This window comes from Lactuca virosa, chromosome 2, assembly GCF_052849685.1.
Source record: "Lactuca virosa cultivar CGN04683 chromosome 2, Lactuca_virosa_CGN04683_v6, whole genome shotgun sequence".
In the NCBI taxonomy this organism is placed as follows: Eukaryota; Viridiplantae; Streptophyta; class Magnoliopsida; order Asterales; family Asteraceae; genus Lactuca; species Lactuca virosa.
The window spans coordinates 188,952,486-189,023,524 of record NC_136427.1 but is presented as its reverse complement, the minus strand read 5'-3'; the positions used below and the strand labels follow the sequence as shown (position 1 = coordinate 189,023,524).

Sequence of the window (71,039 nt, the reverse complement as noted above, 5' to 3'; positions counted from 1 at the left end):
CCCTCCAGGAGACTTTGATTACAACTACAGACTACGACCGACACTTATTGGTGTCACCCGTTATTACTCACTCAATCCACATGAATTTGATTAACCTTGATTAATGATCCGATTTTTGTTTACTTGAAGAGAAGGCAAGCCTAACAGACGAGGGGAAGAGGACTACAAGGCCCTACTAATTTCGTATGTTATTTAAGGCTGTCGAGTATACGAAAAGCACGTTGGCCCATTTCGCATATGATTAATTTGCACCTTACTAGTAATGCTAATGGGCCACTGAGGCCCAATAGCATGTAAAAACCATTGAGGGTCCCCTAAGCATGTAATTGGGTCTCAGGAGGCCCAATAACATGTATTATTTATGTTGGGCCCAAAAGCCATGTTAATGAGTCACGAAGGCCCATTAAGCATGATTAGAATCTCTCAAGCCCAACCATTTGAACGTTTACTTGTTTTGTATAGTATTAATGTTGCGAGTTGTTTAATCGATATGTCGTATAAATCACGAATTTGTTTTATAACGATTTATAGATTTATAAAAATAGTTATTTTTCTATTTACAACCCATAAGTTATAAAGTTTTGTATATTTTGACCCAATTATTATTATTATCAACATAATTGACCAAAAACATTAGTTTGACCTATTCAGCCCCTTATTTTGTAAATTTGGCAATTTTTGCCCTTTTTATAAAAAAAAGTGACATATTAGGTCCTTGAACTATTTTTCTTGACCTCTTTGACCCAAACACTTATTTAAATAATGTTTTAAGCCCAAAAGTAAATTTTAGAAAGATTCAACCCTTTAGTTAAAAGATTTGCATTTTAGTCCACCTTTTTCGCAATTTTTACACTTTTTACCCAAAATCCAAAATCTTTGCATTTTAAATCCTTTTTAACAAATAAGATCATTTTAAACCCCAAAAATATATTTATTTACTTTTCTACCCACTGTTTTGAGAAATTTACCATTTCAGCCCCTTAAAACCTTATTTTTCGCAACTTTGGGCCTATGGGCCGAAAAGCCCAAAATTTAGCCCAATAAGCCACAAATTTCGTTTTTAGTCCTTTGAAAAACATAATGTTCATAGAAACTTCCATTTTAACTGTTTTGACATTTTGAACCTTGTAAAAACCGTAAATGACAACTTTTTCCCAAACTTTTGTTTATTTGACAAAAATAGTCCAATAATGAGTTTTATGTTGTAGTGTGTTATTTTAAAGCTTGTATATTAGTTTATCTTGACATGTTAAGTGAAATATGACCTAGATCACATATTTTTCCTTCTTGAACTATAGATCTCGAAATATCTTTCATTTTTAGCACATATATACCATAAAAACACAAGAAATCACACATATCATACAAATACACATAGATCTTCACATTTTACTTGCATTCTCCCCCATAAAACATATGAAAACCGAAAATAGAGGGGTATGAATTCACCTTGCTTTGATGTTTTCGATTTGAAGAAAGAATGGAAGATTTTGATGTTATTTTCGGCCCTAGAAAGCTTCTTGAGAAGACTTTGGCTTATATAGGTTCTAAGAAGCATGATCATGAACTTTCATGAGTTAGAAGGAGATTTATAAATGAATCAAGAAACTAAACCATAGATCTAAGTACAAATTACCAAGAAGTGATGATATTCTCTTGAAATCCTCTTGATACACAAGCAAAATTTCGAGATTTTGGAGTGGGAAGGAGGAGGATACTTGAGAGAGTTTGGAAGAAGTTTGATGTTGTGTGTGGGTGTTTTCCTTGTGTTCTCGGCCGAAGAAGAAAAAGAGAGGGGAAGAGAGATATAATGAGTTGACATGCATGGAAGTATGAGAGATTATAGCATTGTTACATGTTGAATAATAGGGAGGTGGCATCAAAGTCAACCCTCCCTAATTACATCTCTTTTTTGTTCTTTTTTTTTTACTTGGGCCGAGAGAGAGAGAGAAGGGAAAGAAAAGATTTGGGCCTTAGTGTTTGAGTTTCGAAATGTGAAGCCCAAATTGATAGTTTTTGGCCCATTGGGCCTTTGGAGTGGATTACGGCCGAATCTTGCATGAAAGAATGGATTTGTGGATTTTTAGGGCTTATTGGATTGTTATGGCCCAATAAGGCCCATTAAAGGTAAACTAGTCCATTTTAGACTTATAAAGCCCAAAAAGGTTAAGTCTCCTGAAAGTGGGTCCAATGAGAGCCCATTTAAGAGTTCTGAGCCCAAAATAGTCAAATTGGAAGTTTATTGGCCCATTAGGCCCAATAAGGAAATCCTAGTCCATAATGGACTTAAACCGGGATTTCTAGGGTTTTCAACTTTACTTGATGAATCTAAGTTTGAATGTGCTTCCATAGGTTGAATTTCAAGCATATCATGAATTAGGGTTTACGAGTTTACAGTAGATAATGTTTACAAGAGTACATAATTTTCTAGCTAGAATGCTAGTTGTGACAACGGTGCTGCTGGTGAGTGAACTGGCATAGACTGAGCTGGCTGGGCAGGTGAGACCAGCACATGTGGCTGTTCCGGAGATACACATGGCAATAAAGATGATTCTTGTGCTGGTGATGTCTTGTCTTGAGGTGGTGTCACAGTAACTGCATCACAATCATTAGCTAACAAAAGAGACAAGTCATAATTTCGCATATGATCATTTATAATTGCCGGTTCAGTTTGAGGAAAGGACACAAGATCAGTTTCTGGAGATGAGATAACAGAATTTGGAGTGGAAGCAAAAGGGAAACGATGCTCATCGAAGACAACATCACGCGATATATAGATCTTATCGGTGGTTCTGTCCAGACACTTGTAACCTTTATGGATAGAACTGTACCCTAAGAAAACACACAAAGTCGATCGAAAACTGAGCTTACGTGTGTTATATTTTCTTAAGTTGGGCCAACATGCACAACCAAAAACACGAAGAAAGGAATAATCAGGATGAATTTTTAAAAGTCGTGTAATGGGTGTGGCATTACCAATAGTATGACTGGGCATGCGATTTATTAAATAACACGCCGTCAAGAAGGCTTCATCCCAAAAACGAAGGGGAAGAGATGAATGTGCTAAAAGAGCAAGACCTGTTTCGACTATGTGTCGGTGTTTTCGTTCAGCCACTCCGTTTTGGGGAGATGTATGTGGACAAGAAACTTGATGAGCTATGCCTATTTTTTGAAAGTATCGGTGCAATTTATGATATTCACCGCCCCAATCAGATTGAACACAACGAATTTTTGTGTTTAAGAGACGTTCTACATGACTCTGAAAAGTGTAAAAAACTTGCTCAACATCATATTTGTGTTTGATAAAATAAATCCAAGTGTATCGGCTATAGTCATCCAAAAAACTAACATAATATTTAAAACCTCCACTGGACACTTGAGCAGGTCCCCAAACATCAGTATGCACTAGTTCAAGAGGAAAAGTAGAAACACGAACAAAATTATTATAAGGAAGTTGATGACTCTTAGCACGTTGACAAACATCACAAACAACCGAATCATTATGAAAAGAACGACCTAATTTATTAGAATTCAAAATTGTCTTGACAACTATTGAAGTGGGATGACCCAGACGCTTATACCATTGAGGATTAGAGACCTTGACACTTGACAGACTGTGATGCTGCTGAAGACTTCTGAAACGACTGACAGGAATGGGATAGAGACCTCCTTTGCTTCTACCGAGTAGAAGAATTTTCTTCGTGACTATGTCCTTAACAAAGAAAACATTAGGGTAAAGTTCAATGAAAACATGATTATCAGAAGCGAGTCTTTGAGCAGACAAAAGATGTTTACTAATATGAGGAACATGTAAAACATTTTTTAGAACAAGAGGTCTAGTTAAACCGGGAATTATTGAATGACCAATGTGTGAAATAGACAAACCTGCACCATTTGCTACTTGCACTTGATCTTTCCCTTGATAGCGATCTTGAACAATAAGCCGATCCAGGTCACTGGTCAGATGATCAGTTGCTCCACAATCTAAAAACCAATTTGGATCTTGATTGTGTCTTCCTGTCATCACACTGTTCCCACTATGATAGTGTTCAGATTGATAAGCATGATTAAATCGGTTTCTGCAAGTGAGAGCCGTATGACCTGGTATGCTGCAAACCTGGCAGCGTGGTCCTCCACCGTTTCGACCACGACCACGGCCTCTTCCACGGCCACCTCCTCCTCTGTAGCTGCCCCGCTGATTGAAATTATTATAGCCATTGTTGTTGCTGTAACTGCGATGAGATGCATTGTTGTTGTTGCTTGATTCTTGTCGAGAAGCAGTGTTAGCAGAGGATGTGAATTCAACGGTGTTTCCTATGGCAGCGGCTTGAGCTTCATGTGCTATTAAGTAGGAATAAAATTCAGGTAACGTTACCTTTCGCTCATTGCTCAGGACGGTAATTGCAGTAAACAAATCACTATGTCCGGGCCCTAGTCCTGCCAGCATATACCCAATCACTTCTTCATCATTCATTGGCTGACCAATATTTGCCATTGTATCAGCAAATCCGGTCATTTTCTGATAGTACTCAGCAGCAGTCATGTCCCCCTTTCTTGTTGTTGAGATATGAGTGCGGATTTGAATTGAATTACCGCGATGCTGGGCAGAAAACATTGTGTGGAGTGATGTCCACAATTGCTGGGCAGTGCTGATACATCGAATAAGCTGAGGAAGAACTTCCTCAATCATGGAGGATAACAGACCTCCGATCACAGCCTGATCTTGAATAACCCATGTCTGGTAGTCAGGGTTAGGCGATTCTTTAGAGGGTTTTGTTGCCTCTTTTCTGGCGGTGCTGGGTCCAGTGACCACTTTTTCTGGGGGAGCCGGTGTAGTGCCATCGAGATGGCCAAACAATTGCACACCTCGTAGAATAGGGATTACCTGAGCCTTCCATAACAGGAAGTTGGTACAGGTCAATTTGCAAGATATGGCGGTAGCAATGGTTGATGATTTTACATGTGCAGACATGATGGAGAATTGAAGAGATACTCTTTGGAAGGAGACCAGAAGAGCCGGGAGTAGGGTTTCGGTGCAGAGGGATCAGATGGATCTGTGGCTCTAATACCAAGTAAACAATCTTGTATTTGGCGTGAATTACCCTGAGGGTTGGCTTTCATTATATAATATATAATTACAACTGAAGATCCTAATTCTATGGTTATGATAATACAACAATATGTATCTTGTATTTAAAACAAACTAGCTATCACGTTTCTTATCTTTACAATTTTTAGAAGTTCGAGGCAGATTCATGCTTTCAAAGCGTTTATGTTTTTTAAGTCACTTTAAATTTATATAACGCATTATATTTAATTAATTCACTTTTAAAACCTTAAAAGCTTATCTATAATTATATAGTTATACATTTTTATTTATATCTTGCTCTTTCTTAATAACTAAATGAAAATAGCGTGTTACACCAACACCCCTACACACCACTCACCTATATACTCACCACCACCACCCATGCCATATACTCATCCACACCCAACACTCATACCCTGTACCCACACCCACACCCATACACCCACTCACTACCATACACCAAAACCTCTAACACTCTTCATCACCTATAAGCCTACACCCTTGATCGATGTCGTTGTCTCAATAAAAAATAACCTCAAAAACCACTAGATAGCGAGGGTAAGTAAGGTTTGAAACCACGAGGAGTTTGTCGTCATACTTTGTATTAGAATAGTCAAAAAGAAGGAATAGATATTTGCAATTATTATAAAAATAATTTAAACCAAAGACAAAGCAAAACACTTGAAACTTTATTAATTAACAAGAAACTTTCAATGAGAAAACTACGGTACTTCGGTTTAGTTGTCGGACAGTTTAGATTTACATACTTTCTTCTCTAAAATCCTAGTTCAGTTATTTAGATGTAATCAGAATCGATTAGCATGTAACACATAATTTTTGGTACTGTTCATTTAGCTAGTTGTCTTCTTCATTATATTTAATTAGATTAGGAACAAATAGTGCATTGGCAATAAAATGTCATGCAACTACCTATTACAATTATAAGCATTTAATATCACAAGTTGGAATATGGAGTCAACCAATTGACTTTGTTCCTAAACTACTTAAACTTAAAACAATCGGTGAATTGATAATGTACTATTTTAGTTAAGAAATCAAATAAATCCGCACAACCCATTTCAATTTTTATTACTAAAAATCGTCACATAAAGCATAAAACAATAATCAAAATTAACTAGAACAAACTAATAATCAAGTGTGTTTATTAATTTTTCTAAACATCCCTCGAAGTAACTCTAATGGTTTAGCCTTCCATAGAATCAAAAAGCACACAACTTTGATTGAAACTAGAGGATTCAACATAATGCACATCTAACACGCTTTATAATTTTCTAAAATAGAAGATAAAAACTCAATCAATTTTAACCAAACACATTTCCTAAACTTTCTATTGAAAAAAGAAATTGAAAACTCATTTCATTTTTTCTGAAAATGGAAAACAAGTTTTTGTAACTAAATGAGCCGAAAAAAAAAATTGAAATCTCATTTCATTTTTTCTGAAAATGGAAAACAAGTTTTCGTAACTAAATGCGCCCTAAATGTTTAGCATAAATTGAGAAACATGTTACATCCTTGTTCTTTTTTAAGACTTGTCTACCTCCACCCGCACCAGTAACCATGTAAATGGGAATTGTTTTTGAGAAACTTAGATGCCGTTTGTTTTTTCGAAGCGAAAATGTCTGAATTCTGCGGACCAAACCTGCAACCCTCTGTAGCAGAAGAGTGGGACCAAACGGCTGCAACATGTAATAAAAAGTATGTTTGTTTTTTAACCTCTGCAGACTGCTACAACAAGTTAAAGTAATGTGTGAATAAGTTTGAAGCAGAGGGTCAAGTGTTGTGCCACGTAGCACACGTGCAGCAGTTTTTAAGTCAGAAGTCTTCTGAAAAACAAACAGCTGCGAAGAGCCAAATGATGCGTGTGTGTTGCGCGGCACAACAATAAATGGTTAGAATTGGTTTTTTAGGCTGTTGGGTGTGGGCAACATGTTATTGCATGTTAACACACCCAAAATGTATCAAATCATCATCCTAGTCATACATAGATGTTATAACACCCAATGTGAAAATGGGCAACACAAAATAACATCTGATAACACCCCCTTATTTTTTATTTTATTTTTGATGTTTTTAATTTTCTATATTTCCAATTTGTTTTTTTATTTATGTCATAATATTTATAATTATCATATAAATTAAATCATAAATTAAAAATAACATTTAAAAAGTAAAGATAAAATTATAATAAATCCTAAACTAAACATATCATTAAAAAAATTACAACAAAAAACAAAAGCATTTAAAAACCTAAAAAACAACAAAAGATGAGAAAAATTACATTTTTGTTTTGAAAGTGAGAAATGAAAGTAGTTTGAAAAAAAATAAAGTGAAAAATGAAGGTATTTTGTGTAAAAAATGAAGTGAATATGCATTTATAGGTGAATAAAATTGAAAAATGATTTTTTTTAAAATTTTTTTTTTTTACTTTTTGATCATTCTTGAACGGTTAAATTTTTGACCGTTGAGTGAATTAACCCCATTGCATCTCGTTACCGTGGCAACGCCTAATACCATAACACCAAATAACACGCACCCGGGGTGGTGTTCAAGGTGTTATGGCGCCGTTATTAGGGTGCCACGTTGGAATAACGCGTATGGACGTTGCCCATACCTACCGGTCTTAAAAAACACAAACAGCACCTTACAAAATCTTTACAGTCTCACAATGAAAGTAGGTTCTCATTTCAACTTTGCTCCTATATAACCATATAGAATATATGAATCATCGAACATACATAGCAACATGGGGAAAAAAAAATGTTTTATTTTCAAAATTTATGGGGTGAAATAATTAGTGGTGCACCCCACACATCGAAATTATTTCAGAAGCTACAATACTCCCGAAGTGGGAAGGGAAAACACTACAAAATAAACTAAACATCCATACGCACTTATCGCTGATCAACTTAATATTTAATTCTTGGTTGTTGTGCTCCCTTCAGCTCCACAACACCTTTGTAACAATCAAAACCAAAAGATTAAATTCAAATTTGGAACTTAACGAATCAATAAGTGAAAGGCCATTACTTGTAAACTAAAGTCTAAAGCATTAAGATTAGTGAGATTGCACCCTAATTAGATTAAAAGGATGTAATTGATATTACAAATAAACTGAAGTATGAAAATATACCGTTTGTATCTCTTTTTAGATCCACAAGGGCACAGTGCATTTCTACTTATTTGTCCACTCTTAGCCATGTTTGATTGGGCAAGATCCATTGGTGTTGATCCCATTAGCTGTTGGACCTACATAAATAAAGATATAAAATAGCAATTAAGATAAATTAGCAACATATGTAGTAAAACATATATGGGTGTCTAGTAAAGAGACTAGAGGTGTTGTTTCTTTTTACTTAATGCAGAAGAAACTGACTTAATAAAGTCAGGGAAAAAGAAGAGACATTTTTAAACATCATTTATACAGACAACATTTTATGGGAATAAGAACGACTTAATAGTTAATACCTCAGCTAAACTCTTTGGCATTGGCTTTCCTTCTTCCTTCATCTTCTCAATTTTCCTCTGAGCTTCTTTAGCCCAAGTGAATTTAGCCAAAGTATTTTCCACATCAGCTATAGTGCAATTACAACATTTTGCTGCTTCTTGCTTTTGACTAGGTTGGATATTCTACATTTGCAGTATATAGAAACTCAAATCAGTCATTAATACTCAAAATAAAGTCTTGAAGAACACATCTAAAGACTAAACAAATACACTAAATGAACATAGAAACATTTGAAACTGAAAACAATGTGATGATAACTAGTAGGGGACAACCTCTCCACTGGGATCAAATCCCCCAAGAAATCGAATTATAGCCTCTTGCTTCTCGAATGCATCTGCAAATGTGGCTTGACTGCTTCGACCAACCATGTATTGTTTGAAAGTACCCAACTTCCGTGCATTTTTCAGCTCATCCGCAAACCCTAACATATACATACATACATACATAAAGAGACAGAGAGAAAGAGATAGTCGTTTCTGGTTCAATTCGCCATTATTATGCGACTACGATTACAGTTTTCCAGAAAAATTGTTACTTAGTATACGGTATGTGTAAAGTTGGAAACGGAAATTTTGCGAAATGGAGCATAATTTTGGACAGGTTTGAAGTAATAGATTGCGATCTTACTAAAGAGAGTGAATGATTGCGACGTGACGTCTTCGTTAGCTGGTGAAGTGGGTTTTTTCCCCGTGAAGGCACCTTTGATCTTATTCATCCATGACTGATTGAGGTGGATGGTTGTGGAGATCCACTTGTGGTTGGTATTATACACTAGTTCGCTGGTGTAATTTGATGAAGAACGAGATAAAGAAGAGACAAGTATACGCCTTATTGCTGCCATTTACATCCTAGTCTCACTATTCATTCTTTGATTGTACAGGATGGAATTAGGGTTTGTGTTAATGAGCTTCTGGAAGTAGAACGCCACGAACAGCCACCAAGGTTGCAGCCTTGCAGGTTAACCGTATCAAAGGTGCACGACGCCTACCGGGTCGGGTACGTGACTTATATAATTTGTGCCTGTGTGGATATATTGAGATTTTCGATTAAACATCAATTTTTATTTATTTTCTAAAATAATTTGTTTTGTATTTTTTTTTCATTTTTTTTTATTCATCTTTTGTAGCATATTTACTGATAATTTTTAGACAACTTTTTAAGAAAAACTTTTAATTTTTTCTCTAAAAATTCACTTAACATTTTTAATATTGGAATAAGTAAGGTTCTTACTACTTCTTGCTAATCTTTATCATCATCTTTAATAACAACTTTATTTTTAACGAGAGTTGTATTATTATTTTTCCCAATGTTATTGTCATTTCTAAGAACAATATTGGCAGATGCAACAACGACATCATCACAAACATACTTACAAGTTTATGGGTTGACATAATGAATCTGAAATCTGGAAATTGTGATTCATATAAAACGTGTCCAACGTTTTTATGATTGTATCGGATTGTCATAATGATATTATGGTTATATAAATGTTTCATATGTAGCATATCCGGAAGGATAGTAGGGTATTAAGGATCGCTTTTAGATATATAAAATATAAGTTTGATTGGCATTATCTCTTCCGCTAGATGGCTTCTCAACAAAGCATTTTTCCTCTTTTGTTATCGGAGCTTTTTTAATAGATTGTTTTATTTCATTGTATTAACAATTGAAGCTTCTTCTATTTGACCATTATCTATCGATATACAACATTTTAAGCTTGAAATAACCCTTTCCAAGTGTTTTATATCACTTTCAACGATTATCTCTACAATAAACTACATTGTAGGATGTTGAAAAGACAGACATATATTATATTTGTCTTCCAAACATGTCTTCATTTTAATAAATCAAAGGAATCTATATTTGATGAAGTTTCTACATTATAGTTTTTAACAAAAATCATAATGTAAATACATTATCTATTCTTAATGACTGCCATGAACAGTCGATACAAATAACAACAGAATATGTCATACAAATAACAATAAAACTAGACGAATGCACACGCGTTGCGTGGGATATAAAAAAATATTTTATATTAAAAATAACTAAATCATTGTTATTAAAAATTAAATAATAATTTCATAAAAAATATAAAAAATATTTTTAGTATTGTTATTATGTTGAACTATATCATAAGAGATAAGGTTGGAACTTGAACCTGTTTTGCATATACAAAGTTATATGGTTAAAATAGAAAAAAATATAAATAAATAAATCGTTATTGTTATCTATTAAATAATAATTTTATATTAAATTAAAACATTAATATTAAATATTATCATTATGTAGAAAATACGATAATATAGAGACATCTTTTTATCTATCTTAAATTTTATCATTTTGTACAACATATGATAATAGAGACAACTTTTTATCTTAAATAGTAAAAAAAATGTTTTGTATCATAAATATTACCATAATTATGTAGAACATATGATAATAGTGACTTCTTTTATAAGGTTAAAACTTTAAATTGTATTACATACAGGGTTGTAAAACTTGGCTAACACAACCAAATAATCGGCATGTTACTTAAACTCGGCCTCCAATGGAAACGAGTTTGCCTAACTCAGCCAGAAGACACTCGGATATTTATTAAACTCGATCCAAATCTAAAAAATACGGTCTAAAATCATTTTCGAAATTCTGAAATTTAATTGGTCACTTGTCGACAAAGACAATCTCACCAAAGAATACACTCAACGTCCTACAAAGTTAGATGCAAGGAAGATCTCATAGCTTAGTCCCTTTGAAATATTTAACAACCTTTCCTATTTATAGAGGAGAATACATTTTCTTGTTTACTCTCACGATCAATGTGGGATGAAGACATTTTAATTAAACTCATTTCTTTATTTGCCAATAATTTCATTTTGTTAAATAAAATATTAAATAATAAAAATAAAATGTTATCCAGAAAATTTATTGTTCAATAGTTCCATTTTTCAGTAATCTCGTAAGTTGCTATAAAAAAATTAAGTTTTTATTGAATAATTTTTTGTTAAATCCTAAAATCAAAAATTTAGTTAAGTACTCAATATAGAAAGTTTGTTTATATGTATTTTCATGATTCAAAATGTCATTATAAAATGAATTCATTTATAAAATATAAGCGAGTATATATTTCGTGTTTTTAAATCAAAATGATTTTTCAAACAATTATAATTTTATGTTTAGGTAGATTTTTTTATATTTATATAACATTATGTAACTTATAATATTATTATAAACAATTTGAATAATCATGAGAGTTTCAAATGTATGTGGTGAAAGGAAAATGCTTCATTTATCGGTCCAAATTGATCAAACTCGGACCGATTCAGCTTAATATACAAAACTACATAACGTTTTTTCTATTGAAACCCGGTTTGTATATATTTTGTGTTTTTGAATCAAAATTATTTTTCAAACAATTATAATTTTATGTTTAGGTAACTTATTTATAATATTATTAGAAACAATTTGACAAATCATGGGAGTTTCAAATGTATGTGCTGAAAGGAAAATGCTTCCTTTATCGATCCAAATTGATCAAACTCAGACCGATTCAACTCAACATACCAAACTACATAACGGTTTTTCAGCTGAAACTGAACCTAAAAAAATCTTGTTCAAAACCATTTTCAGGATTCTAAAACTTAAATGGACAGTTGCCAATAAAGACAATCTCACCAAAGAATACCCTCAACATCCTAAAAAGGTAGGCATAAGGAAGTTTTCATGGTTTGGTTCCTTTGAAACATTTCACAACCTTTCCTATTTATAGAAGAGGAAACGTTCTCTTGTTTACTCTCACCATCGATGTGGGATGAAGACATTGTAATAAAACACACTTTCTTGTTTATAAAACATTATTCAACTTATTTAGTAAAACACCCTTTCTCTTGTTTACCCTTTCTTTATTGTTCAATAGTTCCATTTTTCTATAATCTCGTAAGTGGTTATCCAAAAAAGTAAGTTTTTATTGAATAACTTTTTGTTTAATTCTAAAATCATAAATTCAGTTAGGTACTTAATATAGAAAGTTTGTTTATATGTATTTTCATGATTCAAAAATTCATTATAAAAAGAATTCATTTATAAAATATAATCTGAGTATATATTTCGTGCTTTTGATCAAATTGAATTTTCAAACAATTATAATTTTATGTTTAGGTAGATGTTTTTTTATATTTATATAACATTATGTAACTTTTTTAAAATATTATTGGAAACAATTTGAAAAATCATGGGAGTTTCAAATGTATGTAATGAAAGGAAAATGCTTCTTTTATTGTCTAAATAGATCAAACTCGCACCGATTCAACTAAATATATCAAACTACATATTTTTTTATAGTGAAACCTGGTTTGTATATATTTCGTGCTTTTGAATAAAAGTGATTTTTCAAACAATTATAATTTTAGGTTTAGGTCGATGCTTTTTTATATTTATATAAAATTATGTAACTTATTTATAATATTATTAGAAATAATTTAAAAAATCATGGGAGTTTCAAATGTTTGTTGTGAAAGGAAAATGATTCCTTTATCGGTCCAAATTGATCCAGCTCCGGTTCAAGTCAATATACCCAATTACATAATTTTTTTTTCTAACTGAAACACGATTTAAACCTGAAAAAATTCAGTTCAAAACCATTTTTGGAATTCTAAAAGTTAACTAGACACTTGCCAATATAGACAATCTCACCAAATAATACCTTCAAAATCCTACAAAGGTAGGCATGAGGAAGTTCTCATGGTTTGGTCCCTTTGAAACATTTCACAACCTTTCATATTTATAGATGAGGAAACATTCTCTTGTTTACTCTCACCATCGATGTGGGATGAAGACATTGTAATAAAACACCATTTCTTGTTTATAGAACATTATTTAACTTATTTATAATATTATTGTAAAGAAATTGAAAAGTCATGGGAGTTTCAAATGAATGTGGTGAAAGGAAATTAAAAAATAGGGTTTCAAATGAATGAGATTCAAGAAAAAATGCTAGCTTTATAAGTATGTATGATACTCATCTGTAAGATTTTGAGTCATATTTTTTCAAGAGAAAACTAATATCAGACAAAAAAAAGTTGTAATGATTTATTTTCTATGAAAATTAGATCTTATAAAACAACCATTAAATCCATTGAATAAATATTAGGATTTCGCAGTACGAATTACTAAAAAGTACACGCTTTTCTTATTTCGTAGATGATATATGAGGAAATCTATTTTTTTCACAAACGAGAAAAACCATGATTATGCACGTGGCATGTGAAAAAATATAACATTTTTTTAAGATGACATGTGAGGAATTCATTTTTTTGCGAATGGCATATGAGGGAACCTCATTTTTTTTTCTGCCTGAGAAAATCTCTTGTAAATATGAATAAGTTTTCATTTTATCCCCCTTAAATACCAAAACGATTTTCATGCGTTGGATTTACATATAATAGAGATTTTTGCAGATGTCTATATGTAAAAGTTATGGCTATTTAGATAAATATTTTGATTTTGCTTAAATTTTAAATAAATAATAAATAAGATTAATGTAATTTGTTTTTTTTATTTAAAATTAAAAAAAATAAAGTAGATTTTATTTAAAATAAAAAAAAAATAAAGTAGACAACTCTAGGACTCTAGTAATTATTCATCTAGCCGAGGACTACAGGTAAAATTGTACAATAGTCTAGGGGGGTAATGTAATTCAATCTTCCCGGAAAGAAAAGAGCAAAAATGGCTCATACTCTTCAGTCTCCTCGTACAACCGCTCGCTCGCGGCCGCCGCCACCGCCACCGCCACAACCTCCCTGATCTTGCTTTTATCCGTTCAAATTTCTGTTAGGAGAAGCATAGTTCGAAGATATATCCGTAAAACTTCCAGCTCTTTTGGCATCTTCTAAATCACCCAAAACGGTATATTACAAGCTTTTACTATATACAATATCTTCACGGACCTCCAATTAGGCTACGTTAAGTTAATTACTCTCCCGTTGACAGTTGAACACCACCTCTCTCTTAATTTCACAGGCGGTTTTCGTTTTATGGTTTTGTGCATGGGCAACTGTAAATTTTGGTGTTTGTTGATTAACAAATCTATCATATACAAGTGTTGTAGGGTTTGTAATTCAGTAACATTCCTCAAATCAATCAGGTTTAGTGAGAGACAGAGAGAGAGATGGGGAGAGCAAAGAAGGGTCCCAAATTCGCTGTAATGAAAAAAACTGTCTCTCATAAAGCGATTAAACAGTAATCATTCTCTTTCCTCTGTTAGTTTTTGCTCATTAACGTTTCTATCCCTTGACTGTTGTTAATCATGCTGTTTCTTTCTTCAGACATAAAGAAGACCTCTTGAACCCTAATAAAAAGGATTTAACAAAGCTCCCTAGAAATGTGTGAGTTTGTAATTCATCATGTTCTTGTCTGTTGTATATCATGATTTGAAGCATTTGATTTGTGATTTGTGATTTGCAATTTGCAGACCCTATGTTTCTTCTGCTCTGTTCTTTACATACAATACAGCTCTTGGGCCACCTTATCGAGTTTTGGTTGATACCAACTTCATCAATTTCTCAATCCAAAATAAAGTGAGTTTTGCTTAATTTGTTATTTTTTGCTTTTCAATTGTAATTCAAAGATACTTTTTTATGCAAATCTCAGTACTTTTTTGTGATAACTTACTTGTTTTACTTTTGCAATCTGGACTGAAAATGTTACAAACTTTTGATGTAGTTGGACTTGGAGAAGGGAATGATGGACTGCTTATATGCAAAATGTAAGCTTTGATGTGTGTGTCCTCTTAAACTTTGCATTTATTTTAAGGGCAAATGGAGTAGTACTCTTTTACATTGATTAAAAGGGCATTATATTAATGCATTCTAATTAAATTTTTTTTCTCCCTAAAAGGCACTCCATGTATTACCGATTGTGTGATGGCTGAACTTGAGAAACTTGGTCAGAAATATCGTGTTGCTTTAAGGTAATCTCATTGTTCTTCATTCTTTACACACCATAATTATTCATCATTATTTTACTTCAAAGAAAGTTTGTATTATTGGTGAAACAGAATTGCCAAGGATCCTAGATTTGAAAGGCTTCCTTGCACACACAAAGGAACTTATGCTGATGACTGCATTGTTGAAAGAGTTACTCAGGTAAATATCTTTATCTTTTAAACCCCTGAATAATGGGTTCAATACAATCATATGTTGTGTTAAATCCCATTTTTTTTTTGAAACAGCACAAGTGCTATTTGGTAGCGACATGTGATAGAGATTTAAAGCGTAGGATTCGCAAGGTATGTTTTCTTTTTTTGTTTTTATATTATAAAATGTGTATGATTGGAGGTTTAAATTTAATTTTGATGAAAATTTTGGTAATAATTAGATACCTGGTGTGCCAATTATGTATATCACACAACACAAGTACTCAATTGAAAGATTGCCTAAAGCAATGTTTTAAAAACCGGTTTTTTAGTTGAACCGGTATGGTAACTGGTTCCCGGTTCAACCGTCGGGTCAACCGGTTTCTATAATTTTCATCTTTTTTCCTATTTTCTTATACATACATACATATATAAATAATGAATTTGACGTTTACTAGTTCAAACATTAAAAATATACATAAAAATGAGTTGTAGATCAATCCAAATACATTAAAATAACACATAACCATAAGTTTTAGTGTTCTACATCAATCCATATACATCAAAAAGAAAATAGAATATAATACCGAAACAAAATATAGTTTTTGATGACTACAAACATATCAAAAAACATTATAACATTTATCATATGTTTTTATTTAGAGAAAACTAAATAGATTTGAAAAAAATCACCAAAGTTTATTATGTAAATGGGTATTTCGCATGTGTTTTTATTCGGGTTAACCGGTTCAACCGGTTTATTTTGACCGGTTCAACCGAGTTTTTCTAAAAACCGGCCGGTTCAATCCGGTTCAGAAATTGACATAAAACCGGTGATAGTTGAACCGCTCTCTTCCCCGGTTCCCGGTCCAACCGGTTCGACCGGCCGGTTCAAACCGGTTTTTAAAACATTGGCCTGAAGCAACAGTGGGTGGAGGTAGGCTTTCCTATTCACCCATAGCTAACATACTTTCATACCATTATTCTTTATAAATCTCTAATCTTTTTTTTTCTGTTACAGCTTCAAGAATGTGACATTTTAGGTGTTCATGGTTTGCATTAGAGTCTGTTTTTGATAATATGTTGCTGTTATCAGTTTTTAATTTATCGGTTTGTGTTATGATACTTGTAATATATGAGATGAATTTGGAGATGGATTTTGTAAACTTTAAAAGCAACTAGTTGTTTTTGTTGATTTGTTTCCAAGGACTCGATTGGCTGTGTGTTTCATTGTGTTTGATGTCTGAATATACTAACCATGAAGGAGTTGCAATTTGAAAATTTGCCAACAAATGTAAAACTTAGTTGTCAAAGTAGGATTTGAAAATGGCAAATTGCAAAAAGTAGCAGTATGCTATTTATTTTCATCTGTGATAGCAACATTTTTACTGATAGTAACAGCAATAATTGATAAACCAGGAGTAATTGGTTTCTTCAAGAAACGACCCCCATATCACATCTGTTCTGTGATGCTCAAAAAACGTTATAAATCTTTCAACAATTACAGCATGATTCTCTGTGCCACTTGCCCTTGGGTAATTTCCTACGTGTTAGATCATGATCCGGGGACTTGAACTAACATCAACAGGAAACTGTGCTAAAAGTGGCAATAAAGCTTGTAAAACGAGTGCATCTTTGCAGCCATAATCCTCTATATAAAAATTGACTTGTTCAAAAAAAGTTTTAAAAAAACCCGTAAAAAAAAAAAAGATCGGACAAAATGAGTAAAAAGAGTTAAACTTGGATCAAAAGTGTAAACTTGAAAGAGATTGAGAATGGTTTTTTTCTCCAAAAAAAAAACTTTGTAATATGGAGAAAGATAATGCAAGAGTATTTGTTGTTTATAATTACTGAAATTGCTCTTCTAGTTTTTTTTGACAAAATTGAAAACGTGTGGTAAAAAATTTACTAAAGAGTATAATTGTGCTTTTATAACTTTTTTTTTTCATTTCCATTCAACTCAAGAATACATACCAAATTTATTTTCATTTTCTTTTTTTTAAACTAGGAAACAAGAAAATACAACATACCTTTCGATTGGCCTCCTTTTTTTCCTTTAAAAAATACTAGGTGTGAAACTCATATACTATACGTGTTTATTAAAAATAAAAGTTTAATATTAATGTGTAAACAGTAAACATTTTTTAAAGAAAATACTTTTACATAGATATAATAAATTGGTAAGTAATTCAATTTATACTAATAAAAAACTATTGACATATTTTAAATAATAATATTGAAAATTAAGATGTAAACATTAAATATTTTTTAAAGTAAACTTTAAATAAATACAAATAAATGATGAATAAGTAGGTAACTGAATCTACACTAATAAAAAAAACTATTGACATTGTAAATAGTTTGTTATGAATCAAAATTTCCAAATACTTATTTGAATCACAAATTAAAATTAGCAGGGTTATAATAGACATTTCTGATTAAATTCGGAAGTATTAGAAACGTGTATGTTGATATCCACATGATATACTTGGGTTGACATTTAGATTGTTACCGACAACATACGTACACTTTCTTGATGACGATGTTTCACTGTTGCTGCTGAAATTAAAAAACATTGAGAAAACTATAGACGATGTAAGTTATACTATAAGTATAAATATTTGTAACTTAGCGTATATATTAAGAAAAAAAAAGATAAAATAAACATAGTGGCATCATCAAAAATGATATATAACATATTTATTAAATTAAAATTGAAAATATATTCAAAGAATGATGATCATTACAACCATTAGGCATGTAATAATAACAATAGTTAATACAAATATGTATTGGTTATGTTGCAAAAGGTCTACATAGAAGTAATTAATCAATAAACTTAACATCAAATGTGTAACATAAAAATATGGATGAAAAGTCAAATAAATTGCATGATAGAAAAAAAAAATCATTTGGTGTAATGAACATATAATTAGATCTTCTGTTATCCAAATATAATTTTTTTTGGTCGTTATCATCTTTAGATAATGGACTTGTAATACTAAAATTATAAGTAGATTGGAAACTTGTATGTTGATGATATATTTAGATTCACATTTTCATTGTCACCGACAACATACATCAATTATTTGAAGATGTTAAATGTTATTGTGGATGGTTACCTACAGTTGATATATAATAGTAACAACAATTAATAAGAAAATGTTTTGATTATGTGACATAAAAAGTGATACAATATAAAACAATATTTTTTTTATATAATACATTAAAGACAAAATTACAAAAATGGTCCTTGTGGTTTGCCAAAAATAACAAAGTTAGTCTCTGCTAATTTTTTTTTATGCAAATGGCCCTTATGGTTTGCAAAACTTGTACAGATGACCCTTTTTACTAACGCCGTTACTATTCAGCCGTTAGCGACTGAATCTGTAAGGGCATTTTCGTCTTTTCAAGTATAAAGGGACTGAATTCGTGACATTTGGTAAACTACAATGACCATTTTTGAAATTTCTTTGAAAAAGACAAATAAATTGCTAGGGGAAGGATTCAACTCATGACCTCCACCCTCTTAAATTACCAAAGCCTTAACCAATTGAGCTGAATGCTCTCTTGGTTAATTATTTCCTAAAACTAATTTATATAATAACAAAATCGTTAAAACATAAACAATAAATAGTAACGGCGTTAGGAAAAAGGGTCATCTGTGCAAGTTTTACAAACCACAAGGGCCATTTGCATCCAAAAAAGTTAGCAGGGACTAACTTTTTTACTTTTGGCAAACCACAATGACCATTTTTGTAATTTTGTCTACATTAAATATAAAATGAATTTTAATAAAATGAATGACAGTCAAACTAAATTGACTTGTAGATAAACAATTGTTAATTGACATGGAACATAACATTGGATTTTCTTTTATCCAAATATAATTTTCTATATTTGTGTATGTCTTTAGGGTCGTTTGAATCCATATCGTATTTGTATCTTTAAATAATAATTCATATAATAAAACTATAATGAAAAAATGTTATAAATTTTTAAAAGTTCAATTAGTAAAATGAAGATATTATAAATTCAAACTTGTAGCTATATAAAAATAATGTTAATATATCAAAACATGGTTTTACATGACCTAAGCCTAAACTGCAAATTCATTTTTTTTCTTTGTTTGTAATTGTATTACATGTATAAAATATAGATTATATGTACAACTTAATTGTCATATAACATATAAAAATACATATTATAGATAGATAAAATATTTAAAAAAAATAGTCTTAAAATGAATTAACTATAGAAAATTTAAAATCCTAAAACTCACCACTAAAATTAGTTTATCTTTTGACAATATTATTTTATAACATTTCATTATTTTAAGTCATGTAACAAAAAAATCAATAATCAATGTTTTTAATGTTGGAAAAACACAAACTATTTACTATTATATTAATTTTATGGAGAAAAATGTCTTCAATAACTACAGTTATTAATTATAGTATTGATTTATACATTTAATACAATGAATACAATGAATACTTTGTATATATAATAGAAGTATTAATTAGTGGAATTTATTATTTTTCTATTATAAAAAAAATTGAAAATACCACAAAATAACATATAGAATTTAAATAATTTAAAAATCTCATATAATAATATGTGGCAAAAATCTTAAGAAAATGATATGCGTCAAAATTATCTTCATTTATTAGGCAGATGGAAAAGAGAGAGATATTTAGCCAAGGGACTAAAGGTGAAATTTTACAATAGTCCAGGGGGTTATGTAATTAAATGATTCAATCTTCCCGGAAAGAAAAGAGTAAATGAGCGCATACTCTTCAGCCTTCTCGTACAACCCAACCCGTCGAGCTCGCGGCCGCCGCCACCGCCTTCTGATCTTGCTTTTATCCGTTCAAATTTCTGTTGGGAGAAGCATACGTTCGAAGATATATCCGTAAAACTCCTAGCTCTTTTGGCATCTTCTAAATCACTCAAAAGGGTATATTACTATATTACATGCTTACTTATACTTATATACAATATCTTCATGGACCTCCAGTTAGGTTACGTTAAGTTAATTACTCTTCCGTTGACAGTAGAACATCACATCTCTCTTAATTTCATAGGCGGTTTTCGTTTAGGGTTTTGTGCATGGGCAACTGTAAATTTTGCTCGTTCTTTACCATTACACATATTTTGGTGCTTGTTGATTCACAAATCTTCTCAAGTTTCTGTATTTGTACTAGTTCTCGCTGTCGATTTAAGTTTGTCTACAGGATTACAATCGAAATTACATATTGAGTGATATGCTTGTTCTTGTTCTAATTGTATCACATCTCATTTACTTTGTTCAAGATGGGGGAAGTCATGCTAGGCATGCCCGGACTTTGGGCTGATGATAATTCTGAAGCAGCTGATCATTATACAACCAAAATCGGTGGAGTTCCTGTAAGTAAATTGAACAATGCAAATACATTAGTGTGATTCATGTGATACTACAATTTATGCTGCTATATAACAAGTCTACTGTCTCCTCCTTTTGCAGGATTGGCCTTTTCTCCATTCGATTATAAAATCTGATCTTCTTAAGTGTGATTCATGTGGAGAGAAACTATGTCTTGTGGCTCAGGTTAATGTTAATTTCAAGTCATTGATTTTTATGATCTTAGATCTTTGAATGAAATTGAAGTGGTTTATAACTGTGCTTTATTTGCTTTAATTCCCAGATTTATGCTCCTATTTCCAGCACAACAATGACAACAAAAGAGCGTGTTATTTACATATTTTCTTGCATTGCAACAGCTTGTGAAACCAAGAGGTAGTTTATACTTTATACTTATACAGTTATACTGTTTTGTTAAGTAAATAATCACAAATCATAATTACTTATTCAAAAATCTTTTTTCATATACAGATGGCGTGCTCTTCGTGTTCAGAGATCTTCCACTGATAAAGATTCAAACCCTTCATCCCATGATTCTGTTGCATCACCATCAACCACTAAGTTGCAAGATGATCCATGGGCATTCAATGATGAAGAAGAAGAAGACGATGAAATAGACCTTGATGCCATATGTAAGGCCCTTAATGAAGCCACAGGTTTAGCTTCAGCTTCCAAAACGAAAAAGCAGAATACTTTATCAGATTCAATTGAAAACCCCTCACCTATAAGCCTAAGTAGAGCCATTGATGACAAGACACCAGGTATGACTACTTTTCCGAGAAAAATGTTAATAATTTTATATTTTGGGTAAATAAGATAAAAGAATGGTTTTATTGGTTGCAGTGTTACCATGCTTTTATATATATCCTAAGGAGGAAAATTATTTAGAGGATGCTGCTGCTCTCAATAAGAGTGAATCTAAACATAAAATGGAAGAGAACAAAGATGATGATAATGATGAGAAAGAATTATGGATAGGGGAAAGTTATGAGTATGATAGAACCCTACATGCTGACAAAACTTATCTTAAATTCAAGAAACGATTGGATGTGTATCCAGAGCATTGTTTCAGGTATGTAAATTGTTATGAAAGATGATGAAAAAGGTGTTTTTTTTTTAATTATTATAATTGTTGAGTTTGTGTGTGTGGGCAGATACTCATATGGTGGGAAGCCACTTTTGGCAACTTCAGAAGCAGGGGATCCTGGAAGATGTTTGTTGTGTGGTGAATTAAGGCACTATGAAATGCAGCTTATGCCTCCATTGTTATATTTTCTACAGGAAGCATCAAAGAATCAGTCATTGGAAAATTGGGATTGGACGAGTGTAATTGTGTATACTTGTTCTAAGGTAAGTTCACTTCATACAAAGTTTCTTTCCCAAATTTGTATAGAAAAGGGATATTGAAAAAAGGTTAAAAGCAAGAAATAGCATTTATGACATTAACCCTAAAAATGAATGAAGGTAAGATGCCATAATAAGCAAATGGTTGCTATTTCTTACATTGTGTTATTTTTGGTGAAGGGATGTGCACCTTTGAAGCAGGAATGTAATGAGTGGATTGTGGCTGAAGAGGTCGTGGTCATACAAACAGAGTAGAAAGTCAACATTTATTTTGACCATACAAAATCATTTCGTTTGATAAATTCATATGAAAAATTGTCTCATTTTGTATAGACTGTTGAAAAATTATATTGTTTTTGTTTAAAATTTAAACCTGAAATCAACCCAAACTCATTATCATCTTCTATTGTTTTTGTTGGGGTGTTCATTGGAATGGATCAGTTCAATCTGATACTAACAAATAAATCTAAATTGATTTTGGTTTGTAAAATATAAGACCTAAATGATTCAAATTAAATTAAGATCCGATCCGAACCAACCAAATTATAAATTATAATTCGGTTGGATAGGTTTTCACATTTCAGTTTTCAAGAATCTAGACATTCCAAAATTCATATAACTTTAAAATTAACAAACTTTGATTTCTCAAAATCATATCCACAAAAATGTTCATTCGTTGCCATCTTTGTGTACTCGAATAAAAGAAACAAAAAAACAAAATAACTATTTATGAATTATAATTATATTGGGTATAAAAGTAGGATGCTAAAAATGAACATCAAACCTTTGATAAAAAAATCCATCAAAGTAGGATACTAAATATAAACATTACACCCAGTATTACAAAAAAGGTACAATGTAAACTAAACAACCTGATATTGCATTACAATTATTGGCCAATATTTAGGTCAACATTACACCCAATACAAGGTTTACTAGAAACACAACATCCATCATCATTATCATCATCACCATCATCAGAAGAAGAAGCAGAAGCAGAAAAATACATATATAGTCATAAACTACTCAAACTTTTTAATTAAAGACATATCATTCAGCATCTTCTCAATAGCCTCATCATCATGTCCACGTCCCCTCGACTGAAGAAAAAAAAAACAATTTAACATTTCAAGACTATGCAATTTTTTATTTTTATACAGAAGGCTACTTAGAAGGAGGAGTAAATGGTCATTTAGCATAAAAAGGCAAGTAAGTACCTTGATAGATGGGACCATAGCAATGGCTTCCTCCACAGTTTCAGGGCAAAGATTTCCAAGAACACAAAGCTCAAATTCTGCTAACTGTTGTCTACTTAGCAATCTGAATATTGGTTAAGAAATATCAAAAGATGATAACAATATTAATTATTAAGAACATGATTTTACATTGCAGTTATTAAGGATACTCTCGAACTTGTCTAACAGCATCTGGATTCTTGTAACGACTGAATCGCTTCACATATTGCAGTGACTTCTCAAACACTCTGATCATGATCATCAACAGTAAAAGATTAATTCCACAAAGCAAAACGAGGTGAAAGAGAGCAATTTATACTCACTGAGAAACTTGATTCAATGGATCTTCAGACATCTGTTGAAGCTGTTCATATTTGTGTTCAAGAATCAAGGAGACTTCACAGTTCATTAGACACTTGGCCTTCAAAAACTCTGAAAACCCATATTTGGTTATCAATTTGTGTTCATAATACAATGGCAAGAAAGAAACAGATAAAAAAAACTTTGGGTTTACCATCGCCTATTTTCAGCTCTGCAGCATTCTCTTCTTCTTCTCCAGACATACTGAGAGATAGCTTAAGCCTGAAGATAAGATAAACAGCGATTATAATCTGCAGTTCAGTTCCTAAAATCACAATCTTGCTCATACACAGTGACGATGTCCGGATAGGGCTTGTAAGAGGGTTCGCTCTTTTTTGCAAAATTTTAGGTCATAAATCAACGAAATTTCACCCACTATAATCGATTTATGTATTTCGTCATGCATACACATCGAAAGAGGGGTAAATAAACGATTGAAGTACCTGTGTCAATGATCGATCCGATAATCTAACCTGGAGAGATCGCAACGAAAACGAAGAATGAAGGCCAAAGAAAAACCCTGAGATATGTTATAAAACAACGCCTGAAATTTGCATAAAAGCTTTTTGAGTATACCATTATGCAGTTTTAATCCCTGAACTATATTAACTTTGTATTTTTATTCCCAGTAAATAATAGTTTTAATCCTTTCTTTTCCTGAACTATTAGCTTTGTATTTCTAGTCCTTAGATAAAAAGGGGTGACAACGATTTGGGTTCATGTTTAAATTAAATAGGGTTAGAAAATCTCAACCAGAGTGTTCTCAACCTATTATAAATGATATTTACCCCAATGAACACATAAATCGATTATAGTGGGTGAATAATGACATCGATAAGGCTATAAGGAGTGTCGGTATTTTACTACGTGTAGGATTAGTTTGCACAAAAGTCGTGCATGCCTTTCTTTAGAATACCACCCCTATGCAACGTCGAGTGAACAATCATGGGTTAGGCTACGATGCAATACAAATGAGAGAGAAAGATAAATAGTCATATGACCATTTCAAATTTGATTCTTTTAAACATTTTTTTTAAACCTTATAAATTAAATCTATAAATACCAATAAAACTTTCACACTATAACACATAATATTTTCACTTCTTTCTCTCTATATTACAATCCCAAAAATGGATCAAAATTCAAACACCCCACACACCCACTTTACCTGCTGGCACATTCGCACTCTACACAACACTTTGCCAATATCCGAATTTTGAATCACCATCGGGATGTTTCATGAATATGTTTTTCCGAACAAACTCATCAATTCCACAATCACTCCTTTTCCAACAACCATACCAACAAAACTAATTCCAACAACCAAAGCTTTTCCAAACACCAAACCAATTCCAACAATCACAATTTCAACAACTTCAAACTCCACCTTCACAACCACCACCTTCACAACAACCACATTCCCAACCCCAATCTCCTCACGATGATGTCAAAACGGTGTTGGAAACTCAACCACAATCATCAAGAAGGCAACAAAGGGACAAAGGAAAAAAGGGATGAAAATGAGGAAGCGACGCTAACAAAAACTTGGATTGCAATATCAATCGATGAACATAAGGGAAACGCCCAAACCGGGACAACATTTTGGAACCGCGTTCTAGCACACTTCCACACACAAATGGGAAAAGATGCAATATAACATATTTAATAAAAAAAGTCATTTATTTATTAACTATAAAAATATCGTTTATTTATTAATTATATTATTTTGAAAATTTTGCATTTTTTAAAGGTGAATACCAGACTTACGATGGTGTCAACAGAAAATGGCGCGAGTTAAGAAGTAGTTGTACAAGTTTTAACGGAATCTACCTCAACCTCACAAACATGCGTTATAGCGGGTGTAATGTTTTCGACATTTTAAGCGTCGCTCTTCAAGAATACAAAATCATCAATGGTGGTAAGCCATTTGGTCATCGTGTTATGTTAGCCGGATCAAAATGGGTCATTGATCCAAGTGCGCTTAGTCACTCGCAAAGACAATCCACCGGTTCCAACAAACGAGCAAGAACTTCGAAGTCGGAAGCGGGTTTTGGAGTTGACCTCAATGAAGATGATGACGATAACGACGAGCTGGAAGAGGTCACCCTTCGACGCCCAATGGGAAGGGACAAGGTGAAAAAAGCGACATATTCATCGAGAAGGGACAAAGGAAAAAAAATGGCGTTTAACTAGAACCAAATTTCGTTCAAATGCTTTCAAAAAAAGTAAAAAAAAATAATAATTAATAAATAATAAAAAAAACTTGATGATCGTCTTGACTTTCTTAAAAAAAAAAAAACAAAAAAAAAACAAAATTAGAATACAAAACCACAATCAACAACTTGAAAATGATAAACATGTCATCTCATCTGGATCTTCCACCGGATCCACTCGAACTTTTTAACAAGCTCCATACAAGTATAAGGATTTATAAATTTTAAGTTTTAATGTAATTTTTAATTTAAGCATAACGCTTATTTTTAATTTTATGTTTTTTTTAATGTAATTTTTATTTTCAGTTTTAGTAATGTACTTTTAATTTGGTTTAATGAATTTTTTTTTTTTAAATCTTGTATTTTTAATAAAATTGAGTATTTAAAAAAATAAAAAATAAAATTGTTTACTGATGTGGAGTGGTAAGTATTTCCTAAGTAGAGTACGTATTAGAAAAAAATATAGTGAAGTTGATAGACGGTGATTTTGAATAAATATATTGTAGACCACTCCTTATAGTTTAACTATATGTTAGGAAATTATGAAAAAATCTTTATTTTCGAAATACATAGTCATTTCAAAAATGATCCGGAGTTTTTTCATTCTCCAACATCACTTCTAAATTTTTATACATATGTTACGCAATATTTCATGAAGAACATGTTCAATACGTAAGTACGTAAACACATATATATATATATATATATATATATATATATATATATATATATATATATATATATATATATATATATATATATATATATATATATATATATATATATATATATATATATATATATATATATATACTACTTTTATTTGATCATTTTGTATACATAGAAGTATGCTATTATTATATATATTCTGCTTTTGTTAACATTTTTTATGATTGAAAATTATGAACACCCAGGATTTAAATGTTATAATTTTGTTCAAAATCTTAAACATTGTGATATTGTTTAAAAATCTTGTATATGTTCGAAAATCATATTAAGCTTATGTTTTTTTTAATACTTTATGTGTAGCCATTTATTAAGGTTGTGTCTATGATTAAAAAAATCATATTGTCTGTGTGTTGAGTGATAATCAAATAAAAGAAATAAAGTCATCGGGTCTATCATCTATGCCATGATGTTTTTGCGGTCAGGACTCCCACCAACAACGAGTGTTAGAGGTCATGGACAAGCTGTTTGCCGATATTTTTCACCTAATCTAGGTGTTGAGATTACTTTAGAAAAATATCTTCACATCCACTTGAACCGTCATCGAATACAGTAATTTTTTCTATTTCTTGATATGATAATCGCACATGTGAAACTGTGTCGGAGACTAATCTTCGTTTGAGCGATTATTGACCAAAAGATAGAAATTCATTCATAGTTTTTGTAGATAACGACATAAATTATTTTGGGAAATATATTATGTGTGAAGTTTTTTTTATAAATAAAATGAAATTATATAATTAGAGAATATATGGTGGTTATATTTAGTTGGTGTGTTATTTGGTAGCATTTTTTCTTAAATTATAAAACAGTCCATAAATATTATAAATAGTGATAGTAATAATTCACAAAAAAAAAAAAAAACATGATAAATATAAAAACGTATTTAAAATAATGCATATATATCATACTTTGAAACGAGTGTGTATATTTTTTACGGTGGTTTCCTTATAAATAGCACGCCTTAACAGTAGAAAGTTCGTTTTGTAAATAGAAACAATACATTATCTTAGAAAAATCATATAAACTTCATAAATTATCGAAATGAATCGATTCTAACTTTTATAGAAACCTAACATAATATTCTACAACTTTCATGTTTTAAGTTTTCAAAAAAAAAAAAAAAAAAAAAAAAAAACGGAAGACGATTTATTTTCTGAAAAGCAAAATGATATTGTCATAAAAATAATGTAAAATTCATATGTTATCAGAATGTTTCAATTCAAATCGTTGTGAAAACCTAACACACATGTTTACGATTTCTATGTTTTGAGTTCCTTAAATTTTGGATGTTTTCTATGTCAAATTGTTGGGGTTTTAAGACATTATTTTCAGATATAAACATTGTTGTCATTCAAGATTGACAAAATGTGTTAGAGAGAATATATTAACGATTGACATAAACCTACCCAAATCAAACAACCCAAACATGGAAAATCATGTCGAGAACAAGTTTGACTGAGGCACGTGTAAACATGTTTTTCTTAAAACAAATTTCGCTCATAATATTAAACACCGTGTCTCAGGATATAAGAATTGGCACGGTTCTTAAAGACTACCGAACTTAAGAAAACGTGTGAAATATACATTGAATTATTCCACTGTGGAAATTTATCATGTCTCTTTCATGGTGTTCAAAGACTTTCAACCCATGATCATAATGTTATTGTTTGTTGTCTCAAGAGTATGTGTGTTGTATTGTTTTTTCTTTATTATTCTCTTTTTCTTCCAAGTAGAGTATAAACTATTATATATACACAAATCACATTAACTCTAATCATAATTGCCATAAAGTCAGAAAAATCACATTAACTTCAATCATAATTGCCATAAAAGTCAGTATAGATGTTACAAAAGAAATATTATGAGCATAAATCCATGTAATCAATTATCTAGATGTTATGGATGTTGAAAATAAAAAAACAAAAAAAAAAAAAAATTTATCAACTATATGTGACATTGGTGTAGACTACTAGAGAGTACCTACAGAATGGTTTATTTCATTCAAACCTTGATCTAATGCCACCACATATAAACATATAAAGTGGTTAATGCTTCCATACTTTTCAGTAAAATTTAAAGTATATCGCCTTTTAATAGTAAAAACACAAAATACATTATTATTATTTTGATCGGCACAAAAAATACATTACTATTTCACAATGTATGCCCTATTTTTACCTTTCTTCAAATTAAGATTTTTCAAAAAAGAAATAGCAACATACTTTGAGTTTTAGCAAAAACCACAATTTACTCCTCAAAACTCCACTTTCCACCCTCTTGACATTCTAATAATTCAAGGCATAATAAACCAATTCAATTACAAATATCACAAGTTTACTATCTTTCGACTCAATAGTTTCAAGGCTATTTTAATATGTATATGTGCATCAAATATATATCCATATCACATCAGTTAATATAGATTTTGAATGTAGTATTTTGATTTTTTAAGTTACGTTATGCCTTTGAATAATTCCACCATAATATTCAAGTAATAATTGCAAAGCCTGCTGCTTTATAAATTCCAAAAACCTTCTGAATGAAGGATGCAAAGAAAACAAACACAGGATAAGTTTAATGTCTGCATTTAATCTCTAATGGAGCTTTTCTAAGTCTCATCAAGAAGGACAATGTTTTAGAATGTCTCATTTAATGGATTTTGGAGGTTCAACTCGAGGCTTCCAAAGTCCCAACCTGTACTTATGGGCATACTTTAATATCAGCTTCCTCTGTTGCATCAAATACAGAAAGATAACATCAGTCTTAGATTAATGGAGGCAATAGGGTCAATAAATATGGATTCCTCCAAGCTTATGAATGTCTATTGGAATTTGAACCTATTGATACCTAAAAAACACCATTGGTGGCTGAAGCTTGGAATGGCTTTATGTCAATTTAAATCAAAATGTAAGAGCATACACAGACTCAATGCCATGAAAGAAGCAGTTACCTCATTCCAATTAATATAATGAAATTGAAGAGATTCCAAATCATAAGATTGCAAGTAGATTTACTTACGTGTTTGCAAACTTTTGGATCGCCTCCAACATTGAGTTTCTTCAGCTTCAAAGAACGAGCAACCAGGAGATTTTGTAAATCTCCGAATTCAGATTCGAGCTTTTCTGCATAAGTCTCTACTCCATTCCCGATTCCATTTAGGAACTCCGGTATACCAACCTTCACTGTAACCACGATAAACTGCTCATCATAATCAACATAAAATAAAACCCTAATTTGTGTGTGTAAGTGTATGAATCTGTTTACCATGGTAGGGATTTGCTTTGGAAGAAAACCTAGCAATAAAAGTATTTGAATTGGATGAAAGCAGCGAGAGTATGTTTCGATTCAACAATGGCGTTTGCCTCCATGCCATTTCTTCTAACCCTTCGGTTTTGCAAGTGAGAAGTGAAAGTGCGAATCAGAACTCTCAGAGCCCTCTATTTTCGAAACAATAACTTCAGCCCCATTTTCAAAAACCCGACCCGGTTAGTCGGCTCCTCAATCTTTAAAACGAATATTTTATTTCGATTGGTCAACCCGACCCATTATTGAATAAAGAAAAAAAATCCAGAAATTAACTGCAAATTACAACATTACCTTTGTTAGCAAAGGGCTTCAAATCTAAAAATTATTTTAGGTTGCTTTTAAAAAAAACTATAAAATAATTTAGAAGCTTTTTAATCAATTTTCAGAATTGTCCTCACAAATATATTAGTATATATATTTTTAAATAATTATATTTTTATTTAGTTTTATATATTTTAGAAGCTTTCAATTATTATTGTCAAACATTCATATAACAAGTAAAAGTTACAACTTCTAACTATTAACTACTTGCTATCAACTATCAGTTGGATTTATCAAAACCGTTTGTTTGTGAAAATAAAATCTAACTTTCATAACATGACAAATTTGACTATTCAGCAAAGTACAAGGGTTTGCAAGAAGATTGTACAAAATTGTATAATCTTTTATGGGGTTTAAATTTTTTGAAAAGAGTATATAATAAAGACTTTTAATCGTCTTTTTAGAAGTATAGATAACGACAAATCTAAAAAGGAGGTAGCAAATGTAGTTGTCTCCTATTCGTTTATAACTTTAAATTCAAACTTAAATACTAGATAATGATACTTACGAGACCTTTCAAGAAGAGTGGAAGTGTCAAAATTGGAATCCATTGGACTATCGCTAACGTTTTTTTATGTAGTTCTAGATATTCCATCATGTATGATATTTGTAATTTTAAATCAACTTAACAAAATCTATTAGAGGCAATACTAAAAAAGATGCAACTAAATTTTATACAAAGCTTATTTGTTCATGTCCAGAATCCAAATGTATTAAAATTGATGATCGGTTTCAAATGTATTATGCCTCTTGTAAGATGGATCATATCTTACAACACAAGTTCGGTCTAAAACAAAAAATCTTCGTGCCAACTAAACCAAATATACATCTTTTGTTATGCAAGAAACAACCTAAGTGTTTTATTCTATTCATAGCTTAATGCAAAAAGCAAACACAACACACTCTTTCACTTCAACATAGTAACACCATTAATAAAAATAACATCAGAAATTAAAAAATCATAAAACCAAGGTTAGGCTAACCAAAAACAATATTTCGTTCACAATTATCAAGCAAATTTACAAAGAATTAATAAACAACAAACAACATATATGAGGATAGACCCAAGGATATTTTGCATTCAGCAACACCTCTTAAAAAAGAATTTGCACCCAAAAAAAAAAACTCACTGCGGGTTTGACCATTTTGTCAGTTTCGAGTGAAAATTTTACGGTTTTACCCCTGTAAAAAGCTTGCTAAATTACAAAGCTCCCAATCAACTTGCGCCAAATTAAGAAGCTCAGTCACACCATCTTCAAACATGATCTGTGTGAAAACATAACCGCATTTGTCAACCATCAAAAAACAACCACAAATTATATGCAAAATAAATAAATAAATAAAAAATAATAACTTATGCTTACCAAGTGTTTTCTTGTATTGATGTCAAACCGCTTGATCATACCAAAAGTCCTAAAAACAACAACACATAAATCTTTAAAAAAATTCTTTTTACTAACAGTACACCTTTTGGATGGGACATCAGTCCAATACATGCCAAACACAATACAGAGTCTGATACTGGGAATTTCATAATTGTAAATATAAACAAAAATAAAGGTATACCTCTCTGAAGCAGGGCGTACTATTCTGACAACTTCCCCTATGCAATTATGAGGTATTCTTATTTCATCAATGGCATTTCTCGAATATGCTATAAACACAAAAAATAGAAAGTTGGAATTTAAGAATCTTTCATACAAATTAAACAAAATATAAAAATAAGTTATATATACACTTTGTACCTCGTTGTCCAACACCATTCTTGTAAGCCTTTAGAACAAACAAAAGTTCAAATTAGTTTACATTTTAATTAAACAACACAAAATGAGTTTTTAAATGATTATAACCATAACACATATTGTTGGATCTTTATATATATATATATATATATATATAAAAGAAAAGACATACATACATCTTTCCCATAAAGAACTGCTTTTACTTTTGGAGAATTTACAGCCACCTGACATGCAACAATCTTTAAAGCAGCATCTGAAGAAGGAAACTTTGACTTATTAGGTTTGACTCCCAGTTTCAGTCGACACCCTTTTGCACCACAATGACAATCTTGATCTGCACCAAACTGCACAAACCTGATAATTTTTATTCCATTAATTGTCTGGATAAATAATGTTTTAATTTAAAAAAATATATCATCATACTGGTAATCATAGGTCAAATGCTCCCCCTTCTTTATATCCCGAGTTGCAAAAATCCCGATTCTTGTTTCACCATCAATCATCCTGGAGAGATGGTTTTTGTTATAAAGTTATTATGATGAAATTAAGATTAAAAAATAAGGGAAAGGAAAACTAAAAAGTAAAACCATTTTTGCATTTCGGTATTTGGAGAACAACTATGATTTATATATCTTGATTGGTTTCCTTTGAATGTAGCATCAATCACCATGTCACGATTAATCTCACACAAATAAAAGTTTGTTTCTCCTTGTCTCTTCATTCTCCATAGCCTCTCCTCACATGTTTTGTCATCAATAACTGCATTTTTTTTTAATAATAGCCCATATCATTAAAAAATATTTGAGAAAACAACCTATACACTGAAAAATAGAAGGTAGAAACATACTTTTAACTCAAAGACGTTACCTTCTCCCACATATTCAATAATAAACTCTCCTTGCATGATATTTTCCTCAGCAACAACCCCTGACCCACATTTTTCAGTCTAAGAAAGCACATTAACTTAATAAATGATGTAAATGGCATCACAATGACATCAGCAAAACACATTAACTCTGTTGTTCAGTAATACCTGCACTATCTTCATCTTCTTCATAGGTCGTCTGTGGAATGGTTTATTGAGGCATGAATCATCACATTTACAGTTAGATGAACAGCTTGACAATAGCATCCTGCAACAGATAACAGAATATAAATTAAGAAAATTTTGTTTATGAAATACTCATTAGTTCTTAGTTCTTACCCACAGTGGCAATCTCTACCACAAGCAGCAGAAGAACCTGGTGTTGAGGTGCAAGAGCAGAATATTCCATCATCTTCTACTCTTACTCGTTTCTTAACCTTCTTTGTTAGATATATATCTTATATATATGTTAAATCTTGATTAAAAGAAAGCAGAAGTATGAACATAAAATGTATAATCATTCATACACATTGATATAATGATATTAATCGCAACACTTGAAAAGGATACTGCGCTTTATGATGGTATAGTTAGGTTTCCATTTATTCAACCAATCAGGAAGTTCAAATTCGACAGGTTCTCCAATCTCTTTCGTCAGTCTTTCAAACAATTGCCTCATATCACCAGGTTCAGTCTTCTGTAATGATTAACCAATCAACAAAAGCAAAAGAGTCAAATCAGTATACTGTCGTCTATAACTGCTGTTACAGCAAAAACACATAGAGATAATCTAATTACACAAAAAAATTCACAGTTCGACCTTCTTCATGGCAGGCATGGCGTACTTGAATATGCAGTTTCGAAATTTTCCTAGACCAAAGAAAGGGCTCGGTATTAGAAGACGTGGAACTTTCTTATATTGTTGGTGATAATGTTGCTAATCAGTAAAAGGCAAAATAGACGCAAATGGAGTCTCGTGGAAAACTCATAGAAAATTGCAGCGAAATGAGGAATGGTAACATGGCTTTTATACAATGATTCAGATCTAAAACGAATTTATAATCGGAATTAACCTCTTATATTTTCAAAAATTCCAGTCCTATTCCATAACAAACCTCACGAAAAAACCCTAGACGTCCGCCACATCGCCGTCGCAAATCCTGATACAGAAAATGAGCGAATGTGGGTGAATTTTTGAAACTGCTTTGAGAAAGAGAGAGGATTGAACGTGGATTAGATAGATAGAGGGGTAATGGGTTTCGGAAACCCTGCTGCCGTCAACGATTGGGGGTTTACTCAATCTCTATATAAAATCCAGAGTGACGGAAAGGACGAAGAAAAGAAGAGAGTGGAGACTGGAGTTGAAGAAACTACCGGCGGCAGGGGTTGAACGGAATCGGAGCGGAATGAGAGAAAGAGACGTCAATCTAGTAGTTGGGAGTTTTGTACGCTCCCACGCAGCAGCGTTTGCCGGAAGTGATGCAAGGTTAGATTTTGTTGTGCTTGTATTCTTTCTGCAAATGAAACCGGCTCCACCCGAGTCTGTAACCGGTGATTTCAAGGTCTGCTCAATGGTCATTTTGATCCAACCTGATTAAGACGTGTTTCGCACCCGTTAACCGGAAGCGGATAGCGGGAAGCTATAGCTTTTATTTGTTATATGAATGTTTGTCGAAAGTAATTGGAATCTTTTGAAATATATAAAATTACATAAAAGGACAATTGATTAAAAATAAATAAATATATAAATATATTTTTAAGGGTAATTATGGAAATTAATTTCAAAAGCTCAGTAGCGTTTTGTTAAACGCTACATGAAGTAGCTTTTAAAATTGGAGCGTTTTGTTTAAAATAAAAGTTAAACGCTCGTACTGTCAAACGAAACTTTTTGTTTAAACTAGAGCGTTTTGTCAAAAGCTAAAAGCTAGAAGCTCTCAAACGCTTGCAAAAGCTCCGTGTCAAACACACCCTAAACTAGTTAAAGGAACTATTAAATGTCATTCGATTTGAAATATTATCAAGAAAATTCACTAAACTACCCAATAAAAATAGATGTTTTAATAAAAATATTATTTTTTAAAAAAATGGAAATAAGACCATCAAATTCGGAATTAGGCCATTTTGGATTAGTTAAATTTATTTCGGATCTGACGGATGTTGGTAGAGGTTGCTTCCAGAATCTATCAGCATACATTCCAGACTAACACAGTGAATTTTGGACGACTGTAGCAAAGACCGTACATGTTAAACTGACATTCCGAACTATGTATCTGTATTCCGAACCTATTATACATTCTGTTGTGTGTGGATTGTACATTCCAGACATTCATTCCGGATATCGAATACTAGTTTTCCCCTTACATATGTAGTGTATTCCATCTTCTTTTGTTTCACTTACAACCACATATTCGTAATTGTGTTTTATAATAGTTTCAAAATGGGTTTCTCATGTAGTAATCACGAAGAAAACTTTGTTAACTTGTATGTTTACCTACATAATCTTGGAATAACCAACCACATACTTACACCAACATCATAACAAATGTTATGGATCGTTTTCAACATTGTTTTTGGCTCTTGGATATGTGGTAAGCTTAACTTTTTTTCCAAATTTTAATTGTTTATTTAAATACATTAATTTTGTTACAATTAATTGTTTAGTTTGGCCAAAAAAATATAGTTTATACATTCATTGTGTGCATGCTACATGTCATCTTTATATGTAGTGTCCCTAGTGGACTCATAAGCTCAATCTTCATAGCAATTGTTATTGACAGAAACAACCAAACCCTTTCTATAGTGTTTTTTCGTTAAAAATATGTCGATTTTTGTACCTAGTTCCTGATGAGAATAAATGAAGTTTTCAGGGACGCTATGGAAGCAGCGTTCATAACCAATATAGACGTTGTGATAACTTTTTCTCTAGGTCATGTATTGATGTGCAGTTAACTATATATATTATTATGAACAAAGTTTTAAATTTATAAAACATTTTATCGCAACTAAAATGTAACACACTAGGCAGTGTATTTAATCGTGTAGCAGTATAGTTGAGTTTGACCAGGTATCGAACACAATGGGAACGAGAATGATTTAGATCAAAAAAGTTCAATTGTTAGTTTAAGTATAAACGGTAAAGTAAATGGGGATTTTGTTTAAATTCAGTTAAACTAAACTAGAGATTAGGTTTAGATACAAAAGAGATAAAGATGTTTTCAGATAGATGATAGTTTCATTTTATTTACTTCTTTTTATAGTTTATTTTAGCATATTTCATTCATAATTTAGCTAATTTTCATGCATATTTCCCTTTTTGTTATTTTATGACTATTTCGGGTACTTTCTAGTTTCGTGAGCATAATTGCAGATTTTAAGGAGACTAGCGGAGCGGGATCTTTGGGATGCAAATGGACTAGGAGGACAATGAAGATTCATGGGCAAGAATAATAATGAAGATGATGCAAATCATGGGCTTGTTGATTATTTGAAAGCTTGGAGAAGATGAACTTTGAATTTTCAAGAAAATGGAAGAATATTTGTGCATGCGGAGATTATTGATCGGACGAGTACGTGAGCTATGGGTGATTCGGAGAAGCCAAATTGGGCTTAAAATGAAGAAAAATTGAAGAAAAATGGCTATAATGTAACGCCTGCAGATTCGGGCTAGTCAATTTAGAGACGATAAGCGTCAAAAATGACTTTTTGATAGAGGATTATTTAGAATAAATAATCGTAACTAAGTTGTAGTACAAGGTTTCCGTACATATAAAGAACGTCGAAATCCGAGTTATAACGAAGAAGTTATAACTTGTCGAAGTTTCGCGACAAAACTGGCACGACACAGGGATATGTGTCCCATTCTTCAAGAATATGCGGAACATGTAAATGCCACCAGAGAATTCCAAAACTACCACAACAAACCATCCGGTTACCAAAATGCCTACAATTCAAGTTGGAAGCAAAATACCAATATGAGCTACAACCCAAGACCATTGCCTTAAAATGCATTGGTTAGACCTTCTTACCCACCACAACAACCCCATTACCAACATCCACAACCCCATTATCAATCCAAACCACAACCTCCACATTATTACCAACAACCCCCTCAATCCCAACCTAGTAGCTTCGGACTATATCTTGAAGACATTGTCAAGTCTCTACCCATTAGCACCCAACAATTCCAAAAAGAGACAAGGACTGGTATTTCCAACCTTGAACCACAAGTGGGAGATATAGTTACATACTTGGCAAACTACCTTCTCAAACCGAAAAGAATCTAAATGTCAATATGGTAACCTTGAGAAATGGTAAACAAGCTGAAGAGAGTAACTCAAAGAAAAAGTCAAGGGACGTTGAGGAATAAATAGAGATCACTCCCATTGAGGATCCTACTGTAAAAAATGATGCAAAAACCGGAGTTCTAAAGAAGATTACCCCTCTAGTCACTCCAATAACCACTCAACCACCATTTCCATCCCGACTTGCAACTTCAAAGAAGAATGTTGAGGAGAAAGAGATCTTGGACACCTTTCAAAAGGTGGAGGTAAACATTCCTTTGCTTGATGAAATCAAACAAATCCCTAGATATGCAAAAAAAAATTAAAGAACTTTGCACAAACAAAAAAAAATTGAAGAGGAATGAAAAGATTTCAATGAACAAAAATGCATCTGCGGTTTTACAAAGAAAACTTCCACCTGAATGCAAAGACCCCGGAATGTTTACGATTCCTTTCAAAATATGGGATGTTACTTTTAGTAGTGACATGCTTGATCTTGGTGATTCTGTTAATGTCACGCCCTATTCGGTATACGAATCGTTAAATGTTGGTCATTTAAACGAAACGGGTGTCATAATTTCACTTGCGGATAAATCAAGTGTTTTTCCTAGTGGTGTCTTAGAAGATGTTTTGGTGCAAGTGAACCAATTGGTCTTCCCGGCGGATTTCTATGTGATTGATTTAGAGGAAAAAGTTTCCTCCAAATCGGATCTAATCTTGCTTGGAAGACCGTTTTTGAAAATGGCTAGGAAAAAATTGATGTGTATGCGGGTAGTTTAGCAATGGAATTTGATGGTGAAACAATAAGCTTTAATATTTATGATGCTATTAGATATCCTAGTGATGTTTCATCTTTATATTTTGTTGATGTTGTTGAACCACTAACCCAATAATTGTTTAAGTTGACTAATGGTGACATGTTGGAGATGATTCTAAGCAAAGGGTTTGACTGTGGGAAGCTAGCCGAGAAATTGAAGCTCTATTCTCTAGATCTGGAAGTTGAAAAGTTGGTCAATAATTTGGAAGTGAAGAAATACACAAGATTTAATGTCAAACAAGTTGAGTTGCCTCCAAATCATACAAAGTTACCACCTTCCCTTGTTCAACCGCCAAAATTGGAATTGAAAGTCCTACCTCAGCACTTGAAATATGCTTATTTGGGAAAGAACGAGACTCTTCCGGTTACCATTTCTACTCGCTTAACCGAATTTGAAGAAGAGAAACTCCTCAAAGTGTTGAAATAACACAAAGAAGTCATGGGTTGGACGATTGAGGATATCAAGAGATTAAGCCCTTCCACTTGTACGCACAAGATTTTGATGGAGGATGAATGCAAGCCAAGTCGGGATGCACAAAGAAGATTGAATCCACATATGATGGAAGTTGTCAAGAAAGAAATATCAAAGCTTCTTGATGCAGGGATGATCTATCCAATCTCGGATAGCAAGTGGGTGAGCCCGATGCAAGTGGTACCAAAGAAAACGGGAATCACGGTGGTCGAGAACAATAAAGGTATTACGGTCCCCACCCGTGTGCAAAACGGATGCAGAGTACGTATTGACTACTGAAAGCTTAATGCAAGCACGAGAAAAGACCATTTCCGATTACCTTTCATTGATGAAATGTTAGAAAGGTTGGCCAGGAAATCTCATTATTGTTGTCTAGACGGGTATTCCGGTTTTCACCAAATCTCGGTGGCACCGAAAGACCAAGAAAAGACAACCTTTACATGTCCATTTGGCACTTTTGCATACCGGAGAATGTCATTCGGATTCTGTAATGCCCCGACTACTTTCCAACATTGTATGGTGGGTATTTTTTCGGAATACGTTGAAAACATAGTTGAAGTTTTTATGGATGATTTTACGGTATATGGAAACTCCTTTCAAGAGTGTTTAACCAACCTTACAAAGACTTTGAAAATATGCATTAAAACAAATTTGGTTTTGAATTTTGAAAAATGTCATTTTATGGTGAGTCGAGGTCTTATTTAGGTCACATTGTGTTAAAGAAAGGAATCAAGGTAAAGAAAGCTAATATTGATGTTATTCAAAGCTTACCTTACTCGACTTGTGGTTGGGAAGTTCGTTCTTTTTTAGGTCATGTGGGTTTCTACCGAAGGTTCATCAAAGACTTTCCAAAGATAACAAGACCAATGTGCCAACTCTTCCAAAAGGAAATTGATTTTGAGTTCGATGAGGCATGTCAAGAGGCTTTTGAAAAGCTCAAAGAGTTGCTTACATCCGCTCCCATCATACAAGCACTAAATTGGAATCTCCCCTTTGAGATCATGTGTAATACCGTAATTAAACGTTTAGAAATTTGAACACATAAAATTAAACTCCTGATCACTCCGAAAAGTTATATGTCAGTTCTAATACCATAATTAAACGTTTAGAAATCTGAACACATAAAATTTCCAGATCCGGTCGGCAATAGACCATAGTATCGATCAAACGATAACATCATAAAGCATATAAGGCATATTATAGCATACATCATTTAGCACATAAAAGCAATTTAGGCATCTTCCCTAAAGAAGCTAGTGCTCGTATCTATTCAAGAATACATCCTAAATATAGCAGACACTCATCTCATGATCATCGCTTAGCATTCTAAGTTTAAGTCTAGAAATTTCCTAAAATTCCTAGTTCGCTTAAACTAATGCTCTGATACCAAATTACCAACTGTGACATCCCCAATTTCACGGCCAGGAAATACCGATTTGTTTATGCTTATTTAAAAATCAGAGTATCCTTTTTTGAAAAATAGTATTGCGGAATTTGTTCCCCGAAAACATGATAAAGATGTTATCAAAGCATTTTCGAAGAAATGGATTTTATTTATATTAAAACATTGGGATGTCATCGTCAATACAAAAACATAAGCATCACGAAATATTACAAGCCTTACACTAATTAAACTAGTGGCCTAATACTCATTGAATATCTCAGCACAATGTATCTTTCATATAACCACATGTGATACAATAAACTGAGTGGGTCAGGTTGGGAAACTTGGTGAGTACATAGAGCTTTCAACCTACATTAATATAATTATTATGTTTAATCATCAAACAATTAACCCAATTTCCCATCCCCATTATCTTCTTTATTCTTAAAGATCTTCCCTAAGAATCATCTATCCTTCATTTATTCATTCCTAAGGATTGTCCTAATGAATATGCACGAAGTCCGTCGCTGCCAGGGTTTATCTAACATGCACTAAGTCCATAGTTGTCGATGTTATCTGTTAGGCACAACTGCCAATACTATCCATTATGCACTAAGTCCATAGTTGTCAATGTTCATTCATAAGGCACTAAGTCCATAGCTTCTAGGGTTTTTAGAGTACATTTGGTGAACACGTAATTCAAAAACACCTACAGGTTGCGTGCCTACTAGCGTTCCACTAGACTGTCTAGAATAGTCTGTGGTCGTCATCTATAATCTGCTAGATGACTGGATCAACTTTAAAGTCAATGCTTCTCATCATCTTTCACCTCTCATCGTCTATATCATCTTTCTTCTCTCATCATTCATCTACCCATCCTTACCCAATATATTTATAGGTATAAAAATACATATACAGTTTAAATCACGTAAAACATGTATAAATCATTCATCTAGCATAGATATCAGGAACATAGATAATAAGCACATATAGCATGTATTAATATTAAATACTTCATATCTATGTGTAAGATGAAAGTAACTATGCACTCACTTGTTATAGTGACGACTCGAAATGCGGGCAACGCTTCGCTTCTAGCAACTGTCTTTTCCGTTGACATAACCTAGTATTATTACCGCTAAGTTTTATTCTAATATTTATTGCGACTAATTATTAGTCTAGATTCATCATTAACTCAAAGTCTACTTCAAGATCTATCAAGTAATGAACAACCAAGTAGGATCATATCGGAGGTAGGGTCCGTTTGGTATACGAAGTATAATGTTTGGAAATCTCACTTTAAACACCTCACTAAATCACAGCCTAGACATCATCCCCGTAAGTAGATCAATCAGTATAACGACTTGGAATCACTGATAAATATTGTTTATAGGTTCATAATAACGATAATGAACTTAAACAAAAATTATACTTAACGTATGGTAAGCATAACTCACTTATAGGGGGTTTAGCGAGAAACCGAGCTCTGCACGGGCAGAACTTCTGAGCCAAAAGCTCTTCTTCTCGGGGCCTTCTGGCGCTCTGGGACTCGCTTCTAACACCTAGGAGGTGCTAGGGAAAGGCTTAGAGGGTTTGGGGTTGTTTGAGAGAGAAATGGATGAGAAGGTGTGAGAAAAAGAGTGAAAAACGTCTTCTATTTATAGGCTGGGAAATTTGTGTACGCGGGGCGTACTAAATGGGTACACTGAGTGTACTGCATGTTACGTTGGGCGTACTCATTCCAGGCGTCGCCATCTCGTGCAAAGCCGTGGGGAGGAAGCAGTGGCCCAGATCTTGCCATGTGGCACTTCGAGGTTTAATCCACAAATTAATTATCTTCTAAATGCCAGAACGTTCGCATACGAGCTCCATTTTTGACGTTCTTTATATCCATGTGTAGGTAGCAACATGATTTACAACTTTCATTTAGACTCTGTTGGCTAATTTTGACTTTATTTTTAAAGTTATATTTTAACAGACTTAGATAGTAAAAGTCCGTTAAAAATTCATAACTTTGTCATCCGTCGTCCGTTTTCGACTGTCTTTATATCGTTGAGCTCCTATTAACGAGATCTTCAATTCTCATTTAGGTTGTGTCGGCTAAAAATTGATCGATCTAAAATTCGATTTACGGGCTTCATTCAATTCGTGGATGAGAACACTTATATGTATATATATATATATATATATATATATATATATATATATATATATGTATATCTGTGTGTGTGTGTGTATAAGTATATATATATATATATATATATATATATATATATATATATATATATATTTATATATATATATAGAGAGAGAGAGAGAGAGGTTCAAATATTCTAACTAATTATTATGTGGATGTAGGAATGATTGTTAGCCAATCATTTCAAAAATCTAATTAGGGGTATAATAGTAATATTGCCACACTTAATTATGGTAAATATTTATAACATTTAATATCTTTAAATCAGAGGAATTTGTTTCTCAACCCTAAAAACCCATCGATCCCTCGGTACCATAAACATACTCAGAAATACTGAAACCAAAATCGACGGGTAGCAATTCAGTTTTCCCGATCGTCTTCCACAACGAGATCGTTTTTCAGCATTCTTCTCTTCCGGATCAGTTTCTCTATAGATCAGTTGTCGATTACCTGTTGTCTCCAATAAACCGCCATTGAAACGAACAAATATGCAAAGTCAAAACTTCTCCTTCTTTCTCGATACTTCATCGTGTTCCACCGCCGTTTACAAATGCCAACACCAGGTCTCTTTCTCCCTCATAATGTTTGAGATCAGTTTCATTTGATTTGTTCTTTTATGGTCGAGTGCACCTATATCTATCTCTCTCGTTACTATCATAGAGGAACAACAAGGTGATGAAACTCTTTTTTAAGATTTCCTAAATGGCTCCGGAGCAACACCCTATAAATCTGTGAATCGTGGTGTTTCATCTGTAAAAACTAAAGTCGCCTGAGAATTGAACATGAGGCAGATGTTCAGTCCCTTAATCTAGGCATTTATTTAATCTTTTGTAGAATAAATTAGCACTGGAATAAAGCTAGAAACATGAAGCATCAGGTATGTATTCTTTATTTTCCCTATTTTAAAACCAATTATGTTATACTAGGATTCTTCTTTTTGGGTGTTCTTCTAGATCACCCATGGTATGGGATTGTGGTGGTCCTCATTTGGGTTTGACTGGGTCAAACTCTGGAAAGACCTCCAAGATTCTGCTGGAGTTAGGCCCTAACGGTTTATGTTTAACAATTTAGGCCTTAACAATGTACAAGTCCAGATTAACAAGGTGCTCATAATTTATGGGAGTGATGTTCAACCCTTCAAGGTAAGTTGCCCTTCTAACTTATAAATCCTATCACAGAAAGATGCTTAATTTAGTTCATTGAGGTGAAAACATGAGGGAATGCAACTGTTAAAGCATGTCCTTGATTCTTATCATGAGTATTGTTGTAAGAGTGTGTTCATGTATTTGCAAACAAAAGTTGGTGGAAACAGAAATTTTGAACATTTGTTCTTCCATGCATGCAATCATATATTATGTCTTATTTTCAACAAACATTTTGTCGGCTAAGTCATGATGAACGTGAGATGCTTTCCAACATTGGTCATGCGAAATAGGTAATAACATATTTCCCTAATATCTGTTGGAATGTACTCAACATTGATATTCCATAATTCCCACTGTTGTTATCAGTTTATCAACGCAATATACTAATAATAACGCTTAGTGAGGCAATTTAACCTACAAATAACAAAATACAAAATTTAAAAATATGGGAAATCTTTTAATAGATCATAAGCATGTTCGTATGGAAAATCAACCCCGTTATTTGTGTGTTTGTATTCTACCCTTGCCAGCTGCAACATTACTTGTTCGTTTCCATCCAATAATTCCTTGTCGATCTTGTGATAAATTTTGATAAAATTATTCACCTTTGATTGTATGTCTAGAAACTTAGTCTTCACTTCTTGTTCAGTTTGATACTCTCGAACATATAACTTAAAGTGAAACATATTTTTCAATCGGGCCTAACGTGTAACATCTGAAATCTTGAGGAGCAATTGTAAGGAATGAATTCCATTTTGAGGACTGAACACGACGTGTTGGAGGAACCAACACGACGTGTCTAGTTAAGGAAAAGTGCGGTTCTCATTAAGGTCAACACGACGTGTTGACGTCTAAACACGGAGTGTTGGAAGCTGGGAAGAAAACCCTAATTTTTAGGATGATGCACCCTATATAATCTCTTTAATCCCCAAGGGCTGGTCTCCTTACCATCCTCCATTGACACTAAAACCATAAAATCGATCTTTAAGTCTCTTGTTGGTGTTCTTGAGCTAGTATGAAGTCATTGGTGCTCATTTTTGGTCTTTGTGAAGGAAGAGGAGATATTGAAGTTGCATTGTTTGGGGAAAAGGCTTTAGATCCAGAATCATCATCTTGTGAGGAAGCTTTCTGAGGTATCAAGTTTGAATCTTGTCTTGTATATGTTTAGATCTCTTCTTTTGTGATTTTTTGTGCTTTTGGTCCCTTTTTGGGTTGAGGAAAGAGTGAAGACATTTAAGGGTTTGTTATTCCAGATCTGAGTTTGTTTTGGTCCCTTTGAGCACAAAGGTGAAAGCTTTATGAGATAATTGGTTACATGCATATGTTAACTCCCTAATTAATCCTTTTTAAGATTAAGAGCTTCATTTAGACATGCATGAACATAAAGTTGGCAACTTTACATGGTTTTCCAGCTCAAGGAAGTCAGGTCTATGTCGCGGGGTTATGTCTTCAAGGATCAAGTGCTTATTGGTTAAGCCATTGCTTGATCAAGCCTTAATTGGTTAGGTTTGGACACTTTCTGTAATCCCTATGGGTAAAGATGGAAACTTTACCCTTCTAAGTCTCATTTTGGTCTAGATTTGAACTTTGGAGCTCTTGGAATTGGAGATAGTAGCTCAATGTATTAAGCAGTGGAAACTCGGGAAACACGGCGTGTTTACAAGCCAACACGACGTGTTGGCTGGGGTTTTCCCGATTATTTGGAGGATGGAAGAACACGACGTGTTTGGTCAACATGGACTGTTGACTTCGACTTTGACCAGAAGTTTGATCAGGGTTGACCATGGGATGTTTTGGGCCATGTTTGGGCCTTTTGGATTGTTGAATTGGGTTTTGTCTTTGGGGGCCAAGTTATAGAGAGGGTAAAAAGGTATTTTACCCTATTAAGGACATGTAGTATGGGTCTGATCCGATTTTTGATGGATGTTTAACTTATGATTGATAGCGCGGGGATCTGTCAAGCCAGCAGCCAGGGATTATCTGATTGATTCGGCAGTGTGAGGTGAGTTTCCTCACGATGTTCAGCGGGTCGAAGGCACCAATGTCGGCCCATGGTTTGCTATTTAGGATGATAGATGCCTGTGTGGCACCTTTCATGTGTATGCGCTTGTATGCTTATTGGGCGGGGCCCGATGGTTATTATGTATTTGGTTATGCATATATGATTTGTATGTGGGCGGGGCCCGATGATTGTACATCATGCTATTATCTTTGTGATTTTCGCATGTGTTTGAATGTTTATATGGTTATATGGTCATGTGAGTGTGGGCGGGGCCCGTTATGTTGGATTAGGTGTCTAAGCCCATAACTATAATTGGTATGTACTTGAACTGATAGTAGCACAGTTCTTTTGTGTTGCCTTCATACTAGCAACCAGACAGGATGAGCTTTTGAGAAAGAGGGATAATTTATTATTTGGAATAATAAATTAATATATAAAATGATTTATTAATGTATTATGAAAATAATATATTAATTACAAATCATGTTATTTAATTAATATTTAATCAGAAATTAATTTGGAATTTATTTTTGGATTAAAGGAATTAATTAAAAGTTCAGGGGCTTATTAGCAATTAACTAATAGTTATGATTTTGGGCTCTTTGACCACCCTAGAAGGGTTGGACAAAAACTTCTAGGGAGGCCCTAGAATTTTCGTCCAAGGCCTTAGGGATGGGGAGTCTATGGGCTGCTTAGGCCTTAAGCTGGAAATTAGTGTTCCTCTAGCAAATCCTAGCTTTGGCTCTAAGAAACCAACAACTATTTAAAGAGCCTCAACCATATGGATTTCGGCTATGCCATAAAACCCTAAGGATAGCCGAAATCTTGAAGCATCTTCCACATATCTCCTCTCATCCTCTTGCATAGTGTGTTTGTGAGCCATTAGAGGTGTTACCCTTGTGACACTTGTTCTCAAAGTTCAAGATCTTCAAGGAATCCATTGTTATTACAACATAACAAAAAAGGTGTGTATTCTAACCCTTGGCTTGTCAATTTCGAAAATTCTAGTTATCTCCTAGGGTTTATTGTTTTGTGTTCAATGCTTGTATGTCTAATAGAGCAATATATTAGGGTTGCATGCACACATAGGATTGTTTGCTATGCTCAAAACCCATCAGTGGTATCAGAGCTTTTGGTTTTTGTTTTCAATTAGATATGATGCAATTGATTGAACTTCACAAAATTAGGGTTTATGGCAATTAAACCCTAGGCCTTATAATTTTCGCAAATTAGGGTTTCATAACCCTGGTTTTCGAAAATTTGCTAAGGGTTTTTAACCCTTTCCTTTGGCCTCCTGAATTTCGAGATCTAGGGTTTCCCAACCCTAGGGTTTTTCAAAATTAAGGCAAGGATTGAAATCCTTGCCTTCCACCCAAAGTCATGATTTCAAAAATTGGATAGAGTTGTTAATTTTGGTAATTATCTTCTTAATTGCTTAATTAGATAACTAAAGATTTTTTGAAATATCCATCTCATATTTTCGAGATTTAGGGGATAAAGGATTAGGTGAAATTAATTTGTTTAATTTAATGGATAATCCTTAAATGATTTAATAAATTAATTAAAGGGTAATTAATAGATAATTATTAAATCAAAGTTTTTGAATTTTAAAATTTAAATTAAAATTGTTTTCAATTTTCGAAATTTTAATAGATTTAAAAAACCCTAGTATTTTGAAATGTTTAAAATACACCCTTATACTATATGTAAAATTAAAAGGTTAATATTTACTATATGTATAAGACAAGTCAGTCGAACCGCTAGTACGCCTCATTCGCGAAGCCAATCTATAAGGGGAGTTTAAGGAAGTGGTCTATAATATGACCGTCATTGGGTATCCACTCTTACCCACCGCTACCTTGATTGGTGGAGGGTCGTTAGCCGAACGGGTTTGATAGGACACTTAATTCTCATTAATAAGTATAATGGAATAAATAAAGTAACTAAATGTTTTTAATAAATTCTCAATCTTAGTTACTTTAGGAAAATGTGAATTTGATGCTAGTCCATGAAATTGCACATTGCACTTTATATAAGTCGTTAGTGGAGTGTGTGTGGTTAACCGGCACACTAATACGGACTAATAAAGTGTGGCAATGGGTGTCTCGTAAATTATCATTGATTAATGGAGCGTGTGTGGCTAACCGGCACATTAATTAGGTGTTAAATGACATCGAGAGTACCATGCTAATTTGCATGGTTATTCACATCTTGTTTGTGATCCTCGGTATCCCAATCGCAAATGGAAGAACATAATCAATATTAAACATGCCATTGAATAGTTCATTGAATCTCAAAAGTTCTAGGAATTCATTTAAAACCTAATTCATTCAAATTTCATTTTTCATGGTGAAATTGGTAAATCATCATTTACCTACCTTTAAATAATTTACAATTAGATTACAACATCCCTCTTCTGAATTATAAATTATTTAGTTGGATCATTGCCTTGATATTTCATTTGGGTGTTATATTAAGGATTTTCTTATCTAATCAAAACTTGTCCTTCTTTTTCAAATGTCAACATCCATCAATTCTTCTGGTTCCTCCAACTCCTCCAACCACTTCTCGCTCTTGAGCATCTGCTCAAAAGTCACCTTTGATGGCACCCGTTATAATGATTGGATACTAAACATCAATATGGCTTTACGCTTCGAGGATAAGGAATATGTGCTCGAAAAGGATCTGAAGGAGATTGATGAAACAAAAGCTACTCCTGAAGCAATAGTTGTGTATAGGAGACATTGCAATGATGCTACCAAAGTGGCATGCATCATGGTAGCTACTATGACTCTTGAGTTACAAAGGTTCTATGAGGATTACTGGACGTATGAGATGAACAAGGATTTGATGGAAAAGTACCATCAACGAGCTTGACAAGAGAGATACGAGATAGTAAAGTCCCGCATTACCAACAAGATGAGGAATTGGCTATTGACATAGTCTTGCACTCATTGCCTACCTGTTATGATTAGTTCGTCATGACTTATCATTTAAACAAGGAGGAAACCACATTGAGTCAACTTCAAAGCCTGTTGAGAACTACTGATAGTGGAATGAAGGGAAAGAGTATTGCCTCCACTCATACTGTTGTTTCTCCCATCTTGACCATTGGGCAAGGGAAGGGGAAGAAGAGGAAAGCTCCTCAAAAACATAATTGGAAGGGAAAGTCCCAAGCGGGGTCCTCAAGAAATTATTGCACTATCCTAGACTGGAATGTAAGACAGTGCATATGTTCATTTGGTTGCTTGCATATAACATGGATATATTTAGATCACGGACAGAACTGATTGATAGAACAACAGAATATCTAGGAAACTAAAAATTGTTAATCATGGATACATATATATCCTTAACATACTCAAGCGGCTCCCATTATTGGTATCAAACCAATACCGATTCATATCGTATTATCATACCGTTGTCACGTTTAAGTTCTTTACAAGTACGGATAATTACAGCTCTGACCACTTCTGATCTTTCTAGAGGCATGTTTGGAACTGCGTCTTTGATCACAGCAACAATAACGTCACCAATATGAGCATATCGGCGATTGCTAGCTCCTATGATTCGAATACACATCAATTCTCGAGCCCCGCTGTTATCTGCTACATTCAAATGGGTCTGAGGTTGAATCATATCATTTTTTTATCTGTTTTTTACAATACAAAGGTCGAAGAAAAAAAGAAATATTGTTTGTCCAAAAAAAGAAACCCGCACCCGCTATTTTTTTTACCCAAGGCCTATTTCTTTTTTATCCCGAAATGATGAATTGAGCTCGTATAGGCATTTTGGACGCTGCTATTGAAATAGCCCTTCTGGCTATATTTTCTGTTACTCCACCCATTTCATAAAGTATTCGACCTGGTTTAACAACAGCTACCCAATATTCGGGAGAGCCTTTACCTGAACCCATACGTGTTTCTGCGGGTCTTACTGTAACTGGTTTATCTGGAAATATACGGACCCATATTTTTCCACCGCGACGTGCATTTCGTGTCATTGCTCGTCGACCTGATTCTATTTGTCTAGAGGTGATCCAAGCGGGTTCAAGTGCCTGAAGAGGATCAAAACCCTCCACACCCCACGATGGATTTACAGCTTGTACTTTTCCTGTTAGTCCATAAGGATCGGACACCCATATGCCAGGACCATACAAACCTGTAGATACAAAATTATCTATTTTTGAAACCGGAATTAAAGTAGTAGATCTGGACCAAAAGGAAAGGCCAGTTCTGATGCTCCTCCTGCCTCTGATCCTAACGAGGCTACTTGCTTTTACTGCCATGACAGGGGGCATTGGAAACGAAGCTGCCCCAAGTACTTGCAAGACATAAAGGATTCAATGTTAAGCCAACCTCGACAAGTATTTACACTATCCTATCTAAAAACTCATCACGTTTAAATTCTTGGGTTCTTGATACAAGATGTGGTTTTCACATTTGTTCTGACTTGCAGGAACTAAAAAGAAGTGAGGATGTGGAGCATGGGAAGATGAACCTGATTATGGGCAATAGGAGATCGTCACTTGTTACCAAGATTGGTGTTTATTCTTTAATGCTTAGTAGTGGGTTATGTTTAGATTTGAACAATTGTTTCTATTCGTCAGAAATGACAAGAAATATTATTTCATTTCATGGTTTATACAGACAAGGTTTTAGATATTATTTTGATAATGAGAATGGTTCTATTTATGCTTATAAAAATGGTGTATTTTATTTTGAAGAATTACCTTGTGATGGCATGTATGAAATTGTGATGGTTGTAGACAATTTAGGTAATAATGTTTTGCATATTAATTCGTCTAATGGTTTAGACAAAGCATGCTTGTGGCATTGTCGGTTTGGACATGTCAACAAGAAGTGCATTGCCCAACTCCGAAAGGATGGAGTGTTGGAATCATTTGACTTAAGTTCAGATGATACATGTGAATCTTGTTTACTTGGAAAGATTACTAAATCACCTTTCACTTGTTCTTATGAAAGAGGTGAAGGATTATTGGATCTCATACACACAGATGTGTGTGGGTTTTTTCAGATCCACCGCAAGGGATGCAAATCGATTCTATGTAACTGATATGTGCATATTTAACTATATATTTAGTATAGATTTTCATTAATTGTTAGCTAATTATTTACATATTATGGACAAAAGGTACTTAATAGTGTTCAAATTGTATTTTCAGTCCAAATGATATGCTCGGAAGCAAAAGGAAGCAGGAGAAGCAGTTGGAAGTTCGGGAGTTGAAACAAAGAAGAAAATGCCAAAAACAAGAAGGACTCGGCGAGTCAAAGCCTGACTCGATGAGTTGGATCGAAGATTCGTGAAGCTCTAGAAGTCCTTGCCGAACACGGATTTTTAATGAGGGACTCGACGAGTTGGGACCTTGACTCGACGAGTCACCTATGTTTTCAGAAAAATATAAATAGGGACTTTGAGATCGAGATGGGGACTTCTCTGGAACCCTAGGAGGCTCAGATTGCGATTGAAGGTACTGCTAGACCGAGAGAAGCTGAGGAATCAACCCTAAGTTCGATTTTGAAGAGGATTAAGGCAAATTCTAATTCATTCTTAGTTAAGCTTTTGATTGAATCATGTTCGAACCAATTGAATTCGTTTTTGAGTTTGTTTTTACTGCAATTATGAACTAAAACCTTTATCTTCTGTTTAGGGTAGATGATTTTGTGAATATGGAGTGATTTTATGGTTAGGATTAATTTTAATTGGTGATATTGTTTTGTTAAGCTTGTTAAAGAACCTCATATATTAATAACAACTATTTTCTGTTAATAAATCAGTAATTAAGTTGTATGAACATATCTTAGTTATCAATTTCATATGATTTATGTGACCACATAGTTATATGTCTAGGAATAACGAATGTGAAACTAGAATTAACTAGAAGATAGGTAAGTTAATACGTGAACTTGTGTGATACACCATCAACAAGAGGTTAATTGAATCACTAATTCAATTAACCATTACAAGTCTTACTTAACCCGAATTAATTAACTAGGGAACTTATTAATTTAGACAACTGGCCACTGCTTGAATTAATCTGTTTTCTAAGGATTAGCAATAACGAACGTGAACCTAATCATCTCAATCGGTAGCCAATGAAAAGTTAATCCGATATATTTACCATAAAATCAACCATAGGATCAATTGATTCGAACCTAAACAGAAGTCCTTATATTTACCATAAAATCATTGAATTTAGTTGCAATTTAATTGTTTAGCTGTTAGTTGCTTAATTAAGTGTTAGTTAAGTCTTAGTTAAGTTTCTAGTCTTGTAAAACTAGAGAAACCCCTTCTATTTAAATATTTATTTTAGATAATATTAGTAATTAGTTTGATTTGTGTTCCCTGAGTTCGATACCCTACTTATTTAACTATACCACAATTGATAGGTCCACTGCCTTTGTGTGTTAAATTTACATTTGAAAAGTAGGATTAAAACTAGTTGGTTTCACACACATCAAAGGTTCTGCTATGGTTGTGTTCGGTCGCCTTGGGAAGGTCGTGTGTGTTCGGGGTTGTGGTTGTATTCTTCAGGTTGTGTGGGCGCCTGGGATGGTAAGGAACGATTTCGAGGACGAAATCTAATTCAAGTGGGGGAGAGTTGTAACATCCGTAATCTTGAGGAGCAATTGTAAGGAATGAATTCCATTTTGAGGACTGGACACGGCGTGTTGGAGGAACCAACACGACGTGTCTAGTTAAGGAAAAGTGCGGTTCTCATTAAGGTCAACACGACGTGTTGATGTATAAACACGACGTGTTGGAAGCTGGGAAGGAAACCCTGATTTTTAGGATGTTGCACCCTATATAATCTAATTAAGCCCCAAGGGATGGTCTCCTTACCAGCCTCCATTAACATTAAAACCCTAAAATCGATCTTTAAGTCTCTTGTTGGTCTCCTTACCGTCAATGTTTTGCGTGCATGTTGGTTGATAATGTACCAGGTCGTAAGACGGTTCGGTGCAAATGGATCTTCAAGAAGAAGACCGACATGGATGGAAAGGTACACACGTTCAAGGCTAGACTAGTTGCGAAGGGCTTTACTCAAACCCCAGGGGTTGACTATGATGAGACCTTCTCACCAGTGATTAAGATTAAATCTATTAGGGTTATGCTAGCCATAGTTGCGTTTCATGATTATGAAATTTGGCAGATGGATGATAAAACAGATTTCCTTAATGGAAAGTTGGTTGAGGATGTTTACATGAGTCAGCGAGAGGGTTTTGTGGGTGCTAAGTACCCATATAAAGTGTGTAAGCTTGATAAATCGATTTATGGATTGAAACAAGCTTCTCACAGATGGAATCTTTGCTTTGACGAGAAAGTTAAAGAGTTTGGCTCCTCTAGAAGTGAAGATGAATCTTGTGTGTATGTCAAAGCTAGTGGGAGTATAGTCACCTTCCTGGTGTTGTATGTTTATGACATACTACTCATAGGAAACGACATTCCAACCTCGCAAGAGGTTAAGTCTTGGCTTGGAAAGTGTTTCGCTATGAAGGATCTGGGAGAGGCTGCTTATATTCTGGGAATAAGGATTTTGAGAAATAGGAGTAGAAGACTAATTGGACTTGGTCAAAGCACATATTTGGATACGGTGCTGAAGCGTTTTAGTATGGAAAATTCCAAGAAAGGAGAGTTGTCTATCCAAAGTAATACCAAACCGAGTAAGACTCAGAGTCTGAGTACTGATGTAGAGATAGAAGAAATGAGTCGAATTCCATATGCTTCCGCCGTTGGATCGATTAGATATGCTATGACATGTACTCGCCGTAACGTGGCTTTTGCTTTAAGCATGGTTAGTCGATATCAATGAAATCCGGGTAAAGCTCATTGGATAGCAGTCAAAAACATTCTTAAGTATCTACGAAGAACTGGGTCCTTGTGCTTGGTGGCAGTGATGACTTAAGAGTTACTGGGTATAATGACGCCAACGTTCAGACAGACAGAGACAACTTCCGTTCTCAATACGGTTGGGTGTTTACCCTTAATGGAGGAGCTGTAACTTGGAAAAGTTCCAAGAAGGAGACCGTGGCTGATTCTACATGTGAATCAGAGTATGTAGTTGTGAACGAAGCATCGAAGGAGGCTATATGTTTGAAGAACATCATTGGAGACCTTATAGTTGTGCCATCCATTAAGAAGCCGATGGATATTTTATGCGATAATGAATGAGCGGTTTCCTTGACCAAGGAACCAAGAGATCATGACAGATCTAGACATATCGACAGAAAATATCACTTCATCAGACATAGGGTAGAAGAAGGAAACCTCATCGTAAAGAGGGTATCATCCGAAGAGAATCCTGTCGATCCTCTCACAAAGGGTCTGAGAAGAGTTAAGCACGTTTAGCGTGCGATGAGCATTGGTCTGAAGGGTGATATTAGTTTTAGTGATTAGATAGATATTTAGAAACTTGTGACAAATAAATGTAATTGAAATTTGATGATTAAATAATGGAGATTTATTTATGAGTATCCTTTACTATTTTTTTGTCAATTGTTTATCATTGTGTTTCACTTTTGCATGTTTTACTTCCCAAATAATTAGATTATTCAAATATCCACAATCGATCATACTTTGGAAGTAAGTAGTGAATTAAGGTTGTCATGAATTGGGTTGTAGATTGTCTAACGGATTAGACATTGTAACACCCCGTTTAATAAATAAATAAATTAACGAATGTATAGTAGCCTTAAAATCAATAATTATATAGCAAGGTGTTGGTCTCGAGAAGCTAATTATCACAATTTTAGAGATTGGGGGTTAAAAGTGTAAAATCCGGATTCAGTTTGTAAATAATTATGAAGGGAGGGGCTCCGTGGTAATTATGGGAACTTAAGTTGAAAGGATTTGTAGAGGGAGGGGCTGTTTAGTAAAAATTCGGACTCAATTTGTAAAGGATTTCAGAAGGTGGGGTTTAAATGGTAAATTTTGGTCTAAGATTGAAAGAAAAAGGGAAGGATTTCAGAAGGTGTTGTCATTATTGCAAACTTTTAGAATGGAGACGGGTATTTAAAGGTTCCGCAAACCCTAACCCTAATCAACCATCTACAGCCGCCACATCTCCACCCTTATACCTCCCTTCCACCTTTGGCGCCGCCAGTCATCGAAATGCCACCACCGGACGTCGTGAACAGCCGAAAGAGAACCACCGGAGTCGGAGCTTTGAACGCGGATGCATGGGTGAAGAACGACAGGAGCCGGTGATTCGTTCTTTCTCGTGCTCCGTCGCCGCCATTCCTCTCCTACTCTTTCTCTGGCCGCTATCATAGAGCCTCAGTCGCCGCTGCCGTTCAAGACTCTCCAACCGGCGTTGCCTGGTTCCGTTGAAGACAAAGCTGCCGTCGGGCGTTAGGCTCTTGTTGCTACTATGAAGTGCTGCTTTATCGCCACCATCAGCCGCTATCTCCGGACAATGGCGCCGCTGCTGCTATTTCCTTTGAAAACGAGCGTTGCTGGTTTGTGGGTTTTCTGTTTGCTAATGTGTGTTGCTGCGTGATTGGGAACCGAAAGGAACCACCGCCACCACCGTGAGGTGGTGGCTACCACCATATGCCACCGCCAGCCACCGCAAGGGTGGTTGTGTGTGTTTATTTTAGTGAGTGAGTGTGTGTGTCCATTTGGTATTTTCATTATAATACTGTAACCGAAGCTAGAATAATAAAATGAAACTCAAAACCACCACCGTAGGGTGGTGGCTACCGCCACCAGTCGCCGTGTTGGCTGGCAGTGTGCTAGTTGTATTTGATTCGTTTGGGATGCTTGGACAAGTGGAATAGAAACCCTAACCACCACCGTGAGGTGGTGGCCGCCGCCGTGAGCCGCCATTGACCACCACTACCAGAGGTGGTAGTGGGTGGTGCCCGACTAGCGAAACCCTAATGGGCCTGGTGAAACCCTAATGGGTCTATTGAAACCCTAATTGACCTAAAGATTTATTTTTGGGCATATTGGGCTATGATTGGGTTGGAAACCCTTATTAGGGTTTAGAAAACCCTAATTAGGCTTTAGAAAACCCTAATTTTGGAATCATGGGCTTGGACTTATCGGGACCTGCATTTTGGGCCATTGGAATTGGACTATGTATTAAGCCCGATTACACCACATGATTTATCTAGTAGAGTAATGGACTTAATGGATTAAGTCCTTTATGGGTTAAGTGAGAAACACTTAACCCTAATCGTCATTTTATATGAAAACCCTAATTTCACTTGGGCCTTGAGTTGGGCCTTTCCTTTGGGCTTTGGTGATTGGTCTAATAATGGGCCATTCAAGAACAACTTTATGGACTAATAATATATAAATGGGCTTAAGGGTAAGGCCCATATGAGGGGTTAGGCCCAATTTGGAAAATTGGGCCATAGATGGGCCATATCTGGGCCTTGATGATTATGAGATGTTGGACCATTGTAATGCCACATGTGTTGGATTGGACTAATTGTTTGGGCCTTAGGGAAGACCATGTAGAGGGTTGGGCCCAATTTGGAAAATTGGGCCATATGTTGGGCTTTAACTCATAGTTGACTTTTGGGCCTTTGGATTGGGCCTTGGGCTTGAGTAAAGCTAAGTTAGGGGTAAAGTAGTATTTACCCCAAGTTTGTACTTATGGTTATGTGTTGGAACCCAATTATTAATTGGGTGTTATTTTGAGGTTGACAGATCGGGAATCTGTCATCCAGCAGCTAGAGTTTTCGTCTGCGGGACTTCAGCAGTGTGATGTGAGTTACCTTCCAGTAGAAGTGGGTCTAAGGCCACAATTTCGGCCCACTAGTAGGAGTTGTTTGTTGATGATTTTCTTTGTGATAATTATCTGGTATGTCATTATCTGTTATGTTTGTGTGTTAGGATGCTATGTGATACATGTTAGTAGTAGTAGGGTGAAATAGTCTCGGATACCGGTTGAAAGATACCGAAGGGGTCGTTAGAACCCATGCATGCCTAGCAGTACGTTATGTTACGTTATTATGTGGTAGTGGTAGGGGTGGAATAGTCCCCGGTTACCGGTTGAAAGTTACCGAAGGGGAGGTCAGCTCCCGGATACCGGTTGAAAGATACCGAAGGGGTAGGCCGGGCACCCAGATATGCCTGACAGTATATTTATGTATTTTATGCTATGTTATTATGTGGTAGTGGTAGGGGTGAAATCGTCCCCGTTATCCGGTTGAAACAGACCGAAGGGGAGGCCAACACCCAGATATGTTAGGCAGTTATCTGGTTGAAAGAGACTGATGGGGAGGCCAGCACCCAGATATGCTAGGTAACTATCCGGTTGAAATAGACCGAACGGGACGCCGACACCCAGATATGCTTGGTTATGTATGTTACTATATGGTATGTGGTATGATGGGGTAACTCACTAAGCTTCGTGCTTACGGTTTTCAGTTTTGGTTTCAGGTACTTCGTTTTCAAAGGAAAGGAGTCGACTCGATCGTAGCACATCACACGATGTTTTCCGCACATGAAATCTTTGGGATTACACTCTGATATTATTTCATGATAACATGTTTGACTATTGACACTTTGGTTTTGACATGAGATGTTATTATGAATGTTTTATTACTTATGGTTTTATAATAACTTATTTAAAAATGAAATTTTTGGCCTTGAATTTTGGGATGTTACAGACTTAGCAATGGGTTGCTGCAACATTCATGAGTACTTGAAAATAGGGATTTTAAGTATCAGATTAACCCACGTTCAAAGAATTACTTCATGGAATTTATCACAAGTAATTCTGAGACGATAATATTGTATAATATTTAAACGAAGATATATGAGTTGTTGTTTACGATTTGGTTGTGCATTGATAATGCGTAAACACATCAGTAACTTGATGTTATAAAACGTATTATTGTGCATGATTTGATGAGTAAATAGTGCAAGCATATAAGTCAAAGTTTATTTGTTCCTTTTGCCCTAACGGAAAAAGCGATATCTTTGGCCCCTCGATGATTTGGTGTTGACTTGTGTGTCGGGCCCGTTCAAGACTTAATTGATGTGTTCAATTGTAGTTTTCTTGTCATTACAAATCAGAAATCGGGAAACAAACTGTTGGACAATGAGAATGACCATGTTCCATGTCATTTGTCCACATGATATCTTGCAGAACGGAGTATTATATGATCACTTATCTTAGGACACACTACTGACTAGGTCAGAGTTCGACAACGGCTTTGAGAGCTACAATTTGCTAGTCAATTTTGGAGTTATACTTGCAATCATAGTTATTAGACTTATCCAAGTGGGAGACTGTTGGATTAGGTGTCTAAACCCATAAATTGGTATGTACTTGAATTGATAGTAGCACGGTCCTTTTGGGTTGCCTTCATACTAGCAACTAGACATGATGACCTATTGAGAAAGAGGAAGAATTTATTATTTGGAATATCAAATTAATATATAAAATGATTTATTAATGTATTATGAAAATAATACATTAATTAGAAATCATGTTATTTAATTAATATTTAATCAAAAAAAAATTTGGAATTAATTTTAGGATTAAAGGAATTAATTAAAAGTTCAGAAGCTTATTAGCAATTAATTAATAGTTGTGATTTTGGGCTCTTGGACCACCCTAGAAGGGTTGGATGAAAACTTCTTGGGAGGCCTTAGAATTTTCGTCCAAGGCCTTAGGGATGGGGAGTCCATGGGCTGCTTAGGCCTTAAGTTGGAAATTAGGGTTTCCTCCAGCAAACCCTAGCTTTGGCTCTAAGCAACCAACAACTATTTGAATATCCTCAACCCAATGGATTTCGACTATGCCATCAAACCCTAAGGATAGCCAAAATCTTGAAACATCTTCCTCATCTCTCCTCTCATGCTCTTGCATAGTGTGTTTATGAGCCATTAGAGGTGTTACACTTGTAACACTTGTTTTCAAAGCTCAAGATCTTCAAGGAATCCATTGTTATTACAACATAATAATAAAGATATGTATTCTAACCCTTGGTTTGTCAATTTCGAAAATTCTAGTTGCCTCTTAGGGTTTCTTGTTTTGTGTTAAATGTTTGTATGTCTAATAAAGAAAACATAGATCCAATATATTAGGGTTGCATGCGCACATAGGATTATTTGCTATGCTCAAAACCCATCACGTTATGCGAGTGTGGGCGGGGCCCGTTACACTCATTGGGCGGGGCCCGTTGATTCACAGATCTGTATGCCAGACGGGGTCCGATGTCGGGCGGGGCCCGATGACCAGGGTGGGAACCGATGACCAGGGTGGGGCCCGATGACCGGGCGGGGCCCATTATATGTTTATTTGTGTATGTATGGTATGTGGTATATTGGGGAACTCACTAAGATTTATGCTTACAGTTTTCAGTTTATGTTTCAGGTACTTCGGTTTTCAAATGGAAGAGCTGGGGATGATTGCAGAGCACACACCACATGTTTCCGCATTCTGTGATTTATCTGATTTGATGATGTTTTGATAAACATCAATTAACTTGGTTTTATGGAAATTTTATGTATTAACGATTTATTAATCTAAAAACAAAAAATTTATGTCATTATTTTAGGACGTTACAAGTTGGTATCGGAGCCTTGGTTTGAGGGATTCAGACATACTCTCGGTGTGTATAAACTCAAACTGAGGATTTGGTTAAGTTTTCAAAAAGAAAATTGTTTTTAACAAAATAGTTTATAAGATAAGAAAGAGTGTGTGCATTGAATCAGCCGAGCTCAAGTAAGTTTTTCCCAAATTACCCATACATGTTATATGATATGATTTGATTTATGAACTTGTCAATCGCATGCTAGTAGGGCTAAGGATCTGCTCAGTTTTGCATGGTAGAATGCTAGGAGAGATGCCTTTGTATGCCTATTGTATGAGCTTGTAGACCTGCATGCTAGTTCTGATTAGCCAGTGATAGGTTGGCCTGTTATGTGACGCCTGGTAGTCTAGGAAGCATGGGATGTTGGGTTGTGTATAATTTGTATGCGTAAAGCAATCAGTAGCGGGAGTGGGAGCTCCTAGTATGAATGGTAGTATGTGGAATTGGATGCTCGTGATTATTCTATGGATTGGAGTGCTACTGCACGAATGTTGCTTGCTGTGTGCTTTTTGGAACTCTTAGGTGATGGGAGTTAGCTACTAAGTTAATATGTCAAGTCATATGTGAAAAAGGTTGAATAATCTTAGAGTGATGGATTTGACCCTATTGCGCAACTTTTGTCTGAGTCCAACCGTTGTAGGTATGAGTCTGTTACTCGAAGGATTATCCAAGCCTTGTTGTATGTGATTGTATTCATGAGGTGGGTGACTGGCGTTACAGGGAGTTCTTCAGCAGCTGATGGCAGGGTGAGGTCAGGAACCTGGGAAAGCCTAGGGAGTTGCTTTAGTAGGTTTTGTTGCACTGGGTAGCGAGTGTTTGGTGTATGGATTGAGAAGGTGACTTAGAGGATTCAGGAGGATTCTTGAGGAAAGTATGGATAGGTGTGGAAGGTAGTATTGGGCCCGTACTACTGAAAGCACATGATCCATACTCGAATTGGGAAAGTGTTGGAGAATTTAGGGATCCTGTGAGAGGAGGATTCTTGGTTATGTTCTAATCGCTCGCATGTGGTTTTTGGTATGGTGTTGAGCACTCAGAAGGGGGTTTAGGTTCTGGTTCTGGCTCAGGGCAGGTACTGAGTCGATCGATGTACGTAGGCGGGAGTTCATCTCATCAGAGATTACTCGCGATATTTTGGAATGGACCTCAGTGACCTTTGATTCAGTCAAAGAAGGGATTTTAGAGCTCTTTGATAGCCATCTCAGGGCCTTTCGGGCCGAGATTGTAGTAGGGCAGTTGGGGGCTCGTCTGGAGCCCAAAGCTTGTGGATCCCTAAAATCCTTCAGGAAGAAGGATCATGTGTTAGTTCTTGTCATTTGGGATCGGAGGTGAGTTTTTCACCATGTCCTCAGGAGGAGGAGGTCAGGATTCCTTCAAATGCTTTTACAGGTATGTTATCTTCTGCTTTCTTCTGGGTCGTTATCGGAAATTTGTATTTCTTCGGAATTTTTCTTAGGTCTGGGTAAGCAATATCTCGGGTTGGTTCACTGCTATAGTCTGGGTTATCAAAGATTGTTATATGCCATTCTGCATGTCGAGAGTTTTCAATGAATCTTTAGAGGGTCGTATTTTGTTGAGCGGGTTTCAGCGTGCTCGGTTGTTGATCCGGGTATTTGTCGAGATCAATTATGGGGTATTGCTTGAAGAATCTTTGGTCACGGTTAGCTGGTTAGTTCTCTACTTTAGTCAAGGTTCAGTTGTTTAAAATTTTGACCTGGTGGGATCAACGGTCGTCTAGGAAAGAACTTTTGGGGTTCAAACACTACCGTTGCTAGGAGAGGAGTGGTAGCAGGAAGATGGTGGTGTCAGTTGCATGAGTTGTTTGGTTACTGGGAATGTCATGGGGGTTGTATGATCGCATGGGTTGTAGACGGTTAGAGTTCAGTGGTTCTTCGAAAATGGAAGTTGGGGTGAAGATTTGTCGGTCAGGACAAGGGTTATGGTTTTAGTCATCAATATAAAAGACATAAGGAGTTGGTGTGGTGTCATGGTAGGTGATCGGGATTATCGGGTGTGCTAAGATTTCGGGGAATATTCTCCTGGATTTCAGGAGTTGGGTGATCATTGATATTGGCTAGTAATGGAATGCTAGTGTTGGTAAGCGCAGGTCATAAGCGATTTTTGCTATATGAGGTTTGATGGGTTGGGAAATCCTTCAGATTTATTGGATAATAGATCTTCGTCGAATCCAAGTGGGGAAGAATCGATCAGAATCTTTGGGAGCAGAATCAGGTGTGGAACTAGGGTAAGTTCCACATCCCAGTCAAGAGGGAAACGACGCAAGTGGTTGTCTGGATTAAAGATGTGTAAGTTGGGAGTTCGGGAAACTTCCAACAACTGGTCGGCATTTTCTTGTTATGCATAACAAATTTGAGGATGGTACCAGGTCGAGGGTTGTGTTAGAGCCTCACTGTCTGTTCCTGTCTGATGAAGGCTTTGGGGCTCGAAGCATGACCCAGACACCTAGTTGATTTCAGTCGAATGCGGGTTCAATTCAGGATAACTAGGGGTGAGATGGTTTGGGTGTGGTGAAACCAGGGGTGGTAATTATGGTCGGTTAGAACTTATAAGTGTTCAAGAATGCGATGGGATCGTAGCATTCATCAGTTTGAGGTAGTCTATTTTCGGAGGTGGTCATGAACACAAAGGGGGGATCAGTTTGTGCCTTGGGCATGCCGGTCAGGATTGTCGAGGGGTATTCTCTTTTTATAGGTTGAGAACCATTGGGGTCCGAGGCGGAGTCGGGCCCGTGTAGCTCTAAATGGGTGGGACCTGTGGGCAAGGCCGCTCCGTGGTATAGTTGGGTTGGACCCGTGGGCGAGGCCCGTGTGTTTATGGAAATGCAGGTGGGACTTGGTTGAGACTGATGGGTCAAGGTATTGGATCTTGGGTTCCAGGATTGAGTGGGTGGTCAGTTTGTGGCGCAGAGGGGTTTATAGGCTGGGTAGCCTTGTTATTTGGATTCTTGGGAAACCGGTGATTGGACCAGGAGCGAGACTGGTAGTCTCAGTGTTGGGTTGGGAACCTTTACCTTCATGTTTAGGGAGGGGTTGTCGTGAATCAGAGGTTTTTGGGTGAAATGCAAGAGTGGATATTTGGGTCTCGGATTATGAGCTGGGTACCGAGTTGGTTCTTAGTAGGAACTCGCGTTGGGAATCGCGGGTGTTTATTTGTACGGTCTTCCGTTCAGTAGGATATAAAATGAGGTATCAATATGTCGAGGGCATCAATGGAAGGGTTCACGGTTAATGAATGATTTTAATTTTGTTGGCAGATCAGGCTCTTGTGTTTTGATTTGGTTCTATCTATGTGGGGTCAGGCAAGTATGGGGTTTCAAATTTTCAGATGGAATTCATTATGTGAATGGTCATGGATTTCTTCAGATGGTTAGATCAGGGTGGTTCAGTTCGCAAGGTTGTGTGAGGACCACAACATGCATGGAACTAGTAAGTGGTAGGTCGTTGGAGGCCCATCTGGTAGCATTCACTTTTAGCATTGGATTTGGTGACGTCAGGTTTGTCGGGCTGTTATGATCGGTTGGAGCCGTAAGTGGTGATATAGCTTGGGGCAATTAGTGCCAGATGAGGCCTTCATTCGGAAATCGCATGGTGCGATTGTGTGTGTCTTTTGACTCAACAATCGGGCAGGAATCTGGTGTTTCAATTAGATACAGACAAGTTGGGACCAGGGAGGTCTCGGTTGCTTGGGAAGACAACGAGTTAATTCAAGGCGGTATCAGTGATTTGGGACTCGCGTGTGGAGTCGCTTGTTATTCGGAGAGTATGGTAATACATTTGCAGCTTGGACAGGATAATCTCATAATAAATGATTTGACCCTGTTGCGCAACTCTCGTCCGAGTCTAACCGTTGCAGGGATGAGTCCTCTACTCGAAAGATTATCTGAGTCTACTGTCAAGTGTAAGTGTTCTGCAGCAATAGTGGTCATTGATTCCGTTTACATTAGAAGCATCAGTTGATCAAGGGTTGAAAGCGTTCTGATTAAGTCTGGTTTTCAATGAGATTATGGCATGGAAGTGGTCGGTATGGGTTGTTTGTCGGGGAGTCAGACCAATTCTAGATTTCAGGTTTCAGGTATGGTAGGGCTGGTTTTATGCATGGGATAATAGATTTTTCTCCTTCGCGTTTGGGAGGTTGATATGTGCATATTTAACTATATATTTAGTATAGATTTTCATTAATTGTTAGCTAATTATTTACATATTATGGACAAAAGGTACTTAATAGTGTTCAAATTGTATTTTCAGTCCAAACGATATGCTCGGAAGCAAGATGTCACAACTGGAAATTCTGATACCTTGTAAAACCCTTAACAAAGATAACATTGTAGTTAAAGCTTGGAAAAACATGTATGATGCTTGTTCAATGATCACAAAAATTCCATCAAATACTCTACACAAACATTTAAGTAGTCAACAAAAGGTTGGACACCCTAAAAATCCCGGTTTAAGTCCATTTTGGACTAGGATTTTCTTGTTGGGCCTACTGGACCAATAAGTTTCCAATTTGATTATTTTGGGCTTAGAACTCTTATATGGGCTCTAATTGGACCCACTTTCTTTTATTTTAACATTTTGGGCCATAATGGGCCTAGAATGAAATAAAATACCCTTATTGGGCCATAACAAATTTAATTAAACCCAAAGGGCCATAAAAACTCATGCTTTGATGTATATTGGACCCATATCTTGGACTTAAGCACTCAAGGCCCACATTCTTTTCTTTCTTTCCTCTTTCTCGGCCCAAGAAGAAAACAAAAAAAAAATAGAAATTCATGAAATAAGGAGGGTTAGCCACCTCCTTATTACACCATAAACTTCCAAGCAACATCACATACCTCCATGCAACCATCCTATCACCTCTCTCTCTTCTCCTTTCTTCTTCTTAATTCTCGGCCAAAGGAAAAACACACACACATTTCACCAACTTCTTTCAACCTCATTCTCTCTAGAAAGTCTTCATTTTCCTTCTCAAATTTTCGAAGATCTAAGGTGGATCAAGAAGGTTCCCACCAAAAATCATCAATTCTTGGTAAGTCCTACCACACTTAAGTTGTATAACTTCATCTTCATGTTAGATCACTCATTCTAAGTAAGTTTTTGGTGATCATACTCCTAGAAACCTACTAAGTTCGAGATCCATCCAAGAAAGCTTGCTAGGGCCGAAAATAGCATCAAACTCTTTCACTTCTTCTTCAAAACCGAACCCACAAACTCAAGGTGAGCTTCATACCCCTTGTTTTCGGTTTTATAATGTTTTTGGGGGAGAATACAAGTGCTTTTGTGTTAGATCTATGTATATATGCATGTTTATGTGTTTAACTTTTAGATCTTTACTTGAAAATGAAGTTTATCACTTGGATCTTCATACAAACCTTGAGAAAAGTATGTGTCCTCACATATAATACTTGTAAACTTGTAGATCTGGGATTTATCCACTTAAAATAGCAAAAATAAGTGTTGTGAACAAACTTAGATAACTAAAACTCAAAAATCAGCCCTTGACAGAAAAGTTTTAGTCCAATCTCAGACTGTTTTGACCAACTTAATGAGAATATTTTTCAAAACTGTTTTACATGCAAAAAGTTCAGGATATTACCTTTAAAATGACTACTCTCACGTTTTTATACGATTTTTCTACTATTTTTGGCGAATTTTACAAAACTGCCTATCAGATTTGAAATAATTTCGGACCAACCTGTGAAGGTGAGCAATTTCACACTTGTTAGAGGACAATAAAAATTATGAGAAAAACTGTGAACAAAGTAGACAAAATTTCCAAACTTCCAGAATTTACGGATCCAAATTTTGACTTACGATGATTTTTCTACAAATTTTCCAACAACTAGGTCAGAAAAGCCAAAAACCAGGAAAATGTGTATTTCACAAAAATCAAGCCAAAAATGATATTTTTGACAAAAATGAGTTTAAAATGTTATTTTTACCACAAACTAGTCAAAAACACAAGTTTTGAACAAAATGGGGGCTAAAGTGTTATTTTTACTATAAGTGGGCCTTAATTGAAAACTTTGTGGCTTATTGGGCCAAGAACGTCATTTTTACAAAAAGTGGGCTTTTTATATCAATTTTGTAAATAATCGAGCTAAAATAAACAAAACAATAACAAACGGGTTAAAAACGATATTCTTATCCTTATTGGGCCTGGAAATAATATACATGTTTAGTGGGCCTTAGTGCCCCTTTTACGTGTATATTGGGCTCATGGTAGACATTCATATTTCTTTTGTGCCTGGAAATAATAGATACGTATAGTGGGCCTTAATGGTCCACTTATATGTTTATTGGGCCTGGGAATAAGTTTTATATGTGTTCTTCTTTCTTTTCCGTGTAAATTTCCGATTAAGGATCTAGTGAGACCTGTCGGTTGGCACCTTTGAGTGTACAATCGTAGCCTGTAGTTATAACCAGAGTTTGCTGAAGGGAAAGCGCGAGTTTGTGTATAGATCTATACGGGGGTGACACCCCACACCTGAGCTGTTCGCTACAGTTAGACTAGGCCAGTCTAGGGTGACAAAAACCTTATTCTATTCCGGCGGCGTCCCAAAGAAGCAAAGAGAGGCGAAATTGTCATTATTATGTATGGTTATAGCGACTCACTTAGATGAATTAACGTTATAAGATTTACGGGAAACCATTCTATTTTTTTTTGGGATAAAACAGGAAACCATTCTATTTTCTTTTTGGGATAAAACAGGAAACCATTCTATTTTCTTTTTGAGGATAAAACGGGAAACCTTCTTTTTGATAAAACGATAATTTATAAGCACCGGTACTCAACCACCGGGGTTGAGATTCCAGCATCAGCTATCGCAGACAACATCGGGTTGTCTGGAAATCATTCTCTTTCTATTTTCGTAAACATTAACACACATGCATTAATATAAGATCAAACACAAATATTTCAAACCATTTCTTTTTAGAAAATATCGGATTTCTAAAAGCGCTATGACAACCATTCTAAACAAGTACAAAAACCATTTTTATACAAAACTGCTTATGAACTCACCAACTTTTTAGTTGACGCTTTTCAAAACGACTTGTATTCTCAGGAATTCCAGTAGCAGGTAATAAGTTCGACTATAAGATCAAGTGGTGCGACTTCAAGAAATTTTACTTTCTTACTTTTGTGTAACTGATGAACCAGATTCAATATGTAAACTATGTAAGTGTGTATTTCCAATGTATGATGTTTGGTTGCTATGTTTCATTTATATTCAATTGTTATGATACTGTACATGAAGTCATCCGCCCCCGGACGTTTCCGTCGTCCAGGTTCGGGGGTGTGACACAAAAGGAAGCAGGAGAAGCAGTTGGAAGTTCGGGAGTTGAAACAAAGAAGAAAATGCCAAAAACAAGAAGGACTCGGCGAGTCAAAGCCTGACTCAACGAGTTGGATCGAAGATTCGCGAAGCTCTAGAAGTCCTTGCCGAACACGGATTTTTAATGAGGGACTCGACGAGTTGGGACCTTGACTCGACGAGTCACCTCTGTTTTCAGAAAAATATAAATAGGGACTTTGAGATCGAGATGGGGACTTCTCTGGAACCCTAGGAGGCTCAGATTGCGATTGAAGGTACTGCTAAACCGAGAGAAGTTGAGGAATCAACCCTAAGTTCGATTTTGAAGAGGATTAAGGCAAATTCTAATTCATTCTTAGTTAAGCTTTTGATTGAATCATGTTCGAACCAATTGAATTCGTTTTTGAGTTTGTTTTTACTGCAATTATGAACTAAAACCTTTATCTTCTGTTTAGGGTAGATGATTTTGTGAATATGGAGTGATTTTATGGTTAGGATTAATTTTAATTGGTGATATTGTTTTGTTAAGCTTGTTAAAGAACCTCATATATTAATAACAACTATTTTCTATTAATAAATCATTAATTAAATTGTATGAACATCTCTTTGTTATCAATTTCATATGATTTATGTGACCACATAGTTATATGTCTAGGAATAACGAATGTGAAACTAGAATTAACTAGAAGATAGGTAAGTTAATACGTGAGCTTGTGTGATACACCATGAACAAGAGGTTAATTGAATCACCAATTCAATTAACCATTACAAGTCTTACTTAACCCGAATTAATTAACTAGGGAATTTATTAATTTAGACAACTGGCCACTGCTTGAATTAATCTTTTTTCTAAGGATTAGCAATAATGAATGTGAGCTTAATCATCTCAATCGGTAGCCAATGAAAAGTTAATCCGATATATTTACCATAAAATCAACCATAGGATCAATTGATTCGAACCTAAACAGAAGTCCTTTTTATCATTGAATTTAGTTGCAATTTAATTGTTTAGCTGTTAGTTGCTTAATTAAGTGTTAGTTAAGTCTTAGTTAAGTTTCTAGTCTTGTAAAACTAGAGAAACCCCTTCTATTTAAGTATTTATTTTAGATAATATTAGTAATTAGTTTGATTTCCGTTCCCTGAGTTCGATACCCTACTTATTTAACTATACCACAATTGATAGGTCCACTGCCTCTGTGTGTTAAATTTACATTTGAAAAGTAGGATTAAAACTATTTGGTTTCACACACATCAAGTTTTTGGCGCCGTTGCCGGGGAACGGTTCAAAAAAAATTAATTCTAATTTCTAGTATTATCGATCCTTTGTGTGAGATTAATATTGCACAAAGTTACTGCTTTAGTAGTCTAGGTATTAGGTTTAGTTTTAATTTTATCTAATTTGTTAGAATTTCTGTTTCATATTTTTAGCCTTGAACTCGCCGAGTGCAATCGAAGCTACTCGACGAGTCCATCGCTGAAACCCAGTTTTGTTTTTAATTTATTTTTCTTCTTTTTACGCGTGTTTCTTGCTTTGGTCGCAGGTAGTACATGACCCGAGGATCCAATACACCTTTGGTTCCACCACTTGAAGACCCGGAAGCAACTTTGAAGAAAAACAAAGGCTACACCGTAGGATAAACCGCAACATCGAAGAATTCTCCTTTAAAGAATCTTAAGTCTGTTTTTAGTAAGAAAAAGAACAAGAAAGCAGGTGAGTCCAGCAGTCAAAAGAGCGAAGGAAGTAACCTCGGAAATCTTGGAGACGATACATTCCACGAAGAAGCCGAATTTGAGTACGATTACGAATCCAAATCCGAAGAAGAAAGCGACTTTGAAGGCGAATTAGCTAACCCCATGGCTAAGATCGATGAAGTTCCCATGGGCGAATGGAAAAAGAGGATACGTGACGATACCGGACCGGGACTAGTGCAACCCATCATTCCTGCGACTACCACTTTCGAACTAAAGGGCCACATAATTGCTCAACTCAAGGAGATCCCATTCTACGGGAAGGATCATGAAGATGCATACAAACATCTAGATGAGGTCAACGATATAGCCGATTACTTTAATGTCCGCAATGTGGCTCGCGACACCGTTCTGCTCCGTATGCTACCGGTCACATTTAAGGGAGTCGCAAAAGATTGACTGAAATCACTCCCGCCTGGATCCATCACTACTTGGGCTAAGATGAAGACGGAATTCATAGACCAATTTTGCCCTCCTTCAAAGATAGCCAAGTTGAAGAAAGCCATAGCAAACTTTAAGCAACAAGCTGGAGAGTCCTTGTACGAGGCGTGGGAGAGATACAAAGGCTTACTAAGGAATTGCCCACATCATGATCTTAATAGCCAACAAGAAGTATCCATTTTCTATGATGGAGTAAATGTGACCACAAGATAGCTTCTTGATTCGCAAGGACCGCTCACAAAGAAAGCACCCCCGGTGATAAAAGAGCTAATTGAAGAATTCTCTAAACACTCTAGAGAATATCATAATCCAAGGAATGAATTAAGTAGGGGGGTGGTGAACTCAATTAATGATAGCATAGCAGCAATGATGGCTAAACTAGAGAGTTTGGATCGAAGAATGAATAAGATGGACCAATCCATCCACGCTATCCGGGTAGGATGTGAGAATTGTAAAGGGCCCCACCTTACTAGAGACTGTGATTTGGACGAGGACGGGAACCGGAAAGCACAAGTATGTTATTCAAGTGGTGATAGGTACGATGAAAATTGGCGAAAACCCAAGAAGGAATGGCTCCCGTATGATGAGTACAAAAAAGGCAAGGGAGGAGAAGTATAAGCAAAAAGAAAGAGGTTTTTATCAAAAAGAGGAATAGGTGCTGGAGAAGAAAGCTGACTTGGAAGATATGTTCACAAGATTTGTAGCCGCGTCTGAGAAGAGGCATAATGATACTGATGCTGAAATGAAAGAGCAACGAAATATGCTTAGAAAACATCAAGCTATGATGAAGGATCAACAAATTATGCTTAGGAATCAGCAAGCATCTATTCATAACATTGAAAAACAGCTAGGTCAGCTTGCACAACAAATCAACCAAAGAGCGCCCGGTGAACTTCCTAGCAATACCGAGCAAAATCCAAGAATGACACATGTGAATGCAATAACAACAGATTCTAAGCCAATTTACACTCCTCTGACCTCTATCCAGAAGAATCCCAACAAGGTGCGAACAGAAGAAGTAAGTAGCTGGAATTCGAGTAAACCCGACTCGACTCGCCGAGTCGCCAACATGGACTCGATGAGTCGGCAACCTGATAACAAAAACTGCTCTCTTTTGAAGCCTTACCGATCCTCTTTGCCATTCCCGAGCCGAGCCATACCTGATAAGTAGATTCAAGAATATAGGAGGTTTATGGAGCACATAAAGGCACTCCAAGTAAATATTCCGTTTGTTGAAACGATATTACAAACACCGAAATATGCAAGTTTGCTTCAAAACCTCTTTACCACTAGAAGAAATATAGAAGAGCTTGCTGAAATAGTGCTGAATGAACTGCTAGAAAAGAGGGGCGATCCGGGGAGCATCACTGTACCTTGTCAATTTGGGAACTTAATGACCACACGAGCATTGACGGATTCGGGTGCAAGTATTATTATTATGCCATATTCCTTCTTCCAAAAGTTAAACCTTCTGCACCCAAAGCCAATTCCAATGAAGATTCATCTAGCCGACAAATCGATAGTACATCCAATGGGAGTATGTGAAGATCTCCTTATCAAAATTGATAAGTTAGTATTTCCGGTTGACTTCATAATATTAGACATGGAGGAGGACTTTCAAGTTCCCATAATTCTTGGGCGACCATTCTTGAATACCGCTTGTACCTTGGTAGACATGCGTAAATCTACGCTAACATTAAGGGTGGGAGATGATTCGGTAATTTTTGAAGTAGAGAAAAAGGAGAAGCCCAAAGAGTTAAAAGAAGATAAGGTTTCCTCAATGATTTTAGACGATGAAGTGTTGGAGAGAGAGCTTTCTTACTTGCAAGAGGTCGATCCAAACCAATTCTTATTATCCTTGGAAGAGAATTCTGATGCCAAAGGAGATCTGGAGGAGATAGAAAGGCTGATCAAGGAAGCTGACTGCAAAGAAAGCCTCAAAAGTGTTGAAGACTATCTGACTCGACAAGTACATGTGAAAGTTCCCAATCTGATGGAAATGATAGTCTGCAAGCCATTAGTACCCTTTGTGAACCAGATGTGCACGTTTTGCAAGATTACTTGAAGAATCCTCTTAAGAAAAACAAGGTTGTTAAAGATCGTATCAACTTTGAGGATGCACATTTGTCTTTTCTTGAAACAATTGTGGAGGATGATGCGACTGTCCAAGAGGAGGATCTTAAAACTTCGAATGGTGATAATCATACCTCTTCTATTGAATCACATATGCTAGATCAAGAAGAGATGTCAATCCAAAGCAAAAGAACCAAGCCTCGTGCCATTGTCTCTACTACGTGTGAAGTTTTAACTTTCAAAGCACAATATTTTGTAACAACCAAAAAGGCAATCAAGAAAGATAAGAAAGAAGGG

At 35.0% G+C, this 71,039-nt stretch overlaps 6 protein-coding genes and 1 non-coding gene across 15 annotated transcripts; 2 read left to right on the top strand and 5 right to left on the bottom strand.

Annotated features, from left to right (window-relative positions):
- Positions 1–7,854: 7,854 nt before the first annotated feature.
- On the bottom strand, positions 7,855–9,583 carry LOC145159886 (SEC-C motif protein). Its single transcript, XM_079078937.1, has 5 exons — positions 9,243–9,583; positions 8,888–9,036; positions 8,576–8,737; positions 8,241–8,356; positions 7,855–8,063 (listed from the first exon to the last, which is right to left on the bottom strand). Exons 1-5 carry the CDS (start codon positions 9,454–9,456, stop codon positions 8,024–8,026), a joined length of 681 nt encoding a protein of 226 aa, XP_078935063.1. The 5' UTR covers positions 9,457–9,583; the 3' UTR covers positions 7,855–8,023.
- Positions 9,584–14,303: 4,720 nt separating this feature from the next.
- On the top strand, positions 14,304–16,942 carry LOC145156680 (uncharacterized). Of its 3 annotated transcripts, none has more exons than XM_079075962.1 (9): positions 14,304–14,519; positions 14,722–14,852; positions 14,939–14,998; positions 15,085–15,190; positions 15,336–15,378; positions 15,510–15,582; positions 15,670–15,757; positions 15,844–15,900; positions 16,769–16,942. In XM_079075962.1, exons 2-9 carry the CDS (start codon positions 14,782–14,784, stop codon positions 16,808–16,810), a joined length of 540 nt encoding a protein of 179 aa, XP_078932088.1. In that variant the 5' UTR covers positions 14,304–14,519; positions 14,722–14,781; the 3' UTR covers positions 16,811–16,942. The 3 variants fall into 3 exon arrangements, with proteins under 3 accessions (XP_078932088.1, XP_078932087.1, XP_078932086.1); XM_079075961.1 differs by having other exon boundaries at positions 14,714–14,852; XM_079075960.1 differs by having other exon boundaries at positions 14,306–14,519; positions 14,758–14,852.
- Positions 16,943–20,539: 3,597 nt separating this feature from the next.
- On the top strand, positions 20,540–22,894 carry LOC145159885 (programmed cell death 2 C-terminal domain-containing protein). The gene is made up of 8 exons (XM_079078936.1): positions 20,540–20,707; positions 21,064–21,156; positions 21,254–21,337; positions 21,435–21,526; positions 21,623–21,912; positions 21,995–22,223; positions 22,306–22,501; positions 22,676–22,894. Exons 2-8 carry the CDS (start codon positions 21,064–21,066, stop codon positions 22,748–22,750), a joined length of 1,059 nt encoding a protein of 352 aa, XP_078935062.1. The 5' UTR covers positions 20,540–20,707; the 3' UTR covers positions 22,751–22,894.
- Positions 22,895–23,354: 460 nt separating this feature from the next.
- NRPB4 (RNA polymerase II, Rpb4, core protein) lies at positions 23,355–24,635 on the bottom strand. Of its 2 annotated transcripts, none has more exons than XM_079075958.1 (6): positions 24,534–24,635; positions 24,245–24,312; positions 24,054–24,162; positions 23,901–23,978; positions 23,713–23,815; positions 23,355–23,595 (listed from the first exon to the last, which is right to left on the bottom strand). In XM_079075958.1, the coding sequence occupies exons 2-6, from the start codon at positions 24,291–24,293 to the stop codon at positions 23,518–23,520; spliced, it is 417 nt and encodes a 138-aa protein (XP_078932084.1). In that variant the 5' UTR covers positions 24,294–24,312; positions 24,534–24,635; the 3' UTR covers positions 23,355–23,517. The 2 variants fall into 2 exon arrangements, with proteins under 2 accessions (XP_078932084.1, XP_078932085.1); XM_079075959.1 differs by having other exon boundaries at positions 24,564–24,629.
- Positions 24,636–29,527: 4,892 nt separating this feature from the next.
- On the bottom strand, positions 29,528–30,472 carry LOC145156678 (uncharacterized). The gene is made up of 3 exons (XM_079075957.1): positions 30,297–30,472; positions 30,051–30,214; positions 29,528–29,761 (listed from the first exon to the last, which is right to left on the bottom strand). Exons 1-3 carry the CDS (start codon positions 30,403–30,405, stop codon positions 29,678–29,680), a joined length of 357 nt encoding a protein of 118 aa, XP_078932083.1. The 5' UTR covers positions 30,406–30,472; the 3' UTR covers positions 29,528–29,677.
- Positions 30,473–31,592: 1,120 nt separating this feature from the next.
- LOC145159883 (histone-lysine N-methyltransferase ASHH3-like) lies at positions 31,593–34,822 on the bottom strand. Of its 6 annotated transcripts, XM_079078932.1 has the most exons (14): positions 34,641–34,821; positions 34,382–34,426; positions 34,087–34,136; positions 33,837–33,963; positions 33,606–33,723; positions 33,435–33,534; positions 33,269–33,347; positions 32,989–33,160; positions 32,825–32,905; positions 32,578–32,755; positions 32,405–32,432; positions 32,226–32,313; positions 32,024–32,072; positions 31,593–31,925 (listed from the first exon to the last, which is right to left on the bottom strand). In XM_079078932.1, exons 3-14 carry the CDS (start codon positions 34,102–34,104, stop codon positions 31,836–31,838), a joined length of 1,128 nt encoding a protein of 375 aa, XP_078935058.1. In that variant the 5' UTR covers positions 34,105–34,136; positions 34,382–34,426; positions 34,641–34,821; the 3' UTR covers positions 31,593–31,835. The 6 variants fall into 6 exon arrangements, 5 of the variants coding, with proteins under 5 accessions (XP_078935058.1, XP_078935059.1, XP_078935057.1 ...); XM_079078933.1 differs by lacking the exon at positions 34,382–34,426 and having other exon boundaries at positions 34,641–34,822; XM_079078931.1 differs by having other exon boundaries at positions 34,340–34,821.
- A 33,895-nt stretch (positions 34,823–68,717) lies between these two features.
- LOC145161964 (small nucleolar RNA R71) lies at positions 68,718–68,824 on the bottom strand. Its single transcript, XR_013738819.1, has one exon. It is a non-coding gene; the product is annotated as a small nucleolar RNA R71 (small nucleolar RNA).
- Between the last annotated feature and the right edge of the window lie 2,215 nt (positions 68,825–71,039).

Bases quoted from the DNA above. Each gene is read 5' to 3' on its own strand.
- LOC145159886 (XM_079078937.1), bottom strand. From the start codon at position 9,456: ATGGCAGCAATAAGGCGTATACTTGTCTCTTCTTTATCTCGTTCTTCA. The intron at 9,037-9,242 runs GTAAGATCGCAA...TGTATATGTTAG, and splicing joins GCAATCATTCACTCTCTTTA to GGTTTGCGGATGAGCTGAAA. The intron at 8,738-8,887 runs GTTGTCCCCTAC...CTGCAAATGTAG, and splicing joins GATTTGATCCCAGTGGAGAG to AATATCCAACCTAGTCAAAA.
- LOC145156680 (XM_079075962.1), top strand. From the start codon at position 14,782: ATGGGGAGAGCAAAGAAGGGTCCCAAATTCGCTGTAATGAAAAAAACT. The intron at 14,999-15,084 runs GTGAGTTTGTAA...TGCAATTTGCAG, and splicing joins ACAAAGCTCCCTAGAAATGT to ACCCTATGTTTCTTCTGCTC. The intron at 15,191-15,335 runs GTGAGTTTTGCT...CTTTTGATGTAG, and splicing joins ATTTCTCAATCCAAAATAAA to TTGGACTTGGAGAAGGGAAT.
- LOC145159885 (XM_079078936.1), top strand. From the start codon at position 21,064: ATGGGGGAAGTCATGCTAGGCATGCCCGGACTTTGGGCTGATGATAAT. The intron at 21,527-21,622 runs GTAGTTTATACT...TTTCATATACAG, and splicing joins ACAGCTTGTGAAACCAAGAG to ATGGCGTGCTCTTCGTGTTC. The intron at 22,224-22,305 runs GTATGTAAATTG...GTGTGTGGGCAG, and splicing joins TATCCAGAGCATTGTTTCAG to ATACTCATATGGTGGGAAGC.
- NRPB4 (XM_079075958.1), bottom strand. From the start codon at position 24,293: ATGTCTGGAGAAGAAGAAGAGAATGCTGCAGAGCTGAAAATAGGCGAT. The intron at 24,163-24,244 runs GTAAACCCAAAG...ATGGGTTTTCAG, and splicing joins AGAGCTGAAAATAGGCGATG to AGTTTTTGAAGGCCAAGTGT. The intron at 23,596-23,712 runs GTACTTACTTGC...TTTTTTCTTCAG, and splicing joins CTATGGTCCCATCTATCAAG to TCGAGGGGACGTGGACATGA.
- LOC145156678 (XM_079075957.1), bottom strand. From the start codon at position 30,405: ATGGCATGGAGGCAAACGCCATTGTTGAATCGAAACATACTCTCGCTG. The intron at 30,215-30,296 runs GTAAACAGATTC...TCGTGGTTACAG, and splicing joins CAAAGCAAATCCCTACCATG to TGAAGGTTGGTATACCGGAG. The intron at 29,762-30,050 runs GTAAGTAAATCT...TTGATGCAACAG, and splicing joins ATCCAAAAGTTTGCAAACAC to AGGAAGCTGATATTAAAGTA.
- LOC145159883 (XM_079078933.1), bottom strand. The intron at 33,724-33,836 runs GTATCCTTTTCA...CATATATATAAG, and splicing joins CTATACCATCATAAAGCGCA to ATATATATCTAACAAAGAAG. The intron at 33,348-33,434 runs GTATTACTGAAC...GTGCTTTCTTAG, and splicing joins AGAAGATGAAGATAGTGCAG to ACTGAAAAATGTGGGTCAGG.